We start from the raw sequence: 63,672 nt of genomic DNA on the forward strand, positions 1-63,672 counted from the left end.
GGGCTTTAATGAATGTTTGAAGGCATGTTTGGACACAGATATAGTGAGAAAGTATATTAGGAATTTTTATGTTAAATTTTTGAGACAGCGATGCAAAAATGCAGCGATTTGCAACCTCAACCGTGCAAATATTTTTCTGCTGCGTACATCGAAGGCTTTTATGAAGAGTGGACCTATAGCTCTCTCAGAGACCTACAAATATGTCGCTACATCCGTATAATCTGAAAAAGTGAATAAATTTCTCCTCGTCAATTAATTTCGAAAAATCACAACTTTTTATCATCACTTGATAAAAAAATGAATCTATCAAAGGTGTAACACAAAATATACATGTGCATGCATTGACCAAATGGAAAACCCATTTACAAAATGCAAAAAACAAAATTAAACTAAATTTGAGAGACGAATCATAAAGTCTCATAACATATTTTGTCTTGACACGAGACGTCTTACAAAATGAAATACTTTTGACTACTTATTCAATTTCCTACCCGTTTCCTTGAATTCTTTTATCTATGCAATCATTATATATTCTGGTGGATTTCCACAGGTTTTCTCTAGATTTTTTCTTTCTTAAACAGCATATTTTAGCAATATTTAACCGAGAGTTAATTTTGTGCTAGATTGATTAAAATATTTATGCTTAAACATTTACAAGGATCAACCTTTTCATTTTTTGAAAACAATTATATTGTGTCCCCGTTTGGATGGAATGATTCATTAAAATGTGTGAACATTAATGAGTGTGAAGTTATCTCCCCGTTTGCGTTGTAAAAAGTACGTTACTTAAAACTGAAACAATTAACCACGGGCACTTGTTTCTGTAAATAACTTACGACCTCTGTATGCAAGGTGAAGATAACGAACAGTGATCAATCTCATAATTCCTACAAGCAATACAAAATAGATAGTTGGGCAAACACGGACCCCTGGACACACCAGAGGTGGGATCATGTGCCTAGGAGGAGTAAGCATCCCCTGTTGACCGGTCACACCCGCCGTGAGCCCCATATCCTGATCAGGTAAACGGAGTTATTAGTAACAACACAAGGTACCTAGCTTCAAATGACACCGAATGGCACCCCCCCTGAGAATGTCGGCTTTTTGAGCTTCCAAGGAATATGCTACGTAAATGTACTTACTACTGTTCTCTTGTACAATCATTCAACTAAAAAACCATGTATGGCATGACTGCATTTATTGCTTATTATCTCCGAAAGCTGCAACAAAACATGGGTCTACGGTTCGATTTCTCGTTTTATACCACGAAATGCTTTGTACTGATACCGCGCAGAATAAGTGTGCGATTTTGACTGGTTGGCATACTCTTCTAAAATTACGTTTGGAATTCTTTAGAGTTATTTATAGAATGATGAATAGTCCGAGATGAATTAAGAATAACAGAAAAAAGGATGGTTTTAATTGATCTTATTTTATATTATTTAGTTACTAACGTTAGGGGGGAAATGCTACAAAAAATAAAGGGGGCTCCACCCCCACCCCCCATTTTTTCCCCCACAGACACCTGATATATAGATACTATTATAACTAAACCCCCCCCCCCCCCCACTTTCTGATTTTTTTTTGCGGTGACAATTGTTCCAAAATGTGTCGATTCCTTGTCTGTCTCATACCAATTTCGATTTATGGAGTCATTTCACGTTTTTTTTTTATTAGCGTTAGAGATTGGCCTTCTACTGGATTGGTATAATAAAATACTTCAGTATTATTTATAACAGTATAAGGCTTACAAAAAGCGTGTTCACGATTACATAAATCGAAATTAGGATGGGATAGACGGGGAACCCACACATTTCGGAGAAATAATCGCCGCCCCAAAATCAGAAGGGGGGAGGGTAGTGGTGTCCACACTTTGAACAGATGCCTGTGAATTTTTCCATTTCGGCACAGATCCGTAAAATTTGGGAGAGAGTTGGAAGTTGCACATGGCTTGTTTAAATTCCTGACAGGCAATAATAAAAATATAATAGTCATGATAAAGATCTTCAGAACTTTAATTAGTGTGGAGACGGGATTTATAGTATTCGTCATTGCTGTCTCAATTTTCCCCCTCAGGCTGGGTGAGCGGGGGGGGGGGGGGGGGGGTCATCCTTTGCTACAGGGCTTCAATGTATAGCTTTCAAGCTTACATGTATTAATATCTTCTCATTCACTACTACGTTTTACTATCAAAAATAGTAGAAGGGCCAGTCTCACAATATATATATCTTCATTTGCATATACGAAAATAACAGGTAACGTTCATTGTCAATTTAAAGGGTGGGACAGTCCCCTCCGAAAAACGTGCCTGTAGCGTTCTTGGTTTTTATGGTGGGTTTCATATGACTTCAATGTAACAACAGGTACTTGTCTTATCAATAATACCACAAAGTCAATAACACATCACTAAAAAATTTCCTTGCTATATTTTGCATACTTCAAAATAATCTTTGATCTGTATTTTCACTGACTTTCCACAGATCTGCATGGAACATGCAAATGACAGAAATATTTTTCATACTAGTTAACGAAGTTGTATTTACAGTTAGTCATAAATTCATTATTATCTTCATCGGAAATGATTCCGACACGAAAATATTTTTAAATCTCCACTCGGGAAGTCTTAGCTTCTATCTTCTGACGACATGTAAAATCACGAAACATACGAACAGCTTTGGGTTTATTTTTCAGTAGCTAAAAATAACGTACAATTATATGTCTTCAATTCATAATTTTCATTTTGTTAACAAAGCAATATTTTCAAGATTTTTTTTGTAATAAATACCGTATCAATTTATTGTGATAATAAAACGATGAAACTTTAATTTTCAACACAACGAATATACAATTTTCATTCTGTACGGTATCAGTACAAAGCATTTCGTGGTATGAAACGGAAATTCGAGCCGTAGACCCATGTTTTGTTGCAGTTTTCGGAGATAATAGGCAATAAATGCAGTCATGCCATACATGGTTTTTTAGTTGAATGATTGTACAAGAGAACGATAGTAAGTACATTTACATAGCATATTCCCTGGAAGCTCAAAAGGCCGACATTCTCAGGGGGTGCCATTCGGTGTCATTTGAAGCTAGGTACCTTGTGTTATTACTAGTATACAGAGGTCGTAAGTTATTTACAGAAACAAGTGCCTGTGATATCAAATATCCGTCCCCGTTTGACACCCTGCATGTCTTCATTCTACATGGCAGAAAGTAAATCAGATTTCTTAATGAAGTCGTACAAAGTGTATATTTCATGAATACATATAGCCCGTCCTACCAATTTCCCGAGGTGTGAAGCAATCTAGTGTCAATGAATGTTTGTAGTGTGGATGTAAGGTTTCAATGAACAACGGGGTCACGTGTCAGTTTCAGTGGGATGTTATACAACATACACTTAAATGATAAAAGTTATATTGTTTACTTCCTGGAATCAATGGAGCTAGTTCTTGGGATCTAAAATATGCATGATAAATCAGCCATTCTCCAGAGATATTGTTGCATTACGTAGCATGCCCAATGATCACCTTCTCATCAAATTTGTCGTATATTTATACAAAGATGGAAACTTCAAATAATCATATTTAATATTCAATTACCTTGTAATATTGCTTGTTGTTGTCTACCACTACCAAATAAAACAACCTTTGATTGAATTATGTAAAAATAAAAATAAATGCGACGTAGAATCTACTCGAAAGAATTAAAATCAAGATGTCAAATGTTGTTTTCTTAAATCAAATACCATACAGGTATCATCGCTTCTCAAAAGGAGGTGTGGAGTGGTGGTGGTGATGGTGGGGAGGGGGGGGGGGCAGCCACCGGAAATGTTGACTTCATAACTATCTACATGTATTTTTTTTATCATTATGAAATCTATTGTGCTTTATCTTACATTACATTACCAAAACACACACACACACACACACACACACACACACACACACACACCTACATACATATAGGGGCCTCCGTGGCCGAGTGGTTTCTAATCCTGCTCGCGCCGTATAATTGTTGAGTGTGGCAGAAAACGTAAAAAAAAAAAAAAAAGAACTACACATACATACATGCACACACACATACATACATATATTATATACATATAGGAATTGTACATATAGGAATTGTGGTGGGGGAACTTTATGATTAATGGATTGATTGATTTTTATCCTGCTTAACGTCCCACTAGAGAATTTTTCACTCATATGGAGACGTCACCAAGACCGATGATCGGCGCGCTTACGGTGACACGGGACATCCATTTTTAAGGTCATCTGATAAGGAGCGTTTGGCGATGTAACTGTCACTACCTGTTTTAACGACTTAGGTCTGTCGTGGCCGGGATTCGGATCCCGACCTTCCGCATGCGGGGCGAACGCTCTACAATGTACCTCTAAAGGCAGGTGGTCTGGGGGCCACTTTGAAGCCCCCAGTATGCCCTGGTTGGGGTCCGGAAGACAAAGCCCCTGGAAGCTCTTGGATTTTAAAGATTTTATAGGGCTTGATATTTGTCCTATGTATTCATCTTTACTATTGTCTGTCATCTTAACAAGGTGAAATTAATAAAATGACGCAAATTTTAAGGGTTTGGCGGGAAAATTTGGAGGTTGACAAAACACGGACAGTCACGGACGCACGGATGCACGGAAACAGATAAAAATAGTACAAATCACGGATTCATTTTGCACGGATGATAAAATTTTCCGTGCATTTTTTTAGATATAGAATATGCTATTGATTTGTGACTTCGAACATCCATTGGATTTTTTTTTGGTGCAAGTAGGTAGGGGATATGCAGGTAGACTTTACCAGTCACAGACATTTTCCGTGCATTGTGACGTCACTGTAATTGTTATAAACATGAGAAATTTACACTAAATTACAGACAGAAGACTATACTTCTTTCATAATACAAGAATAATATTTTATTTCAATTGTTATTTCTTATAATTCTTCAATAAGAACAATTTACAGAATTTCCGTGACTTTGGTATCCGTGACTAAAAAAAATCATCCGTGACTTTAAAATCGTCCGTGACTTTTTGTTTTTGTTTCTGCAATTTCCGTGATTTTATGTGTTTACGATAAATAATAAAGATAAATGTGTTTCTAGTTTTCAATTTTATTGATCCGTAAATTTTGTTAAAAACGGAATGTCAATTTCATATCTTTATCTGTAAAATTTTATGACAGTGCAATGTCGATTTCGTCCGCTGCTCAAATGAGCATTTTTAAATTCACGGAAATTGTTATCATCCGTGCAAAATGAATCCGTGATTTGTATTATTTATCAAATCACGGACAGATTTTTTTTTTCAGTCACGGATACCATAGTTTACGAAAATTCTGTAAATTGGAGAATGTATATGAAATATAACGATAAAATACTTGTAATATAAAGAAATATAGTCTTCCATCTGTAAATTTCACATGTTTGTAATGTGATGAAGGAACCACAGAAATATTGCATACAAATCACGGACAGATTTTTCTTTCCAGTCACGGATACCAAAGTTTACGGAAATTCTGTAAATTGAAGAATTTATATGAAATAATGATAAAATACTTGTATTATGAAAAAATATAGTTTTTCTATGTTTATTATAATGTAATGAAGGAATCACGGAAATATTGCATACAACACGGACAAATGTTTGTGACGAAACAATTTCGGTGACATCACAATCCACTGAAAATTTCTGTGACTGATAGATTTTAATAAATCAAAAGTTTTTTGTCATTCATTTCTTCGAGAATGTAGGGAATTATTGTTCTTTTTTTTTTTAATCGTTTACAGTTTTCTAAACAAGATACCACAATTTGCCTTAAATTCTAAATTTTTAGGGGGGAGGGGGTGGTTGCGCAGCCGTCATCATATTTGATTTTGAACATATTTTATTGTATATACTATATACAAAAGGATTAGAAACAAGTTCTTGCAACTTACGAGTTCATCATATTTAAAGTACATAGACTCGTAAATATCAGCCTCGTTGTGATTTAAAAGTTGTTACAACGATACGCATAATAGTGTACCACGTGTTCATTGAAAACACGTGAGGGTTTTATTTTCAAGACGATAATGCCATCTTTAAATGTCAAACACTCATCTGATATACACATTGCAGTATTATCGATTTTCTGAAGGCCCAAATTACCCGGGGTTATTGTCTAATCTAGTGTTCTTGAGATCTGTCTGCACTAAAGCCACCCGGCGTTGATTGAAATAAGAGAACTCCGACAGAATAAACAAACAGGTGAAAAATTAACACACAAGACAGATTTTCACATAATTATGATTTATTGAAGAAAAAAAAATCTTGTCATTTTTGAAGATATTCTATTTCACGTTTGAAAAAAAATCATTTAATTAGCATTTAAATGGCAAAATCACAGCACGAGCATTGGGATAGACTTAGAATTAAAATGTATGTATACATATCATTTGTCATTTACAAATTAAATAGCTGGGGGTGGGGGGTATGCTCAACGGTTTTAAATAAAATTCTTCTTGTCTTCCTGTGGCTTATTTTGTATCTGAATATTGCGGGAAAAGTTTGTTCCAAGTCAACCTTACAGCCAAAGTGTAAAAAATTATGGCGTGGATCTACTGTAACGGGACTCTCCCGTGCATCTCCGTGTTCAAAAAGAATAACGAGAGTTTCAGTGTTTAAGAATAAATAATATATTCTTAGTAAAATCACAGGTATTTACAAATTAATTATCAATATATAAAACAGTATCATAACAAGCCCCAGGGAGTGTGATATTTACCATTTAAAATATGTATAATTCCGAAATTAGCCCCAGTCCCCGAAATACGTTTAAACAGTACTGAAGTAAGTTGTGTAAAACTCACTCTAGAATCCCCGACCGGCCGGGTCTTACAGTCCCGGCACGCGCATAAGAAACCTGGTCAGGTCTCAACAAAGGGAAGTAACTCTAATAGAATACTATGGGTGAGTGTATGTCCTGATAAGTGTAATGACCTGATGGGGTATAAAGTAATATTATTAAGGAAATAAACGTTGCATTGAAATAATTTTTGTTTCTTATATCTTGTTTTATCATTCTTTATGATATTAGAAAAGACGAAATTACAAGAATTTATTTTAATACCCTTTTTATCGCATTTAGCAAAAGCGACTGATAATTAGTGTAATGTCCTGATGAAGTATTTTACCAATCTGAGCTGTAATGTTAAGTGTATATACATGTATTTATTTTTTGTAGTCATTATTTCGTATGAATAGTTATATTTAATATGTTGTAAAACATAATTATCAAATGTTGTTTAAACGAGTATTATAACGAGTTTTCTTCCGCGGTGGTGTAATGTCCTGATGAAGAATGACCTCATGAGATTTTCTGTGGTGTAATGTCCTGATGAAAATTGACCTGATGAGATTTTCTGCGGTGTAATGTCCTGATGAAAATTGACCTGATAAGACGTGTCGTATAGCTTTATTACTTTAACAAGTTGATTTGAAAGTTATATGAAAGAAGTAGTATATTTATATATCGATTATTTCTAAAGTTTTCATAAAAATTCTTTTAATTTCGGCAATTTGAAAGGAGTACATTTGGTATTCCAAAAATTGGTATATTGAAATTATTTGTTTGTGCAGTATTTCAGGTCATACTTTTCATTTATTATTTCTAACGATTATCGTAATTATTTATTCATTCATCCAATTCTGGGCTATGTTGGGCATACAAAATTCAAGAAGAAAAAAAATCAAGATAGCCTAAGTACACAATCACAACAATATATGTTATGACATACACATGTACGATGCATGACAATATAAGATATATATAATTTACGAATTATACCAGAGTTATATTCGATGCCAATTCTGTATTGTTCCAATTTGGAAATCCATGCATAATAAAATAGTTTTTGTTTAACCACTTATTCATGTGTCACAGGGCCGATTTGCAAACTACGTTGAGTGCCGATCTAGGCCGATTGAAGTACAAACTATTCAATAAACGCAAATTGGTTTATGCTTTATATATTCAAGTTTATGGCCAACATTTCTCAGCTTTGTTTCGAAGTTGTAAATTTTAGTATACATTCATTATTTGAAAAACGTCAGTTTATAACGTCATAATAATCGCAATGACGTTGTAGTTCAGTATGTAATCGTTCTTGAATATAAATTTCACAAGATGGTTGTAGGGTAGTGAGTTCATTTATTTCATAAAACATAGACGAGATGAGATGACATGAGGTGTGATGACCCTAAAACAATGACAATATATAAACATACAAACAACACAAAGACAATACTAAGACATCATATAAACATACAAACAACACATAGACAATACTAAGACATCATATAAACATACAAACAACACATAGACAATACTAAGACATCATATAAACATACAAACAACACATAGACAATACTAAGACATCATATAAACATACAAACAACACATAGACAATACTAAGACATCATATAAACAACACAAAGACAATACTAAGACATCATATGTCAACAATAACAAATACACAGAACATTCAATTCATAGAAATTAATGTTTAGGCCATTAATTTATAGTTTACATTATTTCTGTGATTAAAATATAGTAATTAGATTAGGTCAGTTATATGTACATTACATACCGGTTTATGGAACCGAGTTAGCCCCTTATACAGTGTTGGCTCAAAACTGGGCTTTATATATACTGACCTATTAAAACAGCAATTATAACAATATTCACAAACCCTTCTTATTTAAGGATGCATGAATTAAAATAAAAACTTGCAATAGCTGAATAGATATTCATAACATTTAGCAGCTTCCATTCTTCTCTTTCATACAAAGTTGGCAATTTATTTAAAATATAACTTTTCTCATTCATTAATTACTTATATAGAATTAAATAAGTGATTTTATAGATTTTAAATAGCTTATTTTACTTACAGGTAAAGGTGCTGTATAGAACAATCCAAGTACTTTTAGATTTATGAAATGTAGTAGTCACACCTATGTAAGACAAACTATTCTTCTACTGGTCTAGCAACTCACTAACTACTCACTTTGAAAAAGAATACCTGAAAGCACCCTGAAATTCCCGCCAGGGTCTACCATTGGCCAAAATACAAATAACCAGCCAATAGAAATTTAAACCCAGTACATTACCTATGTACCCCCCCCCCCCCCCCCCCCCATTTTTCGGAAAATATGTTTGTCACGTTTGTTTTGATACGACAATGTCACATCATGTATTTAGTCGATTTGAAAATCACAAAAAGAACAAATGCCCAGTAAATCAATGTCTGGTCCATATTCAAATAATCTGTGTTCCCTATTCAAATAGTCTGTGTACCCCTGCTCTACAAGCTCGCTGCTGAACCACGTTCATCGCACAGGAGCTTGTGTGACAGGGTGATATTTTTCTAAAGTAAATATAATATGATTACGGTGTGACCGTTGGGGCGAGCGCAGCATATCTGAATACATTTTCAAAAAATTTATATTGAAAACGAGGAAAACTGATCTGGTTCACTGTTAATACGTCGGATTACTGTCTTGCTCTTCTTGCCAATGTAGGAACCAGTTTAGTGGGAAATGCAACGAGCATGTTGACGTAGGTTATGACTAGATAGTATCCCTCAAAAGCAGGTGACCCACGAGTTACTTGCCCCTGATCATAGATAGAAAGATAAGTCGTACGTCGAATAATTTCGTAAAGAAATGTGTTTACGATAAAGAAGGCAAAGAAAATTGTTGGGATTTTTTTTACTAATTAAGATTACTAATTAAACCCTAATTAGCTGAACTATTAAAAATGTAAGAAATGAATAAAGCAATGAACGCAATATGGAGAGAAATACGATTTGATAGAAAGTATACAGAGTATTATTTAATTAACATAATTAATCAAACCCTAATTCTCTCAGATGTTAAAAACAGTAAGAAATTTGATATAAAAAACTGTAAGGGGCGAGATCAACAGATTGATTTCGGATAAAAATCTAAATTCAAATAGTTAGGGGGAGGAGGGGGGGGGGTGTTAAAACTTCTGTAAGTTTCTCTCATCCGACATCGATTACACATTAGTCGAAAAAGGAGAAAGACAAGTGACTGTTAAAACTACATGACGATATTACATTTTAATGAACATTTGATAGTTTTAATCTACACTTTCATTTGTGAATAAACAGAAGATAGGGTATACAGAGTTATTTATACTCGTTTGTTCTTACTTGTTAATCGATTATAGTTTAAACACTCATCATATCTAGTTTAGGGGGTCGTTGTGGGGGCGGATAGGGGGGGGGGGGGGAACGTAAAAACTATGTGAATTTAGTTTTTTTTTGTCAGACATTGAACTTTCGATCTCGCCCCTAGGAAGTAGATAAAACAGCGAATGCAACATGGAAAAAAATAATATTTAATAAGAAGTCTTATTAAAAGCAAAACTGATGATATCTAGCGGTGGTCAAAGTAACATATCTTTAGAAATTATTTTTGAAAGTACAGAAGGGTATTTTTGATCAAAAGTTAATCATAGAAATTATTTTAATTACCCCCCCCCCCTCATTCAGTACACAAAATCAACTCAAAACTTTCATTCAACATTATAACTCACTAAAAAGACCATTCCTCAAAACCTTCTTTTGGATATAGAGTTAATTATTAAGACCAAACTAACTCAAGATCCAGGGCGATATAAACACCTACTTTTGAGGGATACCAAATAAGCTTTGCCACCCAGCGAGGCCTATGCTAGCCCTGCCTTTCAGGGATATCAAGTTACTTAATAAGGCTCAACTAGCCCAGGTTCCCGGGAGATCTAAACACCTACTTTTGAGGGATACCAGATAAGCTTTACCACCCAGCGAGCCCTATGCTAGACCTGCCTTTCAGGGATACCGAGTTAATTATCAAGGCTCAACTAGCCCGGGTAACCGGGCGATCTAAACACCTACTTTTGAGGGATACCAGATAAGCTTTACCACCCTGCGAGCCCTATGCTAGACCTGCCTTTCAGGGATAACGAGTTAATTATCAAGGCTCAACTAGCCCGGGTAACCGGGCGATCTAAACACTTACTTTTGAGGGATACCAGATAAGCTTTACCACCCAGCGAGCCCTATGCTAGACCTGCCTTTCAGGGATACCGAGTTAATTATCAAGGCTCAACTAGCCCGGGTAACCGGGCCCTAAAGTCACCTACTTTTGAGGGATACCAGATAAGCTTTACCACCCAGCGAGACCTATGCTAGACCTGCCTTTCAGGGATTCCGAGTTAATTATCAAGACTCAACTAGCCCGGGTTCCTGAGCCCTAAAATCACCTACTTTTGAGGGATACCAGATAAGCTTTACCACCCAGCGAGCCCTATGCTAGACCTGCCTTTCAGGGATACCAAGTTAATTATCAAGGCTCAACTAGCCCGGGTTCCCGGGCCCTAAAGTCACCTACTTTTGAGGGATACCAGATAAGCTTTACCACCCAGCGAGCCCTATGCTAGATCTGCCTTTCAGGGATACCAAGTTTATTAATAGGGCTCAACTAGCCCGGGTTCCCGGGCGATCTAAACACCTACTTTTGAGGGATACCAGATAAGCTTTACCACCCAGCGAGCCCTATCCCAGACCTGCCTTTCAGGGATACTAAGTTCATTAATAGGGCTCAACTAGCCCGGGTTCCCGGGCGATCTAAACACCTACTTTTGAGGGATACCAGATAAGCTTTACCACCCTGCGAGACCTATGCTAGACCTGCCTTTCAAGGATACCAAGTTAATTATCAAGGCTCAACTAGCCCGGGTTCCTGAGCCCTAAAATCACCTACTTTTGAGGGATACCAGATAAGCTTTACCACCCAGTGAGACCTATGCTAGACCTGCCTTTCAGGGATTCCGAGTTAATTATCAAGACTCAACTAGCCCGGGTTCCCGGGCCCTAAAGTCACCTACTTTTGAGGGATACCAGATAAGCTTTACCACCCAGCGAGCCCTATGCTAGACCTGCCTTTCAGGGATATCGAGTTAATTATCAAGGCTCAACTAGCCCGGGTAACCAGGCCTTAAAGTCACCTACTTTTGAGGGATACCAGATAAGCTTTACCACCCTGCGAGCCCTATGCTAGACCTGCCTTTCAGGGATACCAAGTTAATTATCAAGGCTCAACTAGCCCGGGTAACCGGGCGATCTAAACACCTACTTTTGAGGGATACCAGATAAGCTTTACCACCCAGCGAGACCTATGCTAGACCTGCCTTTCAGGGATTCCGAGTTAATTATCAAGACTCAACTAGCCCGGGTTCCTGAGCCCTAAAATCACCTACTTTTGAGGGATACCAGATAAGCTTTACCACCCAGCGAGCCCTATGCTAGACCTGCCTTTCAGGGATACCGAGTTAATTATCAAGGATCAACTAGCCCGGGTTCCCGGGCCCTAAAGTCACCTACTTTTGAGGGATACCAGATAAGCTTTACCACCCAGCGAGCCCTATGCTAGACCTGCCTTTCAGGGATACCAAGTTAATTATCAAGGCTCAACTAGCCCGGGTTCCCGGGCCCTAAAGTCACCTACTTTTGAGGGATACCAGATAAGCTTTACCACCCAGCGAGCCCTATGCTAGACCTGCCTTTCAGGGATACCGAGTTAATTATCAAGGCTCAACTAGCCCGGGTTCCCGGGCCCTAAAGTCACCTACTTTTGAGGGATACCAGATAAGCTTTACCACCCAGCGAGCCCTATGCTAGACCTGCCTTTCAGGGATACCAAGTTTATTAATAGGGCTCAACTAGCCCGGGTTCCCGGGCGATCTAAACACCTACTTTTGAGGGATACCAGATAAGCTTTACCACCCAGCGAGCCCTATCCCAGACCTGCCTTTCAGGGATACTAAGTTCATTAATAGGGCTCAACTAGCCCGGGTTCCCGGGCGATCTAAACACCTACTTTTGAGGGATACCAGATAAGCTTTACCACCCTGCGAGACCTATGCTAGACCTGCCTTTCAGGGATACCAAGTTAATTATCAAGGCTCAACTAGCCCGGGTTCCTGGGCCCTAAAATCACCTACTTTTGAGGGATACCAGATAAGCTTTACCACCCAGCGAGCCCTATGCTAGACCTGCCTTTCAGGGATACCGAGTTAATTATCAAGGCTCAACTAGCCCGGGTTCCTGAGCCCTAAAATCACCTACTTTTGAGGGATACCAGATAAGCTTTGCCACCCAACGAGCCCTTTAGCAGACCTGTCTTTCAGGGATACCGATTTAATTATCGACGCTCAACTAGCCCAAGTTCCCGGGCGCTAAAGTCACCTACTTTTGAGGGATATCAGATAAGCTTTGTCGCCCAACGAGCCCTATATCAGACCTGCCATTTAGGGATACCGAGTTAATTATCGACGCTCAACTAGCCCAAGTTCCCAGGTGCTACAGTCACCTACTTTTGAGGGATACCAGATAAGCTTTACCACCCAGCGAGCCCTATGCTAGACCTGCCTTTCAGGTATACCAAGTTTATTAATAGGGCTTAACTAGCCCGGGTTCCCGGGCGATCTAAACACCTACTTTTGAGGGATACCAGATAAGCTTTGCCACCCAGCGAGCCCTATATCTGACCTACCTTTCAGGGATACCAAGTAAATTTATAGGACTCTACTAGCCCGGGTTCCTGGGGATCTAAACACCTACTTTTGAGGGATACCAGATAAGCTTTGCCACCCAGCGAGCCCTATGGCAAACCTGCCTATCAGGGATACTGAGTTAATCAGCAACGCATAACGACGAGTGTAGTACGATTTGTAGGCTACGGTACTAATCTGCCTTTTAAGGATAGTATTTTTGATTTCCTATACAAAGATCGATTCATAAGATCTGCCTTTTAGAGATACGGAGTTAGTAATCCTTGGACAGCTAAGCCAATTCCTATGGTGTTTTGCTAAGCTGCCTTTGGGGACTATTGTGCACAAATGAAGCTATTACAATAACGTATTTCGCGCCTAGCATAGTTATTACTATGGAACTAAGATGTATAATACTAGTAAATGAGAAACACTTCGTACTGTAATGGAAATGACGCTACACTGTAATGATAAAAAAATCTCCATGGACATCCTTAAACGTTATGAAATAATCACCATGTTGCATTGACTAGATCAAATTAAAACAACATTTAGTACGGAATTTTAATTTTTGATAGACTGATTAAGCTCATCAGCTATGATAGTTTGTAAATGAATGTGTGCACATATTATATTGGGTGTTAGTTGTTACTGTTTTTCTTTCTCTCGCTCTCTTGTCTGTCTACCTCCTCCCACCTTTCCTCTCACTCACTCTCGGTCTAATCTATCTCTCCCTACTCAATGCCTCCATGCCTGTCTTTCCCTTTCTCTCTTGCCCCTCTCTCTCCCCACCCTTCCTCCTCCTCTCTCTCCATGTCTCCTGTCTTCTTCCTCCTCTCTCTGTACCACCCTTCCCCTCTCTCCCTTCACTCTCTACCCTCTCCTCTTTATCTCTCTCTCTCATTCTCACCTCTTTATCTCTCTATTCATCCCTCTCTCTCTCCCTTTCTTTTTCTCCCCCTCTCTCTCCGACTGCAGTATAAAAGAAAGGCTCCTCATTTATTTTGATTTTGCAGTTTAATCAATAAATCCACTGAGTGAAGGTAAGATAATATTTTTATCTGTATTCAAATATATACTCAAGATATATCATCATATTTTGGGCAAAAGCATGTATCATTGCATTGAGAGAGCTTGAGACATTGCAACTACATGTATATGTAATCAGAATTGTTACTGATATACCAACATTACCATAAAAAGAAATGATTTATTATAAATCTTGGGTGAAAAATCTAATTGAGAGTTACGCGTATAATTGATCCTTCTTTTCTGCAATATCACATTCCTTGTAAGTATAAACAGCATTGATAGGTGGGTCAAAGGTCAAGTGATGATGTAACAATATAAGCCATTAGCGCTATAACGTAAAATGTCAATGACGTAGGATTAGGATGGACTCAATCGGATCACGCGCTCGCCTTTTTCCGTAACCGGTAAAAAGACTCGGAAGTGGATCGGCGCAAGAATTGCATCAAATTGATGCATTTCTTCGCCGGAAGCGCGCCTGTGGATTAGGTTAAAAGGCCAAAACCGAATCCTTGTATAATGTATTATTTATATTTTCACCAGAGATTCAGTTTTGGTATCATTAACGTCTTATTCACTCCAATACATAAACATAAAAGTAAAAAATAATAGTGGTAGAATACCTTAGACATGTATGATATCTTAAATGCATTTGAAAGCTCGCGTTTCATATTGTAACGTACGCCTGTGACGTCATAGTTGCATTTCTGTACACATGGTAATAGACTATGATGGCGTCGATCCACATATGAGGTTCATTTGCGGTTGCGGAAATAGCCGAGTAGTTACGATTGGGATGAACTAGGTCGGGTATGATATGAAATGGTACCCTGTTGACCTCGCTTCTCTTGCAAATCAGCGGGGAACCAGTTTAGGGTATGATATAAAAATACAAGAGACCTGTGACGTCAAGTCGGATATGACGTAACAATAGAAGTTGGGAGCGCTATGTTGTAATGATAACGCAGAAAAAATTGAGAAAGCCAAGAGCGCTATGACGTAGCAATGACAAGGGAAAAATCGATCAAGTCGGCGTAGTATTTAAAGGTGTTAATAATAAGTGTGCCAGTGGTACCATGTATGTATAGGAGGTGATATAGGTGATTGTATGGGTGGTGGTATGTGGTGTATGTGGTGTATACCACCCATACACTATCAACTACAACCTATACACCACATACTATTACACTGCCCATACTCCACATACCACCACCCATACTACAAAATACCATTACACCTATATCACATATTACTGCAATTGTTACGTCATTGTGTTCTCTGCTATTTCAATTTTTTTAACGTTATTTTCCCGACGTAAAGCTAATAACTCCCATTGTTACGTCATGCTCGACTTAACGTCATATCGCTCTTCAACCTTCCGCCAGAGTTCGTTTGCTCACAAACCAAATTCTTCCAGTTAGGCATTATGGGATAGCGATTGTATACTGTGTGACGTCACTGTAGAATGACGAAAAAAGAACCATAATGTCAAACGTAAATAGTTCAAATCAAGAACGTAAACAACAAGTTTATTACTTTACACTATAATTTGAACAGTCTCCCTTCTCTTTAATGATCTTTTGATCATTTTATATTTAAAATAAAATCCATACTTTTATATATATGCTCTTAATGTCAATATTTTCAAGCTTTAACTACGAACTACTTCTTTAGTGTTATTTGCCCGCGTGATAATCGCGGACTCACAATATACAAATCTGTATATTGTACTGCGTCGCATAGGAGATGTCTATACATAGGTGACGCAGTGAGGCCTCGACGGGGAGTTTGTACGCTTTTGCATTCCTACGTCATACCGCTCCCGGCTTCCATTGTTACGTCATACCCGACCTAGGTCTAGTCTCGTTCAACCAGACACTCGGCTGTCTCGGCAAATCTGCAACGAAAATCTCTGCTCGTCGGAGATTTCTGGAGACAGCCGAGCGTCTGGTTGCACGAGACTACCTTAGGTCCTAAACTGGTTCCCTACTGATTGGTGCTTCACACGAGAGAAGCGAGATCAACAGGGTACCAGTTTACCTAGGTCCCAACCCAATCGGAACGCCTCGAATGTCTCGTGCACTCGACATAGTGCGCCATTCTCTACCCAGTGTTCTGTGCGCTACTTTTAAAGGGAAAGGAAACGAGAATAATTGTTTATATCATGTGATTATATTATCACGTGATTCCAAACGTTGACAGAGGTATAAGCGACGCTTGCGTAACGCCACCTCTGGTAAGAGAAGCTTGCGTAACGCCCCCTTTGTTGAGAGAATGATAGTGCGCGAGACATTCAAGGAATTCCGATTGGGTCTCAACCTAAACTGGTTCCCCGATGATTGGTGCTACACCAATGGTTGCTATACATAAGAAAAACCCTACTCCGACATGACCCTTTTAAGAGGGTGACCCCAAACTATTGTGAGACCATTTAAGAACCTGCCCTTATAGGGGTCGTCCGAAGACCCTTCGTGGGGTCCAGGATTAAAAACTGGGGTCCCTAGGTATTTCCGGTACCGAGATATGAGCCCTCAAAGAGAGCCCCCTTGGCCGATTTCGACCCTTTTTGCAAGTTTTGGGGCTCGAGAATGGGTGGGGCTAGGGGACCCAAATTTGGGGAGGGGCCTTCGTGATGAGCGCCTTGGAGCCCCATGGAACTTATTTGCCCCAGTGGGGCCAAAGTGGGTGACACCCTTTACTGGAGGACTTGTAGGTCTGGGGTCGATGGGGCTAGAGGACCCCAATTTGGGATGGGGCCTAAAAGGGGTCCGTTCTCGGTCGTTTTGGGACAAATCGGCCCTTTTGGAGTCAGGGGTCCTTAAAAGTGGGCCCAACATTTTTTGAATTCCGACTGGGCCGAAGTTGATGGGGCCAGACCGGACTTTTCCCGAGTGGCAAAAGGACTGGCCCCACTATGTTGCCCCATGGGGTCCTAAGGGGCAAAACACCTATCACGACCCTACCTTTCTAAAGTTGTCATGCCAATCCACTCTGGCCCCCTCATGAGTCATCAGATGGCCCCATTTGGGGTCAGTTTTTGAGAAGATGGGGTCCCTAGGTACTTCCGGTACCGAATTATGGCCCATTGGAGAAATGGAGAATTTTACATTTTAAGGGCAATTTTGGTTACTTTTAAGGGCAGGTTTGGCTACCGGAATTATGGCTTTTTTCAAAGACCCGTCACTGCCAAATGGGTGGGGCCAGAGGACTCAAGATTAGGGAGGGGCCTTCCGTGTTGTCTCTCTCGAGCCCCCTGAGGCCAGTTTGCCCCAACGAGGCAGAAGTTTTAGAAAGGTCACCCTTTACTGGAAAACGTGTAGCTCTGGGGTCGATGGGGCTAGAGGACCCCAATTTGGAATGGGGCGTAAGAAGGGTCCGTTCTCGGCCCCTGTTGGGTAAATTGGCCCCTTGGGTCAGCAGTTCCCAGAATTCTTTAACCACTGGTCAAGCCCCTCATGATGGGGCCAGACCTAACCCTATTCGTTTTCAGAACTAGTGGGGCCCCACTCTGTGCCCACTTGGGGTCGATTTGGGGCAAAGGGCTAAAAACCCTACCCCGACATGACCCTTTAAAGAGGGTGACCTCAAACTATTGTAAAGCCCCTTTTTGGTCCTGCCCTTCCGGGTGTCGACAGAAAGTCCTTCGAGGGGTCCAGGGCTAAAAAATTGAGTCCCTAGGTACTTCCGGTCCCGAGATATGAGACTAGAAATTTGCCCCCTTTTGCCGATTTCGAAGTGTTGGGGCTCGAGATTGGATGGGGCTAGGGGACCCAAATTTAGACAGGGTCCTTCAAAGGGAACGTCTTCGAGCCCCCTGGGGTTCATTTGCCCCCTTAAGGCCAATGTTTTTTTAGTGACACCCTTTACTGGAGGACTTCTAGCTCTAAAGTTGATTGGGCTAGGGGACCCTAATTTGGGATGGGGCCTAAGAGGGGTTCGGTCTAGGCACCCGTGGGGGCAAATTTTTCCCCTTCGGGTCAGGGGTCCCCAAAGGGGGGTTAAGAACTTTTAGACTGCCGACTGAGCCCCATTTGATGGAGTCAGCCCCCAATTTTTTGAGTGGCTAATATCATGGGGCCCCACTGCATTGCCCCATGAGGTCGATTTGGGGCAAAGGGCTAAAAACCCTACCCCGACATGACCCTTTTAAGAGGGTGACTCCAAACTTTTGCCGGCCCCTCAAAGGACCTGTTCTTCAGGGTGTCGACAGAACCCCTTCATGGGGTTCAGGGCCAAAAAATGGGATCCTTAGTTACTTCCTGTCCCGAGATATAAACCCTCCAACAGAGCCCCACTTTGCCGATTTCGACCCTCTTTGCAAGTTATGGGGCTCGAGAGTGGGTGGAGCTAGGGGACCCAAATTTGGGCAGGGGCATTCAAGGAGAGCGGCTTGGAGCCCCATGGGGCTCATTTGTCCCCTTGGGACCCAAGTGTTTCAGGGTGACATCCTTTACTCGAGGACTTGTAGCTCTGGGGTCGATGGGGCTAGAGGACCCCATTTGGGACTGGGGGATAAGAGGGGTCCGTTCCCTAATCTTGTGGGGCAAATTTGCCCCCTAGGGGTCAGGGGTCACCAAAGGGTGGTTAAGAATTTTTAGACTGCTGACTGAGCCCCACTTGATGGGGTCAGCCCCATATTTTTTAAGGGGCTAATATTATTGGGCCCAACTGTATGGCCCCATGGGCTCGAGTTTGGGCAAAGAGCTAAAAACCTTATCCCGGCATGACCCTTTGAAGAGGGTGGCCCCAAACTATTGTCGGCCCCTTTAGGGATCTATTCTTCCGGGGATCAACCAAGAACCCTTCGAGGGATCTAGGGCCAAAAAATGGGGTTCCTAGGTACTTTCGGTCCTGAGATATGACCAATCGAAAGTTTGGGGATTTTAAACGTTTTTTAATAGCCGTTTTGGCTACCGGAAGATCCGCAATCTGAAAAAATGGCTCACTCTCAAACTTCTGGGATTGTTTACGTTTTTGTTTAAGTGCCATTTTGACTACCTTTTAGGGCCATTTTCGCTACCTGAATAACAGCCTTTTTAAAAGAGGGGTCACTGCCAAACTTGTAGGGCCAGAAGACTCAAAGTTCGGGAGAGACCTTGAGAGGGGTCACCTTCGAGGGTTCTGGGGCCAGTTTGCCCCTTGTGGCCGGAGTTGAAAAATGGGTCACCCTTCACTGGTAGACGTGTAGCGCTGGGATCGATGGGCTAGCGGTCCCCAATTTAGGATGGGGCTTAAGAGAGGTCCGTTCTCGGTCCCTGTGGGGCAAATGGGTCCCCTTGGGGTCATCAGTCCCCATGGGTGGGGCTAGAATTTTTTAACCACTGGTCAAGCCCCTCATGATGGGGTCAGACCTAACCCTATTTGTTTTGAAGATTAGTGGGGCCCAACTCTGTGCCCACGTGGGGTCCATTTGGGGCTAAGGGCCATAAATGTTACCTGAGATGACCCTTTTAAGAGGGTGGCCCCAAACTATTGTGTGTCCCTTTAGGGACCTGCCTTTCCAGGGATCGTAAGAGAACCCCTCGGGGAGTCGGGGGGGGGGGGTGTAAAAATAGGGTCCCCAAGTACTTCGGGTACCGAGATATGAACCCTCCGAAATAGCCCCTTTTTCTCTTTTGGACCCTTTTTGCAAATTTTGTAGCTCCGGAGTGGAAGGGGCTACGGAACTGAAATTGGGACAAGGACCTTGGATGGGGCCCCCTTGATGCCCCATGGGTTCAGTTTGCCCCCTGGGGCAGGATTTTCCTGAGTGATCACCCTCTAGTGCAAGACCTGTAGGTCCGGGGTCGATGAGGCTAGGATACCCCAATTTGGAAAAGGGTCCTTGGAAGGGGGCGATCTCGATCCCTGTGTGGTCCCAGAGACCCAGTGGGGTCAGGGGCCATCAGGGATGGGGCCAACATTTTTATAGTCAGGACTGAGACCTACTGGATGGGGCCAAACCAGACCCCTTTCTGTGCGATAAATGTTGGGGTCGCACTCTGTGGCCCCATGGGGCCGTATTGGGGCTAGAGGGCTAAATACCCACCCTGACCACACCCTTCTAAAGGGTGACCCCAATCCACTTTCGACCCTTGTTGGGAGTTGCCCTTCTAGGGGTCAACAGAGCCCCTTTCTGGGAGTTCCTGTGCGGAAAATGGGGTCCCTAGGTCCCGAGGTATGGTCACCGTGCTTGCTGGAAAGAGGGGTGATTTTTATAGGGCTACTTGGCTACTTGGAGGGCAGAAATGGCTACTGGGTCCTGGAAAATTGTCTAAGTGTTTTAGGGCCAAAATGGCTACCTGACAGAAGTGAGGCAAAGGGTCCCCAATTCGACAGAGGGACCCTCGGAAGGGGGCGATCCGAAATCCTCATGGGGTGACATGACCCCTCCGGTCATCGGGAATCCCATGGGGAATACTCCTTTTCTTTTAAGGTTTGGTGCTCTGGAACGGATGGGGCAATGGGCCCCCAATCCGTTCGAGGCCCCTTCCATGGGGTGCCTCTCGGACCCCATGGGGCCAATTTGCCCCATGCAAGCATTGTTCGCACGAGTGATCTTCCTTTTTGAATAACTTTTTGGGGGTGTTTGGGCTTCCGGGTCTAGTATGAGCTGAAGAGCCCTTCGGGGACGCGACCCCAACAGGTCCGGGGCCAGTGAGCCCCCTTTTTTTGAAAAGTCGGAATTTTGTCCCTTCCCGGTCATCACCTCAAAATCATTTTTTCGCGGGTCCGGAACTGATGGGGCTAGAGAGCTCAAATTACCGGAGGACCCTTAATAGGGATGGTAGTCGCTCCTCATGGGGTCTGTTGCCCCTTGGGGTCGAAGGGCCCATATGGTAACCTTCGAATTTTGGGTCATTTTTGAGTGCATTTGAGCCCCATCTATGTTTTACCCAATCCTAGAGAGGCATTGTCTATCCTCAAAAGGTTTGTTGACAACAACTCCCCAATGGACCCCATGTTTCCATTTTCGACCTTTTTTCTAAGAGTCGTTGCCCTAAGGTCGAGGGGGTTGGAGGGTTCCAATTTTCGCGAGGAACCTCTTAAGGGACAGCCCTCGACTCCCATGGGGGAAATTTGGCCCCTTGAAATCAGGGGTCAAGTGGGGCCCAAGTCGATTTTTTCACTTTTTTCTACTTTTTTGAAGGGCCGGAAGTCCTAGAAGCCTTAGTGCTAGGGAATCGACATTCACGTGAGATGGGACCCCAAACCTCCCCTATGAGATCCCAAAAGAACAGCGTCGTACAGGGTAGCTGAGATATGGGGTCAGGACTGAAGTCTCCCAATGGCCAAACTGTTGAAAATGGGCAATTTTTTAAAGACGTTATCTCCAAGATCCGTTGAGGGATCTTGTTGCCCTTTACAGGGCCAACATAGAAAGGATTGTGCAATTCGGGACCCAAAAATCAGGTGCCTGGGTCAAGAGCAAAGGATCTGTCTGACCCCCACCCTAGCCCCACCCTTTTGGGGCGAGTCGGCGACTTTGATTCTTCACTGAGCCCAAGTCTTTGGGGCTACCGAAGACCCCTTAGCACCCAAACATGACCTGGCCCCACTCTATTGCCCCATGGTTGAAAATAGGGGCTAGGGGCCAAGACCACCCCCAAGGCCTCCGGGAAGTAACTGGAGTGTCACCCATCGCCTTTGACTTCTTCTGTAATATCCTTTTAGGAGCCGATCTGAAATGTTGGGGGTCCTTTGGGGTCGAAAGAAGGGGTCTAACCCCCTTTTCTAAAGGGGCACAACCCTGAAAAAACCCTTTTAGAGCGAGCCCTGCACTTTAAGGGCAAGTGGCTATCTTAGTAAAACATCATCCTATCCCCTTTCCAGGCTGATTTCAGGCGCGAAACTTGCCAGATCCGTAGGGCAGGGTCCACTCTTTATTACCCCACCCAGAAAAAATCTCTGAGGGGGCGCTTAGCACCCGGGGTGGGGGTTGAAAAAAGGCTCGAACTGGCCACCGATATGAGATGTTAGGACCAGTCTTGGCTTCAAAAAAGAAAACTTCAAAAAACTTCAAAGTCCATCCCCAGCCCCCAAGTTGGGGATCGGGCTGCAATTTTGGGAGGGTAGGTTTTCAACCATTGTCCCTCGCACCAGGGTAAAAATCCAAGTAAAAATCCAAGGATAAAGAAAAACATACTATTAACCCAAAAAAATGAAGTACTTTTGTACTTAGACATTATTATAGGGTAAGTTGGTTATACCCCTCAGACCATCCTCGTTCCTGGGTCCCTTGGAGCCATATTTCTAGGGGTGCTGGGCTATCCCTTCCCACAGGGTTAGCCCTTAATTTTGACCCCCTATTCAACCCCTAGTTAGTTTTATCTAATCCTTTATGGGAAATCAGAGTTTAAGGGCATTTTTCGCCTTTTTAGGGATTTTGCCATAACTTTGTCCAAAAAAAACCTAGCGTCCCGGGTGTTGGGGCACGTTAAAACTTGGCGATTTCCGCAGGATCTAACACCCACGCCGTGCCCACACCTTAATTACTCTACCCACGGGACTTGATATTTTAATTAGGCGGGCAACTAGGGTTAGGTTTAAAAACACCATAATTAGGGTAAAGCTTATCTGGTATTCCTCAAAAGTAGGTGTTTAGATCGACCGGTTACCCGGGCTAGTTGATCCTTGATAATTAACTCGGTATCCCTGAAAGGCAGGTCTAGCATAGGTCTCGCTGGGTGGTAAAGCTTATCTGGTATCCCTCAAAAGTAGGTGTTTAGATCGCCCGGTTACCCGGGCTAGTTGAGCCTTGATAATTAACTCGGTATCCCTGAAAGGCAGGTCTAGCATAGGGCTCGCTGGGTGGTAAAGCTTATCTGGTATCCCTCAAAAGTAGGTGTTTAGATCGCCCGGTTACCCGGGCTAGTTGAGCTTTGATAATTAACTTGGTATCCCTGAAAGGCAGGTCTAGCATAGGGCTCGCTGGGTGGTAAAGCTTATCTGGTATCCCTCAAAAGTAGGTGTTTAGATCGCCCGGTTACCCGGGCTAGTTGAGCTTTGATAATTAACTTGGTATCCCTGAAAGGCAGGTCTAGCATAGGGCTCGCTGGGTGGTAAAGCTTATCTGGTATCCCTCAAAAGTAGGTGACTTTAAGGCCTGGTTACCCGGGCTAGTTGAGCCTTGATAATTAACTCGGTATCCCTGAAAGGCAGGTCTAGCATAGGGCTCGCTGGGTGGTAAAGCTTATCTGGTATCCCTCAAAAATAGGTGACTTTAGGGTCCGGGAACCCGGGCTAGTTGAGCCTTGATAATTAACTCGGTATCCCTGAAAGGCAGGTCTAGCATAGGTCTCGCTGGGTGGTAAAGCTTATCTGGTATCCCTCAAAAGTAGGTGTTTAGATCGCCCGGTTACCCGGGCTAGTTGAGCTTTGATAATTAACTTGGTATCCCTGAAAGGCAGGTCTAGCATAGGTCTCGCTGGGTGGTAAAGCTTATCTGGTATCCCTCAAAAGTAGGTGACTTTAGGGCCCGGTTACCCGGGCTAGTTGAGCCTTGATAATTAACTCGGTATCCCTGAAAGGCAGGTCTAGCATAGGGCTCGCAGGGTGGTAAAGCTTATCTGGTATCCCTCAAAAGTAGGTGTTTAGATCGCCCGATTACCCGGGCTAGTTGAGCCTTGATAATTAACTCGGTATCCCTGAAAGGCAGGTCTAGCATAGGGCTCGCAGGGTGGTAAAGCTTATCTGGTATCCCTCAAAAGTAGGTGTTTAGATCGCCCGGGAACCCGGGCTAGTTGAGCCCTATTAATGAACTTAGTATCCCTGAAAGGCAGGTCTGGGATAGGGCTCGCTGGGTGGTAAAGCTTATCTGGTATCCCTCAAAAGTAGGTGTTTAGATCTCCCGGGAACCCGGGCTAGTTGAGCCTTGATAATTAACTCGGTATCCCTGAAAGGCAGGTCTAGCATAGGGCTCGCTGGGTGGTAAAGCTTATCTGGTATCCCTCAAAAGTAGGTGACTTTAAGGCCTGGTTACCCGGGCTAGTTGAGCCTTGATAATTAACTCGGTATCCCTGAAAGGCAGGTCAAGCATAGGTCTCGCTGGGTGGTAAAGCTTATCTGGTATCCCTCAAAAGTAGGTGACTTTAGGGCCCGGGAACCCGGGCTAGTTGAGCCTTGATAATTAACTCGGTATCCCTGAAAGGCAGGTCTAGCATAGGTCTCGCTGGGTGGTAAAGCTTATCTGGTATCCCTCAAAAGTAGGTGATTTTAGGGCTCAGGAACCCGGGCTAGTTGAGTCTTGATAATTAACTCGGAATCCCTGAAAGGCAGGTCTAGCATAGGGCTCGCTGGGTGGTAAAGCTTATCTGGTATCCCTCAAAAGTAGGTGATTTTAGGGCTCAGGAACCCGGGCTAGTTGAGCCTTGATAATTAACTTGGTATCCTTGAAAGGCAGGTCTAGCATAGGTCTCGCTGGGTGGTAAAGCTTATCTGGTATCCCTCAAAAGTAGGTGTTTAGATGGCCCGGGAACCCGGGCTAGTTGAGCCCTATTAATGAACTTAGTATCCCTGAAAGGCAGGTCTGGGATAGGGCTCGCTGGGTGGTAAAGCTTATCTGGTATCCCTCAAAAGTAGGTGTTTAGATCTCCCGGGAACCCGGGCTAGTTGAGCCTTGATAATTAACTCGGTATCCCTGAAAGGCAGGTCTAGCATAGGGCTCGCTGGGTGGTAAAGCTTATCTGGTATCCCTCAAAAGTAGGTGTTTAGATCGCCCGGTTACCCGGGCTAGTTGAGCCTTGATAATTAACTCGGTATCCCTGAAAGGCAGGTCTAGCATAGGGCTCGCTGGGTGGCAAAGCTTATCTGGTATCCCTCAAAAGTAGGTGTTTAGATCTCCCGGGAACCTGGGCTAGTTGAGCCTTATTAAGTAACTTGATATCCCTGAAAGGCAGGGCTAGCATAGGCCTCGCTGGGTGGCAAAGCTTATCTGGTATCCCTCAAAAGTAGGTGTTTATATCGCCCTGAATCTTGAGTTAGTTTGGTCTTAATAATTAACTCGATATCCAAAAGCAGGTTTTGAGGAATGGTCTTTTTAGTGAGTTATAATGTTGAATGAAAGTTTTGAGTTGATTTTGTGTACTGAATGAGGGGGGGGGGGGGGTAATTAAAATAATTTCTATGATTAACTTTTGATCAAAAATACCCTTCTGTACTTTCAAAAATAATTTCTAAAGATATGTTACTTTGACCACCGCTAGATATCATCAGTTTTGCTTTTAATAAGACTTCTTATTAAATATTATTTTTTTCCATGTTGCATTCGCTGTTTTATCTACTTCCTAAGGGCGAGATCGAAAGTTCAATGTCTGACAAAAAAACTAAATTCACATAGTTTTTACGTCCCCCCCCCCCTATCCGCCCCCACAACGACCCCCTAAACTAGATATGATGAGTGTTTAAACTATAATCGATTAACAAGTAAGAACAAACGAGTATAAATAACTCTGTATACCCTATCTTCTGTTTATTCACAAATGAAAGTGTAGATTAAAACTATCAAATGTTCATTAAAATGTAATATCGTCATGTAGTTTTAACAGTCACTTGTCTTTCTCCTTTTTCGACTAATGTGTAATCGATGTCGGATGAGAGAAACTTACAGAAGTTTTAACACCCCCCCCCCTCCTCCCCCTAACTATTTGAATTTAGATTTTTATCCGAAATCAATCTGTTGATCTCGCCCCTTACAGTTTTTTATATCAAATTTCTTACTGTTTTTAACATCTGAGAGAATTAGGGTTTGATTAATTATGTTAATTAAATAATACTCTGTATACTTTCTATCAAATCGTATTTCTCTCCATATTGCGTTCATTGCTTTATTCATTTCTTACATTTTTAATAGTTCAGCTAATTAGGGTTTAATTAGTAATCTTAATTAGTAAAAAAAATCCCAACAATTTTCTTTGCCTTCTTTATCGTAAACACATTTCTTTACGAAAGTATTCGACGTACGACTTATCTTTCTATCTATGATCAGGGGGAAGTAACTCGTGGGTCACCTGCTTTTGAGGGATACCATCTAGTCATAACCGTTGACGTAGCCTGGTAGTTGTGACGTAACTGTTTACATTTCTTTAGACAATATTTCAAAAAGAAAAAGAAAGGGGGAAGAATATGATTTTCATCCTTTCCTTTCAAATAAGAAAGGTTTGTAATACTTCAAAGAATTTTTAAATTATTATTTTACGAATCGAACCATCCGCCATTTTGTACGAGGGACTTCTGGGATTGGCGTCAAAAAAAAAAAACTTCTTGTTAGAGGTTGAGATTTAGCTCGGATTATTTCCCGCGCTCTAGTCATTAGAGCTCGCAGTACGAGCCAGCGCTCCGCGCTGGCTCGCTATTATTTCATTATTTAGATTATGAAGATTAGTACATGACAAAAGTTGTCTTTACTTTTAATTTATTTTGTGTACAACTAAATAGTATATGCAAATATCTCTAAAGTTATTTATAGATTATGAGATCATAATGGTCAGTAATAGCACCATGTAAATATTTATAGAATATAGAACTCTCCAATTTCATTGATTGTCTAAGTTCCCTCTCTTTACTATTGTTCACATTTTGAATTGTCTTCTAAGAGTATAGAAGTGTCTTCTAGAAGATTTTCCAGAAGATTTTCCTAGTACAATTCGACTATTTATTACCAGCATATAGAATATTCTGGACCTGACCAGAAAGTTGGCTCTGTGTCACACATAGAGTTAATTAGAAAAGAATACAAACTCTGATAGAACCCTACCATTGGTGTTGTGTTGTTTATATACCTATACAATCCACACTATTACACTTGTGCATGGAGAGCTGCCCATATCCCCTTTGAATTTTTGAGTATTTAGGCGGGTATCCAGAAAGGAAATTAAGTATTTTAAACAAAGTACGGCAAGGAGTCATGGGGTTGCCTTGAGACAAAGCCCTGTCCCCCGGAAGCTCTTCAGTTTTATATTCGTGTACAGAAACACGGTTATTTATCAATTTCCAAAAATATTATTTTAAGGTTTTATCCACTTTCGAGAATATTTTACTCATGAAGACGTCGCCATTGCCGGTGAAGGGCTGCAAAATTTAGGTCTATGCTCGGCGCCTTTGAGCAGTGAGGGATCTTTACCGTGCCACACCTGCTGTAAATAATACAAGACCTCGATTTTTTCGGTCTCATCCGAAGGACAGCGCCCCATTTAGTCGCTTCTTACGACAAGCAAGCGGTACTGAGGACCTAATCTAACCCGGATCCTCACCGTCATGGGACAAAAACAAATTCACAAAATTACTTTCTAAAGTGTTTTAGAATGCCAACTCACCGTATGTACTTGGACTGACTTTACATTTGTTTTACGAATTGGGTTGTTCACGTTTTTGGTATGTTTGACTGGTATATATGGTAAATGTTAATTTGATACTGATAACAAAGATTATCCTAAATCCGTCTACTACATGTAAACATGATGTACATTTTAAAAAGTGATATTCGACATGATGTTGGTGATTTGAAATATATTTTTATGTTCATTAGATTGTAAATCAGAAGTTATATTTGAGGCACAGATACTTTAATGGCTCCTCTCTCTCTCTCTCTCTCTCTCTCTCTCTCTCTCGCAATTGATGTACATGCAGTTGCTTACTTCTTGGGAGAAGGCAGGTACGCGCCAGTTGTTCAATGCGCATTGTGTCTGTTGTGATCAGTGATAATATTTATAAAAACAGTTAGTATGAGTTGAATATTTTTATAAAAATATATACGCTGAATACCTGAGGCAAAGGATTTCCCCACGTGATACGATGTTTGTTTATGTATTGACAAACGATTTTTACTAAAAATATGCGACGCTTGAAAGAATTTTACTTTTATATGAATATGCTGTTATTACTTGTTATTTTGCTCGGGACACCTTAACCCCGCTGTGTGGATGTTCGCGCACACTTTCAAAATATTTTTACCTTTCACTGCCACGCCAAATACCGAGAGTGCCAACATCACGTTAACGGCCGTCGTCAACATAGTTATGACGTTATCAAAACAGGCGACGTTATGGTATATTAGTATGCCAATATTAGTGATAACGGGTACCTTGCGCACTTGTATTCAATCGCGGATCCAGCGGGGGCAGGGGGAATTTTAAAATTCCATATTGGTATAGTAATTTTTAAATAACTGCACTTAGCTCCCCAGGAATAAGCGTCAAGTTTTTATTCGCGTAATGCATGTCCACAAGCGTGTGTTTTATTACTGGTTTTTCTGAATTAAAAGAGGGGGAAATACTTGTGTGATGGTTCACATTTACATACAGTTTGAACACTAGATAACGGCAATAAATATAACGAGAAAATAATGACGTTTTCCCCGCGATACAACTATTGACCTGTACGTCGTGACGTAATTTTATATTGTGACATCATATAGTATGAAGTGCACCGAGGTACTTTACTTTTCTCTCCATAATTATCAACTTTGTTTAATAGACTCCTCATAAAAATGTTTTTTTTAAAGATCAATAACGATATGACAGATATTAACTCGAAGAAATTGAAGTGCAAAATAGTCGGAATAAAAAAATCGTTACTCAATTATCGTTCCTGATTTCATAAAAGACCACACTCAGATTTGCGAATCAAAACAAAAGCACACCCATAGACGATTCATTCGCAACTGGAGGAATTTTTGAATGAAGATACAAGGAGTTCACTCTGAACTCATCATTAATGCAAATGCCAGCCACATCGACGATTTTTCATCGGAATACCATAGGCGCTCCCCAGCCTAATTGTTAAAAAAATATAGGCCCTATATCTACTATACTATAAACATAACGTTTATAGTATAGTAGATATATATATATATATATATATATATATATATATATATATATATATTAACAATTAAGCTTGGGAGCGCCTATGCGGAATACGAGCAAGAAGATCGATCAAGGTCCTATTTATTCCGAATCAGTTGAAATAATTTACTGACTGGTTAATGATAAATGTACGATAATTTCAGAGTACATTCTCTGGATGGTGTCAATAAGAGAAATATAGATAGTTATTAGTTGCGCTATTTCTAACCCACATCAGCATCGTTTGGGGTTTTTTTTCAAAAGGGAGGGGGGGGGGTGTCAAGTTGGAGCAGGTTGATTGACAAAAAAGGTTGGCACCCCCTCATCCCCCTTTGGTTTCATGTGCCAAAGTCCCACCCTGACTCGGATATATTCTATAGCCAGATCAGAGTTTCTTTTGAATTTATTTTCATAGGATTTTTACAAGTATCGTGTGCAGCTAATTTAGTTTAACAGGTGAATATACTAATAAATATAAATGGCTTTAACATTCTTTTACAATAAAATTTGCAACATTAGGGCCTATATGAAGAATAATTTACCATCACATAAGCTGCTATAAGGGCTCTTTATTGCGTATAATGGTTGGAACTGGAAGTCAGAGGAAGAACGAATTCGTCGGAAATTGTATGTTTGGTTGTCACACACCAGGCAGTCAAATGGATACAAGAAAACGTAGAAAAAAGAATAATCTGCCTAATTTATCAATGGCTAACGTTCTCATTTATACAAAAAAAAATTTATCGAGCTTTAATTCTTACATGTTGATTCATTCAACCGACCGGTTGTTCAAAATCCTCGGCCTTTAACGTTATTTTTTATTAATTTTTTTTTTTTACCCTAATAAGGAAACCAACGTTCAAATTAGTGCTTCATTTAAAGAAGAAAAAAGTCATCCCCCAACTCTTGCATGGCCGTAAAAATTGGTTTATTTCACCTGATATAAAAACTTGTAATTTCAACATGCTCCACCATTTGCTTTGAACATTCTTTTTCAAACAGAAAAGAGGGAGGGGTGGGGGGGGGGGGGGTGTGTGTGTCTGATAATGCAACTTTCAACACATAAAGTTAGACCTATTCATCTTCAATTTATTTACTTTGTATTCAGAGAGAAAAATTCTGATCAGAAGAGCTTCATATAACTATTTCATAGTCAAATTTCATTTCTAAACAAATCAGATCATGTTTATACTAAATTATGAATATCTGTACTACATGTAGTCTACCGTCATTATATACAATCAACGTTTTGCAGGATTTTCTCGTCTTCGCCGTGCTTGCCGTTGGTTTGTAGCCTAGTCGAAAATTAGAACTGCATCTGGTCGAAGATTTAATTTCATAAACCCATTAGTTTTTGCCAAAGTAGAGTGAATACAATAACGAAACTGATCCCCACCAACCCCCGTAATCACGTAAAATGATTGTAAAACAACTTCGAGTTCTGTGTTCTCGGTGTAGATTTCACACCCAAGTCTTTCTGAAATCTTTTAATTTATGGAAATTGTTCTCATCCATGCAAAATGAATCCGTGATTTGTATTATTTATCAAATCACGGACAGATTTTTTTTCAGTCACGGATACTACAGTATACGGAAATTCTGTAAATTGAAGAATTTATATGAAATAATGATAAAATACTTGTATTATGAAAAAAATATAGTTTTTACATTTTTATTATAATGTAATAATTCCAATATCATTTATTACAATTGTTTTGATTGGACAAAAATAAAACTGAACAAGAGTTTACACATCAATAAATCCGAAAACGCGATGTATTCATACACGCCTGAAAACAAATAACATAGTGCAGGGAAACTATTCAAATTTTTGCAATTGTTAATAAAGTGAACGAATTGGAATTATAAGAATCAAACATTCTTTTTGAAGAATTTATCAATGTGTAAACTCCGGACATTTTGCTCACAAACTTAACATAAAAGTGCTTCGCACTTTTATTCAGTTTGTGAGTAAAATGTCCGGAGTTTACACATCGATAAATTCTTCAAAAAGAATGTTTAATCCTATAATGAAGGAATCACGGAAATATTGCATACAAATCACAGACAAATGTTTGTGACGAAACAATTACGGTGACGTCACAATGCACTGAAAATTCCATGACTGATATATTCTAGCTACATATATTCCCTGGGGTGTACACAAAACAATTCAAAGTATATTCGAAGTCACAAATCAATTGATTTTATAATTTAAAAAATGCACGGACAATTTTATTATCCGTGCAAAATGATTTGTACTATTTTTTCTATTTCCGTGCATCCGTGACTTGTCTGTGTTTTGTAAATGGCGGATCTAGTGGGTGGGTTTTATTTCAACATTATCAACCAAACATTTTCCGTAATTGCTATTTTGCGGTCTTCGATCCATCTCCCCTTTTGAGAGAATTTTCTGGATCCGCCAATGATTTTGTTTTCAAGAAATACAACTCTTTCCATGTTCGTTTCATGCCACGAAAAATCTACCAGAGTTGTCTTTCTTTATGAAGCAGAAGACACTTGCTGTGAAAACGGAAATGGATGCCAGTTCATTTTAGGGATATTTACAGGTACTTAGTGAAAATGACTGTCGGGTACAGTGCTATTAGGTATTACTGAACATATCGTCTTGTTAATTATCTATATGTGAGTTGCATAAAACAAATATATGGGATTGTCAACCTTTACTTGGCGCACAGGGATATTTATATATAGATTGAGAACAAAATGGATATGAAGCCCCTGTGCTTGGCCTAACCACAGGCGGCAGTGAGGTGCTTGGGTCATAATTATATGAATACACACCTAACCTGTTACCTTATACACATATATATAAATAATCAACATAAGTATAAGGTTAGATATGCATTCATAGATTATGACCCAAGCACATGTGGGCCTAAATTAACTTTGAGTGTGTTTGTAAAACACCAGTGGCGGATCCAAGCAATATTGAAAGGGGGTGGGACCTATGTGTGTACATTTTTCCACCCCAAAATGGGATAAAGACCACGAAATTAGAAAAATTACTCTCTTTAAAAAAAAACTCAACCAAGAAGGAGGGGGGGGGGTGTAACCCACTGCATGTAAGGGAGAAGGGTGAAATATTAGGCTAATAGGGGTTCGAAGTTTTAAATAGAATTCCTAATATTGAAAATCTTTTTCTCAAGAACCACTTGGGTACAATATGGCATTTGATCTAAAGGTTCAAAATGTTTGATACTCTAGGAGTAAGGACTTTTAAAGGATTATAGGATAGTTAAATTTATACACACCAATGTGACCATCACCCATTAGTGTAGGGGAGTATAGGAGTCTAAAGGTTTATGTAGAAATGTATTTCAAAAGAATTCTTTCAACATACATTCAAAATCCACACCTGACATATAATTCTCTAAGTTGTAATGCCATATCCTCATGTAGACTAGTGTAGATTCCAGTTTGTAGACACAATGATCTCAGATGGGAGCTGAAAAAATATGGACATACAAAAGCTCGTGTGACCAGTAACGCCCATCAAGTCTCTGTCATAAATCTTCTGAAGAATCGCAATGGTTATTGGTATATATAGAGAAATCAATATACATGTATCCTCATGAAGTGTAAATTCAAGTTAGTTCATATCATAACTCTTGAGGTGAGGGTGAGGTCCCGGAGGAAAACTGTTTTCTTCTAATATAAATATTCTATTTTGGAACCATCAATTTAAATTAATAGATATATGCAAGCATCATCTTGACGTACATTACATTTGTGCACAACACGATTCTTGGGTTTAAGGTGGGGTCACAGATTTGTTTACAACACAACTCTCAGGTTCAGCTATAAGGTGTAACTCAGATGATTATCTTCATGTGTAGATTACAATTATTTCATGTTAAGATGACCCCTGGGGTTAGGATGTGGTCAAAAAGAGTTCTAATTATTACATATCATCAATCTAGACATTTTTAATGAAAATCATTTGAAGGATGAAATGAATGCAATTCTTCAAAATTATTTGTTCTAGCATCTTAATGGTTTGTCAGGGTTTGACATTTACGTTTTTAGCACTAGACCAGTTGGGCTACTTCATATGATTTTTGCTAGACCTGACCTTATATCCACTAGCCCCGACCAACTTTCCAGAAACTGATAGTTTCTCCATATTTAAATGTACATTAAGTTTGTATGAACTAAAACGTACTTAATTATCTCAAAATAGAGCTTTAGTCTCGTCATTCAATTTAATGCTTTCATATTCAAACACATTTTCTGTTTTTTTTTAAATTCTACCCGGCATGGAAATTCTCTAGTCAATTTAAAATAAAATGGCCTCAACCGTTTTTTAAATCTCTATATCATAAGCCCTGCTTGGTTTCTTCCCAACCTTTTACTTTTTTTCTCTTGGGGCATCTTTCCTTGAGGACGAGAAGTCGTATTTGAATGTAGAGACATTCCCGCACATATGTCAACACCGAAAAATGGCTGTTTACGATTAATTTGATAAATTCTTTCTTATATTTGATTCAAATAAACATTTAAAAAAATGAAAATAAATTCATCTAAAACATAACTTTACACATATTAACATCGAGTAGATGTCATAAAACATCACTTCCGACCGCGACTTATTTATTACAACTAAAAATAGAGATTGTGTCATCATGCGGTTCAAAATTGCTCGTAAACTCTACAGTTATTCATTTTTAGTTAAGAATAAAATATCTTATGGTTTAAAGTAAAGTTTCTTGTTTATTTTTTCAACACGACCAGTCGGACTAGTAAATCGACATTTTACCAGACCGGACCTATCATTTAGTAGACTCAGTCGGTCGGACGTGCCTTAGTGTCAAACCCTGTTTGTAGAATCATAGTTTGTTTACATCACCACCCTTGTAGAGTCATAGTTTGTTTACATCACCTCCCTTGTAGAGTCGTAGTTTGTTTACATCACCACCCTTGTAGAGTCATAGTTTGTTTACATCACCACCCTTGAGCCCAGGGTGGAGAGGATGCACTATGTCCACCTGTAGAATTTTGTTGTGGGGCACAACATCAAAAGTATATCATGTGTACTAGTCTTGTAGATTCATATGAAGTTTGTTTACAATACATCATTACCCCCAGGGTAGTGGGGATGCACTATTTATAGCTGCAGGGTTTCGTTTTGGGGCACAGTCCATTAAAATGCATCATTTTGTGTAAAAATTAAAATCAGATTAGTATCAAAGAATAATTGAAAAACTAATGATTTGTATCTGAACAATTAGAATGATGCTCGGAATGTCTACCTTTTTGTCTGAACAATTAGCACTGGCAGATTGAAGGGGATGCAGCCGCTTCTCCACCCCCCACTCCCTATATTTTTCAAATTTAAGGTAAATCATGGTATCTTGTTTAGAAAAATGTAAATGATAAAAGAAACAATGATTTCTTCCCCTCCTGCAGAAATGAATGACAAAATCTTTTGATTTCTTGAATTACTTCATTGGGAGAACTTAATTTTTTTCCAAAAACCCTTAAAATTTGTGTCATTTTATTAACTTCATCTTATAATATAATGATAGAAAATTGTACAAATGACTATAAATAGGAGACATATTTCACTTGAGACCAATGAAATCTGTAAAATCCAGGAGCTTCTGGGGGCTTTGCTTCCTGGGCCTCAACCAGAGCTCTGCCCTGGATCCACTGGGGCCTCCAGACCCCCTGCCTCATAAAGTGGCGCCCCCGTAACTGCAATTCCTGGATCCGCCCCTGATTAGAGTGATGCTTGGGATGTCTACTTTTTTGTCAGGACTCGAAATTAACATATGCCCGTTAGTCTGTGACTGGTTAAAAGTCTGGCGGACTGACTGACATTTGTTTTAGTCAGTCTGATGGGACTGGTTAATTTTCTAAAGCATCATTTTGGAAAATATACTTATGAAATCTTATACACACATTTGGCATGCTTTTGTAGATATCAGATGAACCCGATTAATACACATAAATCTCACATAAGTGTTACAATATTGTCAGAGACATATTGAGTTAAATTTCATTTTAATAATTTGGAAAAATCTGTTGGACTGGTAAATTTTCTGTGGACTGGTTGAAATTATACCCCATCAGTCCGGCTGGACTGGTGAAATAAAAAGTTAGCTTCAAGCCCTGTTTGAACAATTAGAGTGATGCTCGGGATGTCTACGTTTTTTGTCCCGGTCTCGTGATCCTGTCTACATTATGACTTGCTTGTTTTTGAACTGAAATGTTGATGTGTTTTATTTGAATCGTGTTGTCTATATATTTTATCTAGGATGCTGTTCACTAAGCTAATGGTGGGGATCGTAGCAGTTACCCTGCACACAGATATTGAATGGTCGAGCTATCTGGTCCATTATCAGAAGAGTGGACAGCACTGTGCGTCCAATCAGAGAAGTTTCTCGAGAAGCATTACGAGGTACAGGGCTACATTATTTTAAATTATGCATACATTTGTACTTCCTGGTGACTTGGCCAACTATTAACTGATTTTTTTTTTAGAATCAGCTGAGAACTTTTTCTGCCCCTTTGGCCCAATGGATATGAAAACGGTTGGCTAAAATTTCATGACTGAATAAAATAAAACACTTTCATTAAAAAAAAGTTCTTAGATTTCAAACATTCATTGTTGAAACTTACTTCATATAGTATATATATTATACCTAATAACCATGTTAACTACTAGCAAATAATTAAGAACAAACCAAATATTTCTAATATCTTGAAGAAATAAATCAAATCTTCTTGTTACACACTTTAAATGTTTAAAGGCAACTATTTAAAAATGAGTCTGGGGTTTTATTTGTCATGTCAACTAACACATAAGTTAACATCATCTTTGTTTTGTCATTGTCTTCTTGTAAGTGACCATGTATTCAGCAAAGTTCATTCTTTGTCACCATTTTAATTATTTTCATGCTTTGAGTTGACACTTACATGGAAGGAGTACACAGTTTGTGTTGCTGGCTGCAAGAACGACTCACCCACCCTCCGAGTACATAATGTATACAGGGGGTTATTAATTTACATTGCATCCCTCTAAACAGAAATTACAATTGTAGGGACTTTGCTCCTGAGGGACGTGACATTTACCAGCTGGCAACATCTTTGACACAATCATCTCAGCCTCATTTACATTCTCAATTTTGGCAATAACTTATCATTGAATTTTTTTAGGGACTTGTATGAATGGCAGAAGACATTTTCTTAACTCACCATCATTGCCTGATGTTGGCGACTGAACACTTTATTGAAAATTGGTGGAATGTAGCAATCAATGGGTGTCATCATTTGCCGTGAAAAGACTAAGAGAAGTATTCATATTTAAGGTAGGTCCCTAGTCCTGGACCTACTTGTGATTTCTCAAAAATTTGAGTTTAGATACTTAGATTGTTCATTTCAGGGTATGATAAAAACAAAAAAATGGGGGGTTGTCAGTATAATGAGTAAATTATGGTATTTTTATTACGTGTACCCCCATTTGTCAAACGGCAATATCAGAATTCATTGAAGAAGTCCTAGAATATGTCCATAAAATTTTGTTTGAGGTATGATGCTGCAATTTTTTTCCTCAAATATGAAATAAATATGTTTAACTAAATAATTAAAAGTGAAATATTAACATAGTTTCATGTTTTTTAATAATGGTGGTACAAAATTGAACTCAATACAGGCCCTCGGCAGTCAAAAATACGGCACTGCAACACCACTAATATGAATATTTTAAAAATTTGACTTGTGATTTTTCATTCAAACTCACATATTATGTTCATATATGAATGCTTGTTAAAATACATTTAAAAAATCTGCCCTTTCTCAGCATAATATTTTCACAGCATCTCAATTTATATTTACATTTTTGGGCCAAAATAACCATTTTGAAGATGATTTTCACATAACAGAAGATAACAAATATATAACAAGATAACAAATATATAACAAATGCAGAATTGTTTTATTTAATTCCACAAGTGCATGATTGCATATCATGAATTTTTTTTAATTTACAGATAATTTTAACATGTAATACCCCGGCCTGTATATCAATTAAACAAATATGTACCTCTGGTTTTATGTGTGAATTAGATGACAAAAAATGGAAAGAAGATTGGATCCATAGTCTACTTAAATATAAGTGATGGAGTGTTATTGTATTCATTTTACTAAATTAAAAAACATCCAGGTAAATGTAAAAACAGTATAAATCCACCCAATAATAATAGTATGTGAACCAATACTGGAGTTCGATCCGGACATGACGTCACGCTACTAGACCCCTACTTTAATATAAAAAGTTTAGATCGTGTAAAGAGCATGAAGGCAGATTTTACAGTTATCTCCCTTAGACTATGTAAATTATAATACAGCACTTGCTTATGGTGTTATTACATATTGGTTCATATTCAAAGACATGAGTTATAGCTACATGCATTGTACTAGGGGTGAAACTATGCACCGCGATGCGACCGAATCGCGACGTAGTGGTCTAGATTCGATGTTCGATTTATTGTTCTAAAATCATTGCACATATTGCCCTTGATAACACGGTTTCTGATTAGCCAATGGAATTGAAAATTGCCCAATCAACATACGAGTAAACTTTGCTGTATCAAAATGGACGCAGTCGAGTTGAAAAATGCACCCCCAATGTTTAAATCCTGGGTATGGCGACATTTCGGCTTTAGGACAAGTGATAATTAAGAGTGTTGCTCTATGTTAAACGGTTTTACATTATGTAGAATTTATTTGCAGAGAGCAATAAATACAACGAAACATGAAAAACAAAGCTTAGCATTATAAAGAATTTGGTACATGCTATTGTATCACATCGAAAATCATCGAATCGAGACTAAAGTATCGAAAATCGAATCGAGAAGATACTGTATCGTTTCACCCCTACATTGTACCATATTATAGTACAGGAATGTTTGTATACATGTCTGTCTGTAGATGAGACGTATCGTAGTACAGTGATGTCTGTATGTCTGTCTGTAGATGGGACGTATTACGCTACAGCAATGTCTGTATGTCCGTCTGTAGATGGGACGTATTACGGTACAGTAATGTCTGTATGTCCGTCTGTAGATGGGATGTAAAATAGTACAGCAATGTCTGTATACATGTCTGTCTGTAGATGGGACGTATCGTAGTACAGTGATGTCTGTATGTCTGTCTGTAGATGGGACATATTATGGTACAGTAATGTCTGTATGTCCGTCTGTAGATGGGATGTATTATGATACAGTAATGTCTGTATGCCTGTCTGCTTTGATAATGTGTATAGGAGGGCCCACCATCTGAATGTTTTTTTATGATGTTTGAAAAGACCTCTAATTTTTATGCCCCCCGAGATTGAAGATCGGGGGGGGGGCATATTGTTTTTGTACTGTCTGTCATTCTGTCACTCTGTCATTCCGTCTGAAACTTTAACCTTGCTAATAACTTTTGAACAGTAAGAGATAGAGCTTTGATATTTCACATGAGTATTCCTTGTGACAAGATCTTTCCATGGGTACCAACAATTTTTGACCCTGTGACCTTGGAGTTTGACCAACTTTTTGAAAACTTTAACCTTGCTAATAACTTTTGAACGGTAAGAGATAGAGCTTTGATATTGCACATGAGTATTCCTTGTGACAAGACCTTTCCGTTGGTACTAATCCTTTTGACCTTGACATTTGACCTACTTTTATTTAATTTTTTACATAGGTCATAACTTCTGAATGGTAAATATTAGAGCTTTCATATTGTATATGAGCATTTTTTGTGACAAGATCTTTCTACTGGTACCAACATATTTGTCCTTTTGACCTTGACCATCTTCGGAATTGGCCATTATCGGGGGCATTTGTGTTTCACAAACACATCTTGTTAGGGTATGTATGGGGCTTAGATAAGTTCCCATTCCCAATGCTAAAAAGTAGGTATTTTTGACATTCTGTGCTTTAAAATTCCCAAACAATGAAAACTAATCAAAGCAGGGTAGCCTCATTGTTCATAAATCTTCACTGACCCATAGATTACAATTTTTGCCTTATTGTTAAGTAAATCTAAGTTTTTGGCGTCTTCTTATTTGAAACTCTATGGATTGTTTTATCCCTAATTCTTTCAAATTCCATTAGTTTTCCCAATTGGAAAGGTCCAGGCCCCCGCAGTGCCCCAAGTTGCAAGTAAAACGGTCGCATTAGCGACCAGAAAATCAATTTTGCGACTAGAGATTATATTTAAGTTGCATTTTTATGAGTGGAAAAAAATTGGGCATCCAGTAAAATTTTGTAATTGGGATCGGAAGTCTGAATAAATATTTTTCAGTCTCGGTCAAAACAGCGTTTGAAAGCAATCAAGATGGCGCTAAAACGAGGGTTAAAGCACTTTGGACTTAGTAAAAAGTAGAAGCCTCGGCCTAGTACATGTAACGAAGAAATTCAAGAATCACACGGAGAAAGTTCTGCATTAAAAGATGACATAGCTGTGTCTAAAGAAAAATGCAAAAGTATAGGAAAACCCCCAGTTCTAATGGCTGAAGGAATTTTTGTGGTTGATATACAGAGATTGCAAATTTGAAAATGTTTTGCAGAATTTGTGAGGCCAATTAGCCAGCAACGTCCACAATTTCTGGACACCCATTGTCCGATTCCACCATGACCTGGTGTACATCTTTCAAATGTGGAAATGTAACTATTCACGGTAACAGTAAGAGACAGTCGTCTTTGTCCGTGACTGCATTATTAGCAGTAAGTCGAGCAGGGCAACTGTTGCTGCTAATTTTCACAGACAATTACAAACTCGGGATGTAGTGTTCTTATTGATGCTGGTACTGATTGTTCAGCAAAAGATCCAACATCAAGTAGAAGCTCTTATTCGCATTTAAGCAGTGAAGGCCCACTTATTGAGGACTTTAAAGCACTTAAATCCTTGTGTGGAACGCTGGGTTTTCCGCTGGGTTTTCTTCCCTAGAAGCGTACTGTAAAATATACAGGATGGCCCAATGCAATACAACTTTTGTCAGAGTAAATACTTGACTTTTTAGCATCCAGCATGTTTCACAGCACAGTTCTATTCAGTTTCAAAATAAAACAAACAAAATGCATGCATAGGTGTAGATTTTTTCTTGAAAGATATTCAAATTTAAAAAAAAAACTTATAGGTCTTCTTTACAAAATCGTTTACCATGGCGAGTAGAAATTTTAAACATGGCGACTAGAAATTTGAAAATGGCGACCAGAAATCTTTCTAGGTCGCCATTTTGCGACCTGATAGCAGATGTGACTTGGAGCACTGCCCCAAAATGAAGACCTTAAAAAAAAAAAACTGGATTGAAATTGTAAAATCCATTACCCCTCTGTCAGGGTCAGGCTTGAAGGCAGGGTCAAAATAGGGAAATTGTTATTGACTTTCTAGTCTTAGTGTTACATATAACCAATGTTCAGGTGACCAATAAGGACAGTGAGTCTTCTGTTTAAAAGATAACAAGCTGGTTTCCTTTCACAAAATTCAAGAAGATTTTTAATTTGCTCAAACTTTCACTTACCTGTCTGATTTCTGGCCATTCCAGCACTCATTGTCACTTTGGTTTTTCAGCTCCCTGGTCCTCATGAGATGGTGACACCCTGCAGTAGGAGCAGTTCCTACCGGTATCTCTTAAAAGCAGAAAGAAGTTTTCTTAGCATCTGATCCATTTCTGGAGACAAACTTTTGTATGGAGCTGGTAAAATTTCTATCTTTTTAACTCATCTGAGCTATAAGATCAAGTGGGCTTTTCTGGTCACCACTTGTCTGTTGTACATCTGTCTGTCCATCTGTCTGTAAACTTATTTTTAACTTCTCTACAATCACAGAGCCCAATTTCGTCTAAATGAAGGGCCTCCTACCGTCAAAGGTTAGATAATCAAAAAATGAAGAAAGATAGGATGAGGTCTTTTAAGTATCGTCTCCAGAACTAACGAGGTAGAAATGATGAAACCTTTATAAATATTGTGAAACTCTCCTAAAATGTATTATTTTGTTTTAATTTTGGCTCCAGGGGATAGGATAAGGCCATCGGTGCCTGGGAAGGACAAAAACAACAGGCCAATGACCCCAATTATGGTATAATGGTGGGGACATTCTGAAATTTATTGTGCTGAAATAATGTACATTAGGTCCATTTTTAGCTCACCAGAGCCAAAGGCTTAAGTGAGCTTCTCTGACTAAAATCTGTACGTTGTCTGTTGTCGGGATCATCATAAACTTTTTACATTTCCATCTTCTTCTCCAGCACCAGTGGGCCAATTTCAACAAAACTTGGCACAAAGCATTCTTGGGTGAAAGGGATTCAATTTTGTACAAATGAAGGACCATGCCCCTTTCCAAGGGGAATTAATAGAGAAATAGTGAAAATACATTGACGATTTATAAAAATCTTCTCCAGAACCACTCGACCAATTTCAGCCAATCATGGCATAAAGCATCCTTGGGTAAAGGGGATTCAGGTTTGTTTCAAATGAAGGGTACTGTCCTTCAAAGGGGAGAAAATCACAAAAAATAGGGTGGGGTCATTTTTAAAAATCATTTTTTAAGAACCACTGGAATTTACATGAAAGCTTCCTGACATAGTACAAATTTAAGTTTGTTAAAACCATGACCCCCTTTGAGGCCATAATAGGGGATCAAACTTTTACATGCGAATATATAGGTAAAATCTTTGAAAATCCTCTTCTCAAGAACCACTGCGCCAGAAAAGTACAAATTTACATGAAAGCTTCCAGACATAGTGCAGATTCAAGTTTGTAAAATTCATCGACCCTGGGGGTAGGATAGGGGCCCAACAGGGATCAAAGTTTTACAAGTTATTATATAGGAAAAATCTTTAAACATTGGCCAAGGTAACTCAGGTGAGCGGTGTGGCCCATGAGCCTCTTGTTAATAATGTTTGTTGTTGACACCAGATACACTAATTCAACAACACATAATGTTTTCTATTGATTTTTCACCAATCCTTCATCCTTAAATTTTGGGTAGAATCTGCCCTTAAGTAAAAATTGTTACAGATGCCGTAAAATTTATTTTAAAAACAGGAATAAGGAAGATTGATATCATTACAATGAACTTTTAAGACTCTTTATTCATATATGTACATGGTTTAAGTATTAAACATGTTTACAAATACTGAACTTTACATTGGGAGGTGAGGGATGGTGAACTATTTTCTGAATTTAACGTTGAGACGTGAGGGGTTGGAGGACTGCTTTCTGAACTTTATGTAGTGAGGTGACATGGATGAGAACTATTCTATGAGCATTATGTTGAGACGTGAGGGGATGGAGAACTATTTTCTGAACTTTACGTTGGGAGGTGAGGGTGTGAGAAACTTTTCATTGATGTCGCCTAGGACTTGATGTATACAGAGGTTAGATATTGTGTTATGAATGTTTTTAAATTGAGGTTTCTTCTCAGTTTGGTACATTCAGAATGATTACATGGATTTTTTGTAGACATTCATGTTCTAATAGCATAATATAATGGTGTGAAAAAGTCATTTTGGTTACCTAGTCCTTAATGTTGAAATAAATTTTACAGGGTAGCAGTTACTTGAGATGTCTGGCTGATTGACGAGGATAATTGTCCTGCGACTCTGACAGTCTGTAGGACTTGGATAGTTCTATTGCTGTAGAAAATGTCAGGTTTGTTTATGAAATTATGTAAAATGTTCCGTTTTTATGCCTCATTCATGCAATGGCTGGGGCATGTAGTGCTTACCCTTTTTAGCTCACATCAGCTGAAAGCTAAAGTGAGCTATTCTGATCAATTATTGTCCAGCATCAGTCTCTTCCTAAACTTTTAACATTTTCGACTTCTTCTCAAGCACATACCACAGGACTAATATCAACCATACTTACCTCAAAGCATGCTTGGGTAAAGAGAATTCACGTTTGTGCAAAATGGAAGGTCATGCTCTCTCCAGAGGGGAGATCATATAAAATAGGGTGGAGTCACTTAAAAATCTTCTCAAGAACTGCTAGGTCAGAAAAGTTGAAATTTATATGAATGCTTCCTGAAATAGTGTAGATTCAAGTTTGTTCAAACGATGGTACCAATGGGTAAGATCGGATTACTATGGGGGATCAAAGTTTTACATGGTGAAGCATGGGATAAAGCATTAAAAATTCGCAGGAACAACAGGGTCATAATAGTAATCATATTGATATGCAAGCATTCCCAGGTTGTGCAGATTCAAGTTTGTTCAAATTAAGGTTCCTAGGGGTAAGGTGAGGCCACTATAGGGAATCCTAGTTTTACACAGGAATGTATAGGGAATATCTTTAATAATCTTACAGCAGGGCCATGAATACTTTGATATACAACCATCCCTAGGTAATGTAGTTTAATGTTGCTCCCAATCTTGGCTCCTGACAGTAGGATGTGGCCACGATACAGAATCAAAATTTTAAAGGGGGATATTTAAAAATCGTCTTAAGAAAAACAGGGTCATGATTACTATATGTTAATGTGTAGGCTTTTCCAGGTAGTGCAAATTCAAATTTGTTCAAATTTTTGCCCCTGGGGATAGGGTGAGATCATGATAGGGAATCAAAGTGTTATATAGGGATTATAGGAAAGGCATAGATAACGAACAGTGATCAATCTCATAATCCTATAACCAATACAAAATAGATAGTTGGGTAAACACTGACCCCTGGACACACCAGGGATGGGATCAGGTGTCTAGAACGAGTAAGAATCCCCGGTCGACCGGTCACACCGCTGTGAGCCTTATATCCTGATCAGGTAAATGTAGTTATCCATAGTCAAAATTAGTGTGCCAAAACGGCCTAACACGTCACACAGCATAGGAAATATCTTTAAAACTCTTACAGCTGGGCCATGGATACTCGAACTAATATACAAGCATTCCATCCCAAGGTATTAAGATTGAAGTATTTTCAAATCATGGTCATCGGTGGGGGCGGGGGTATGACTTTGTACAAAAACAAATCATCTGGAATTGATAGGTTTTTTCATGCTGACTCAGAGATCTTGAATCACGTGATTTTCAATGACAGCAAAGAAGTAGGTACAGTTTCTACAGTCATCTGGCCCAAAATATTGATGATTTCACTTGGAGCTCAAATCCTGGCATTCAATTAAGGAATAGTTTAGCAAACCCAAAATTCACTCAGTTTGATCAGCAAAATGATTTGTGTCATATGACGAGAGCTTGAAGTTGGCATAAAATTGCAAAAATGCTATTTTCAATGAAAATATCCACAAATTCAGGTGGTTTTCCTTTTAGAAAACATACAGCGCATGCGTCGAGCAAATTCATATTGAAACATGTTTTTCATCTCAAAATAATACACAATATATATCATTTTCATTTTGCTCGACAAATGTGCACATCTTTTCCTGAGCAATAATTTGTATGACATTTGATAGTTTTCAGGCTTATTTTGAGAAAAAGGCGGGAAATGTCTTATTCATGATGTCATAATGCTATCCATTTAGGACTATCATTCTGATTTTGTTGACATAGTATATCTGGCATTTATTTTACTTTCTTAAAACGCTGATTAAGGTTAATTCCAGACACATTTTATAGAGAGAAATTTTTTGGGCCTTTTTATGTATACAACCGTACCTTGTTCTTTGTTGTGTAGAAGATTTAATAGAAGTTGTTTTGATGAAAAAGAAATCCCTCCTCATCTCCCCAAACTGGAGGTGCATCAAGTGAAACCTGCTCTTAATGTACTGCATGGTATGGAGGAGAAAGCATGGGCAGGAACAAAGACATAATGAACTCAGATAAGCCATATAGGAGGAGAAATGTACACAAACTATTTTACACACTCCACCCCTCAGATCCACTATAACTATGTACAAAAACAATACTTCTCCCCCTGGAAGAAGGGAGACATAAATACCCCTTCGGGGATCCACACTTACTTTTCAAGTATGGGATTATCCTCTGCTTTCTAAAGTTAAGAAATTATAAAGAATTCCTCTAACGAAAGCATTTCCATATCCCTATTGACCGAACAATGTTTTTAATTAAAAGTGTGATGAGTTCAGATAAAAATAGTGCTTACTTTTAAAGACCTGCTTGTGTTTCTCCCAGCTCTTGGTTTATGAAATGTTCATACTGATCCACACTTAAATTTTACTTTGCATTTGAGATGTATCTCATTATTTCTGCATAGTATATCAAAGTACCGGGTTTACCCATTAATGCTTTCTCTCTCTGGACGACATGCTACACTGTTTACTGTCAGCGGTCATGTGTCTGAACATGTGGGTGATTTATGACTGATTAGTAACGTTCTATGTGTCCCACAAGCGGGGGCATTTGTTTTCTATGTGTTGTAGGATAGCTTACTTTCCCATGAATATTTGTAGACCTAACTGTTTGCTACAGAAAATACAATGGACTAGATTGGAATTCGAACCCAGGGTCCCAGAATCTCTAGTCATGTGTTCACAGAATCTCTAGTCATGTGCTATTATAAACTCTAATCAAGTGCTCCCAGAATCTCTAGTCAGGTGCTCTCAGAATCTCTTGTCAGGTGCTCTCAGAATCTCTTGTCAGGTGCTCTCAGAATCTCTAGTCAGGTGCTCTCAGAATCTCTAGTCAGGTGTTCTCAGAATCTCTTGTCAGGTGTTTTCAGAATCTCTAGGCAGGCGATTTCAGAATCTCTAATCAGGTGCTCTCAGAATCTCTAGTGAGGTGCTCTCAGAATCTCTAATCAGGTATTCTCAGAATCTCTAGTCAGGTGCTCTGAGAATCTCTAGTCAGGTGCCCTACCAACTGAGTAACATGGAACCATCCTCACACCAAGTTAAAATGTTATGCTTAAAGGTAATTCATCAGTCACCAATACAAGAGCCTTATAAGCAACAATGCTCACCTGAATCAAGGTGAACCCTCTTATTCTGCTGTTGGGATCTTTAAAAAAATTTGTTTTCAATCTTTATTCCAATGTAAAAAAAAAATTAACCCCATATTATGATCCCAATATAGCCCAAATGAGCACTACATAACCTTGATACAAGGTCAAAGGTCATGGTATGAGATTAAAGGTTTTGCCATCAGGAATCTATATACAAAGTATGAAAGACCTACCTAAATATTCAAGGAAACATTCCCTAGGACAAGTTTTTCTACAAGTAGGTCAAGATCAAGGTTAAGGTTACAAGGTCAACAACTTTGGTAGGAAAGGATTGATCGAATATTGTTTAACGTCCCTCTTGAGAATATTTCACTCATATGCCGGTGAAAGGCTGCAAAATTTAGGTCTATGTTCGGCGCTTTTGGCCTTTGAGGAGGAGGGTGTCTTTATCGTGCCACACCTGCTGTGACATGGGACCTCAGGTTTTTCGGTCTCATCCGAAGGACCGCCCTATTTAGTCGCCTTCTACGACAAGCAAGGGGTACTGAGGACCTATTCTAACTCGGATCCCCACGGGATCGGTGGGAAAGGAAAGGCCTTGTCATTTATTGTGACAAGGTAGGAAAAGAACTGCCTTGTCACAATATCATCTTATCAAAGGGTCTCGTCATAAGGTATTTTATACACAAAATTTGAAACACTAACTTAAATAGTTCCGAAGATATGATCTTGGTGAGGTTTTCTTCAAAGTTGATCAAACTCCAAGGTCACAAGTTTAAAAACCTTGATACGTAAAAAGGTTTTGTCACAAGAAGAACATATGAAAAATGAAAGACCTATCACTCACAATTCAAAAGTAATGAGCAGCAAGGTTCAAGTTTCGGTTGAAGTTTTGAAAGATAAGTCAAACTTTAAGGTCAAGACCGCAAAGTCAAAGACATTGGTGTAAAATGTAAGGTTCTGTCATAAGGAATCTAAATACAAAATCCAAAGGCTGTACTTTAAATAGTTCAGGAGATACTGCCTAAGTTTGGTATTCTTAATAAAAAGTCAAACTCTTAATTACAGTTAAAGTCACAGGGTTAAAAACTATCAGGAAGGTCTTGTTGCATAGAATACCGATATATGAAATATGAGAGCCATATGACTCAATTCAAAAGTTAGTACACATGTTAAAGTAGGGGGCAGACATACAGGACAGGACAATATGCCTCCCCCTCCCCGGCTATAGTCGCAGGGATATAAATACTTAAATCCACACACCTGCTACACTTGAAAATGATTTGTCTAAGTGAGTTAGCTGCACTATCTGAAGGTATTTGCATATTAAAGAGAAAGGCAACCCAAATTTTTTTACGTAATAAATGATAAGATTAATTATATGATAAAGATTTGTCATATTATTGTGTTGATACATGGCCTAGATAAGCCTCAGTACTAATTTTAAACGTTAACAATTGAAATTCCCGCCATCTATAGAGGCTGCCATGAAGCGGAACTCTTTTGTATTCAAGACCACAAAAATCAATAATTTTGACATCACACCGTCTATTCCGGTTTTGATGAAATTCTAAGATGATCAAAGATGTGCATGTGGTAGATTACTGCCTAAGTTTGGTATTCTTAACAAGAGGCCCAAAGGGCCACATCGCTCACCTGAGTCACCTTGACTCGTATTTAAAGCTTTTCCCTATAAATTTGTTTGCAAACTTTGATCCCCCCTTGTGACCCATCCTGAAATCTGTAAGAAAGCTTTCATGTAAATATCGGCTTTTCTGGCTCAGTGGTTCTTGAGAAGATTTTTAAAGATTTTTCCTATATATTTCTATGTAAAACTTTGATCCCCTATTGTGGCCCCATCCCACCCCTGGGGGCCATGATTTGAACAAACTTGAATCTGCATTATGTTAGGAAGCTTTCATGTAAATATCAGGTTTTCTGGCTCAGTGATTTTTGAGAAGATTTTTAAAAGATTTATCCTATATATTTGTATCTAAAACTTTGATACCCTATTGTGGCCCCATCTAACCCCCGGGGGCCATGATTTGAACAAACTTGAATCTGCACTATGTCGGGAGGCTTTCATATAAATCTCAGACATACAGGACAGGACAATATTCCTCCCCCTCCTCAGCTATAGTTGCAGGGATATAAATACTTAAATCCATACACCTGCTACACTTGAAAATGATTTGTTTAAGTAAGTTACCTGCACTATCTGAACGTGTTTGCATATTAACATGACCCTGCTGTTGTTGAGATGAAGAATTTCAAAAACATTTCTCTATATATCCCTGTATAAAACTTGGGTCCATTATTGTATTGTGTCCCCCCCCCCCCCCCCCCCCCCCCCTCCGAGGACAACATCTTGAACAAACTTGAATCTGCACTACCTGGGCATGCTTGCATATTGATATGATTAACTATGACCTTCTAGTCTTGTGAAGAAAATTTTTCCTCTATATCTCCATGTAAAACTTTGATTTCCCGATGACATCCTACCCCACCCCAGGCAGGCCATGGTTTTAACAAACTTGTATCTCTAATATATACAGGAAACTTTTACATCAATCTCAATTTTTTTAGCCCAGTGGTTCTTGAGAAGATTTTAAATGACCCCACCCTATTTTTGCCTTTTCTTGATTATTTCCCCTTTGATCCTTCATTTGAACAAACTTGAATTCCTAGAGAAGATCATAATGCGAAAAGTTAATAACAGCAGACAAATTTTGATTGGAAAAGCTCACTTTGTACTGTGGATATCGGCCTGGATAGTTTTGCGTGTTTAGAGCACCTGACTTTTACATATGTAATACAGGGGTGTCGGGTTTGATTCCCGGTCCAGTCAAATCATTGATATCAATCTGGATAGTTCAGTGGTTAGAGCACCTGACTAGTAATACAGGGGTCTCGGGTCCAATTCCTGGTCCTATCATATCCTAGGAACGAAGGGCCTTGGATTCGATTCCCGGTTCAGCCATATCTTCTTTTCCTTCCAATTACATTGACATCTATGTAAACATGTAAATATATCACAGACTATCCTTGACAATTCAGTTTGATATGATCACACTTTGTTTATTTTGTAGGACGGTGGAGATTTAGATAAGTGGTGTGATGTTATTGAGGGTAAACAGAAGACTGTGACCTTGAATCTGAAGATCTGTGATGAAGACTTGACGTTTGGGGTCACTCTCTGTTACAGTACTACAAATCTAAGTAAGTACTCAGTAATAATGCAAGACTGAACTCTGTATCATGTTTATCTAATATAAACATTGTAAAATCAAACACAAATTAATTCACAACAAAATAATGTTCTGTTAAACTCACAAACACAAGTACATGTTACACATCACAAACAGAGGACTGTAATGTACACAGGCCTGTAATTAACACAGGGTTGTAATTAACAAGCAGATGTAATTAACAAGCAGATGTAATTAACACTGTGCTGTAAGTTACTCTGTGGTTAGACATGTAATTAACACTGTGTTGGTAGATGTAATTAACACTGTGTAGAGCTGAGTAATTAACACTGTGTTGGTAGATGTAATTAACACTGTGTTTATAGATATTTGATTTTCTTCACTTTAGCAGTGAGCCACTCAGCCACAAAGAGGTTGTCTCTGATGTCCACACATAAACCTAATGGAAGCTTTAAATGACAGTGAATGTAACGGAGGAACTGTCCGTCCTGATCTAGGATGTGGATACGCTGATAGTCTGCTGTCAGGATGTGACTCTGGCTGTCTGTAGTGATGCCGACTGGAGTAAATGATTGCTTGGTATTAGAGGGATGACCAGTGTATCTAAATCGGAGTTTTCCTGACTGATTGACCACCACTACTGCACTAGCTGACCGGTCAGCCACACAGATATCCAGGTTCTTGTTCTCACTGAGGTATTTATAGTTATATAAACCACCAGATGAGTAGAGAGGACGACCCTGATCATCAAACTGAATGCTTTGTTTCTCTGTGGAGCCGGAGTAACGTACGACTTTGGATTGTTTGAGATCATCACTGATCATGGTAACCAGGAGGTCGTTACCCGCGGTACAGCAGACACGGAGAGGTATCCACCCCTGTAGTGTGATCACGGTCTGTATCTGTTTATTCTTAATTAAGTTTATAGTGTGTTTATACTCGTCAGTATAAACAAGATCTCCGTCCCGTGTCACTGCTATGTCGTGTGGTAGTCTCCCTGACTTGGTTTGTATTGATGTCAGTAGTTTACTCTGGAGGTTGAGCAGCTTCATGGTGTTGTTCTCCCCGTGTGTCCAGACTTGATCTTCACTCAGACAGCTAACACTGAATAGTCTGTTATACCCAGTGTCTATGGTGGCGGTGACGCGCGGCTCATCAAGCAGTGGTTTGACTGGAGGAGACGATACAGCTTCTGCTGACTTCATTGTGTCGCCATGTTCTGTGTTAATGGATAATGGCGACAGAGAACCGAACATTTCATTGAGCTGATCTTTGTTTATTTTCTGAGGAGAGAAACTGGGTAATGTGACTCGGACTTTAGGCGGTAATGTTCTAAATTCGGAATTCCTAGATTTGTAAGTAGAGGTTAAGGAGATGTCGTTTGATTTTAGCATTGATTTCAGGTCGGACATGATCTGTTTGAGTTCCGCCATTTTCTGTGTGATTTCATCTGTGTTTTTCTTTAGCGCGTCCAGATGTTTAGTTTTCATCTCCGTAATGGCGGATTTCCGCTGGTTGACAATGGCGGTAATCTCCCGGTGTAGGATTTCTCCTTGTTCATCGGCATCTGTCGTCAGTTTCCCGTAATTCCTTTCTAATTCGGCTTTCTCAGTTTCGACATTAGACACCATTATTTCATACTGGGGATAAATTCTGGTCTCTAATTCTTTAAGATCTTTTTGTAAACTTTCTGTGTTAGCGCTGAGTTTTTTCAGAATATCTGACATATCGTGACCTTTGTGTTTACCTGAGGAGATGCAGGTAGAACAGACAGGAATGTTGCATTCCTCGCAGTGAAGTTCGCAGTGTTTATCTGCGTGTTTCGGACATTTTGGGTAGTTAGGGGTAGCCTTTCTGCGTAAAAAGGGCACGACTTTGTGATCTTTGGAGGTATCTGAGAGGTGCTCCCCAACACAGGCCTTGCATAAGTTTATATTACAAAGTTCACAATGACTCTGTAGGGGGACAGCTTCACAGAGGTCACACAGTAGGACTTCCTGAGCACTGCGCCGGGGATGCATTTCTGATGGCGGGATCACACGAGAACTTTACTGTCAATAAAAAAAAGAATCTTAATTAGAGACTTTGACATGTCAAAACAATTGAGAAGCTAGAATTACAGTATGCTGTGAAACACTGGTCATTGAATTTGATATTTCAAATGAAAAGATATCAAAGTTTTATGAAATTAGTAAAGTGAGCTAATCGATTCCGGTGATCAGATATATCTCATTAATCACAGAAATATCGATACTATTAATACTACAATGTCCGAATGCGTATATCTAATTCTGTCTCACCTTAAAATCCAACATGGCCTCCCTGTTCTTTCGTCCTGAGCTGCGTGTCAGCCTTTCAAGGTATCACACCGGTAATTGTCCAATCAAAACGAAGTTAGTCAATTGTAGTTCCATATAGTTAAAGAAATTTTTTTTTTTCCTTGCGCGATTTTTCTCATTTCCTCTTCTTCTTTTCTCTTAATTTTTGTACCCCTGATTAGGAAATGTTGTGTAATTTGTAGAAATAACCAAGTGTATACAAAGGAACTATTTGCTGTTGGTAGCTGAGGCTACTTCCTGAGGTGCACTCCGGCTGTTTACACACATGTGAAAAACACGTGGACTTGTTTGTGGGTAATTTATTTTCGAAAATGCCGCTTAGGGTGTTGTTTTTCTGGTGTCGGTAGACGAGATAGGTAACATAGAACGTTTCTGACTGCGTTATTCGGCATCAATTCTGTAAACTGATTTTTAATGATTTTTTTTCCTCTGTAGTAATATATAGTGAAAATAATTACCGGTGTGATACCTGTATACACTATCTACGTGTTATCGCTTGTGTAAATAGTTTTAATGCTCGTTTTGACCTAAATCACGCTGGGTAGCTGTGTCAACATTTCCGTCAGAAGATAGAATTTCTTTTCATCAAAAAATAAGTGCAATCAAATATGTATACAATTAATAACTGCTTTCTTTGATTATACTTACTGAAATTCCGCCCCGTGTACACAAATAATATTGAGTTTAAACAAAAGGGAAATGTGCAAGGTGTACTTGACAATACTGGGGAGGGGGTTATCATTTAGTGGGGCCTCGTTTTGACTCGTAACAGTGAGGGTTCTTTATTTTGACAACGCCCACCATGACACGGGACCTGTTTTGATCATCATATCTGAAGACCTGTGGATTTTAGTTTTATATTATAGGGCGCTTTGTAAAGGGTCATTAACTACATTTGTGAAATATTTTACCTATGCACGGTAAATCGTGATATGAACTTTTATATTATATTTTACTTCAAAGCATCAAAATCAAAACATGCATATATTTATAAATATTAAGGGACAAGATTAAAAGTCCATTGTTTGACAGCTTCTTATGTTTAATGTTAAATTTACCCCCTTCAAACTATTCTTGAATTCATGTATAAAAAATTCAGGATTTAGCGGCCGGGGTAATTTTTTTTTTTTTTTTTTTTTGCTTGTGAGGAATTAAAAAAAATACAATTAATTTTTTTTTTACCATTTCACCTACGACTGCCGCTCGCCCCCCCCCCCCCCCCCCCCCAATCACCTGTGGGGAAAAAAAAGGACACATGTGCCTATTTAAAGGCATTGGGTCTAAGAAATTGGTAAAATTTTGCTTGTTCCAAAAAGGTGACGAAGTTTAAAAAAAAAAAAAAAACCCCTGCTGTTTGATACCTATGTCCTTTTTATGTATTTAATTATTCCTAAGGGTTGTTTTAAATTGTTTCATATGTTATTAGGGTAATCATATTTACAAACAGATTGGATACGATATAGTAATTACAAAATAATTCCCGGTTCTCGTTTGCCTAAAATGGTACCCTGTTGACCTCGCATCTCTTCTGTTTGTGTGTAGCCACCAATCAGCGGGATACCACTTTGATATATTGTCCTCCAGACAAACATTTTATAAAGAGCTAAAACGTCAAAATGACTTCAATTTCAAAGTGCTGCAGATATAGATAACTCTAATTAATACTACAAATTTGTGTTTTGGAGTTTTTCTTGCAATATATTGTGATACCATTATGAGATAAAAGATGGACCATATGCCTTTAATGAAATTCAGCGTTTCTCCGCACAAATTAAACCTCACACCACACATTTTGTATCAGTACATGTATTGTCTGTAGGGGTATGGAATCGTTATCTCACCAGAGGGAGCGTTATACAAGCTATATTTTCCTGACAGACATTTACAATAAATCGCTCACCTGTGTACAGATAAAGGACATGTAAATTACCCGTATTTTACGTCCAGGAGAAGATTGCGTAATGTGCTCTCTGGTGAGAGAATACCATGAAATACGTTATGCATGATTTTGTATATCAATGTACATGTAGTTAACATTTTTTTGTTTTCTATTGTAGAATGAGTTGAGTGGAATAATGAACCTCCAGATATCTATGTACATGTGTATATTATAATTAAACTTCTGTTGCACTCGCGCATGCGAGATTACTCTACATTACGTGTTCGAGTTTTATTTCCTGAATAGTTTAGGTTTTCTTGAAATAGTGAAATATAGCAGAAATTTAAAAAAAAACTTTCTTGCAGTGATTTATTGAATAAAAGTCACAACATAATGCTTGTTATTGTATTTTGGAGGTTTAGATATAGTCAGCGAAACTGACGATCCTCCGAAACCAACACGTACAATATCACGCCCATCGCTCGGAAAACATGATGATCGGGGTATTGTTTTATAAATTAAAAACAAAAAAAAATAGTTTACAATTCCAAATCGGGCATATTTTGTATCCCTTAAGTGGAAATGTCCATTGTGTGTAAAATCATTATAGGAATATATGAATTATTTTGTTTCTGGAGAAATGGATATAAAAACCGAATCGCAAGCTTTATTTTAAAAAATTTGCAATTCGGTTTTTACATTCATTTTTCCATGAACAAAAGAATTTATATGTTTAATGCTTGCAATTCAATTGCAAATTAAAAACTGTCAGTTTTCCGTGAAATGTATTAACAGAGTCGAAATAGAAAAAGCAGCAGATCCGCGGAGTAATTTACACGCATGTCGGCCGCCAGCAGAAATCAACAGCAATCGCACTTTTCTCTCCTTTACTGCAAGATGCCCAGTTTAGGACATACGTATAATAAAAAACAGAATTGTCGATCAGCCTCGAATTTGGGGTTGAAGAAACGCTTTCCGTCTAATGGTTGAACGTAGACAGATTCAAAGAATGGGTGCCTGATTCACTTATTCAATTTCTCACTATCACTGAATAGATTATCATTATTATTAGTGGAGACTATATTGGACAGAGTTTTGTTCATCGCGAGTTTTTGATAATTTCTGCATTCCTTGAATAACTACACACTGAACCCTCGTTCCGATAACCATAAAACCGCTCCAGTGAGCAGATAGCCCCGTTACAAATTTTCTCAAATTTAGCTTTTTGATCAATTTTATTTTTGCAAAATTATTTGGGTGGCGACCGTCGCCCCTATGTCGACACTCTTGGACTTATTTACATAATATGGCCCAATTCTACCCAGCGTCGCTCAAAGCTTACCTTGAATTATTTTCACACCCCATTTTGTATTTCGTTTAAGAGAGCTGTCTTGCAGATATTTGATTTCTTCCGTATTTTTTTTTTTTTTTTAAATTTTCGTAAATCACGATGATGTGCCTGTGTGGGGATTTCGTAAATCACGATGATGTGCCTGTGTGGGGATTTCGTAAATCACGATGGTGTGCCTGTGTGGGGATTTCGTAAATCACGATGGTGTACCTGTGTGGGGATTTCGTAAATCATTTAGTATTGTGTTTATTCCTGGATACTTTAGAATTCAAAACCACAGAGAGAAACACAGTCAGTAATATTATTAAAGTTTTGTACAGTGATGCATAGCTCTATCCTTGGACGAATTTGGCTCCAGTTTTTGGCCCTCTAGTTTTCGTTTTAGCTCTTACGAGTTTATTATTATTTCGACTTTCCAATATTTCGGCTTGAGCATCACTGAAGAGACATTATTTGTCGAAATGCGCATCTGGTGCATCAAAATTGGTAGCGTATAAGTTTTACATTGAATAAATAGTAAATATTTCACTGTTAATTGTCAATGCTTACAAGATTGATTAAGTGGGGATTTTCATACCTTTGATTTAACAATATCAAATAAAAATTATGATGGGATTTTTTTAAAAAAAAAAAGTTCATCAACCTGAATATATTGACAGTGTCATATTCTGACAAAATGAGCAATGTTAAGATTATATTACAGTTTGAATAGAATGTGGTGCAATCCAGACCGGTGTTGTAGCATAGACTCCCCCCCCCCCCCCCCCCCCCCGGAAAAACAGGCCCGGGATAGATCTTGCTTGTATTGGTTCTTTTAATTTTCTCCTGTCATCAATATTTCAGTGACGCGTCGTTCGATCGCTGCAAAATTGTAATGGTTACATAGTTCTGTTAAAATAACCAGTGAGGGTATTTTTCTAAAAGGGTTTATTTTGAATTATTTTGGACTTTAGGGGTATGCACGACGTTGTTGACATGTATTAGAAATATTTTCAACAAAAAAATATAATTAAATCAACTCATGTAGCTTATTCGGAAGGGGGGGGGGGTTTGAACCCAAGCACCTGTGAATTTTACTAGACTATTCGATCCATATTAACAAATCTTTCAAATTATAATTATAAAGTGTCATTTTAGATAAAATCTCAAGTGGGAAAGAAACATTGAAGTCGTCGACTGCCCTATTTCGGTGACTGACCAGAATCGGTGACCTTTTGTTTACGTGTTCACGTTGTTGTTTCCGGGTGTAGATTGCGTCATCAATTTCGCCGTAGTGTTTACAAACATATATAGAGTATGTCTTCAATTTTTCCCCGAAAATGAACAACTAAAAGGAGAGTATGCCAAAAATCAACACAAGCACCCAAAAAATAAGCCCATTTACTTATTACTTTTTCAAGCAAACCTTCAAATTAATATAAAGTATACCAAAAGTCTAGAACTCTACACTATGTATGTTATTCATTGACGTTTAGTTGCACATTCCTTCTATATATATATATATATATATATATATATATATATATATGTTTTTACAGTTACAAACTTTTGGCAAACTTATATTACCAGTGAAGTCACCGTATTAGGACCACAAAGTGACATTTTTTTTGTGACGAAAATATATTCAATTAACGTACCAATGAAATTGGAATTTTTGGATGAAAGTAAAGGAATTTAATTACTTTAAAGGTAGGCGTATTGTTTATTTATTTTATCCAAGTGATTAATGAGAAAATCGCGGTTTATCACTAAGGTCACCGAAACTGGTCAGTCGATATTCTTATATAGATAAAATCTTGGGTAGAAACACTGAAGTACAACGTCATATCTAAACTGTTCAAAAAATGTAGACAGAATATCCATTTCACTGCACTGCAATAACACCATTTAAGAGAGAGAGAGAGAGAGAGAATAATGTGGCAAAGTAACCCTTCAAACTAATCCGAGATGGGGGTAAGAGTCAGGAATCTCGGATTACCCCTCAGACAAACGAGAACCGAGTTTAATTATCAATATTTTTGCGTAAATAATCTGATTGTAAAGAATATACACACAATTAAAAAATTGTTTAGCATAAATGACCATAATCAGTGGCGGGGGTGTTTGTTGTCATTCAGTGGAGCCTCGTTTTCACCCGTAACAGTGAGGGTTCTTTGTTTTGACAACGCCCACCATGACTCTGTTTTCATCGTCATATCTGAAGACCTGTGGTTTTTAGTTCTATATTACAGGGCGCTTTGTAACGGGTCATTAACTACAATTTGTGTAATATTTTACCTATGCACGGTAAATCGCGATATTAAGGTTGTTTTTTTTTTTATGTATATTTTACTTCAAAGCATAAAAAATAAAACATACATTAAGGGAAAAAAATAAAAGTTCAGTGTTTGACAGCTTCTTGTGTTAATGTAAAATTTACCTCCTTCAAACTATTCGTAATAGCACATTATATATATTTAGAAGTTAGAGGTTTGAATTGAATTCATGTATGAAAAAATAAGGATTTGGAAGGCGGGGTAATTTTTGTTGTTCTTGCTTGTGAGGATTTTTTTTTTTAAATACAACCCCCCTCCGGCTGCCCCTCCCCCCCCCCTCACTGTGAAAAAATGATATGTGCCTAATTAATGAAATTCAACGTTTCTCCTCCTTTAAGTCTCACACCACACATTTTTTATCAGTACATGTATTGTTTGTAGGGGTATGGAATCGTTATCTCACCAGAGGGAGCGTTATACAAGCTATATTTACCTGACAGACATTTACAATAAATCGCTCACCTGTGTACAGATAAAGGACATGTAAATTACCCGTATTGTACGTCCAGGAGAAAATTGCGTAATGTGCTCTCTGGTGAGAGAATGCCATGAAATACGTGACGCATGATTTTGTATATCAATGTACATGTAGTTAACATATTTTGTTTTCTATTGTAGAATGAGTTGAGTGGAATAATGGACCTCCAGATGTCTATGTACATGTGTATATTATAATTAAACTTCTGTTGCACTCGCTCATGCGAGATTACTCTACATTACGTGTTCGAGTTTTTTTTTCCTGAATAGTTTAGGTTTTCTTGAAATAGTGAAATACAACAGAAATTTAGAAAACTTTCTTCCAGTGATTTATTGAATAAAATCACAATATAATGCTTGTTATTGTATTTTGGAGGTTTATATATAGTCAGCGAAACCAATAGTCCTCCGAAACCAACATGTACAATATCACGCCCATCGCTCGGAAAACATGATGATCGGGATAATGCTTCATAAATTAAAAACAAAAAATTGTTTAAAATCCTAAACGGGCATATTTTGTATCCTTTAAGTGGAAATGTCTGTTGTGTGTAAAATCATTATAGGATTGAATATATATAAATTATTTTGTTCATGGAGAAATGAATATAAAAACCGAATCGCAAACTTTATTTTTAAAAGGCTTGCAATTCGGTTTTTACATTCGTTTCTCCATGAAGAAAACAATTTATATGTTTAATGCTTGTAATTCAATTGCAAATTAAAAACTGTCAGTTTTCCGTGAAATGTGTTAAAAACAGAGTCGAAATAGGAAAAGCAGCAGATCCGCGGAGTAATTTACACGCATGTCGGCCGCCAGCAGAAATCAACAGCAATCGCACTTTTCTCAGCTTTAGATACCCAGTTTAGGACATGCGTATATTAAAAAACAGAATTGTCGATCAGCCTCGAATTTGGGGCTTAAACGAAAATGAAATAAATGTTAAGACTTAATTTGCACTATGATGAGCATCAAAATAATTACAATAGACATTAAAACATGTATTTGTACAAATAGTCCAAGATTTTTTTTACTGTTAGGTCGAGTTAGTCATTGTGATCACCATAAGTTTACAAAAATATTTAACCATTATGCATTATTTATATCGTGGAGAATACATTATAAAAAGAAAAGGCCCGACGGAATAATAATTTTTTATCCGATTTTAAAAACTAGAAATATATATGAATATATTTTTTGCAAACATTTACACAAATGCGTTTGAGAAAGACAAAACGTCAACACGTGCGTACTCGAACCTAATAAAGCTACGTGCCACATCGAAAAATGCCCCCCCCCCCCCCCAGCCCACAGGCAATTGCATCGCTTGGGGTCGAATTTACTATATAAAGAGTAAAGGTATAGAACTCTAAATATAGGGTACCCAAGTTCGCCGATGTGAAAGTACAGACGATTTAAAAAATTTCAGTCACTTGGGGCTATTACGGACTTCATTTTATGAATTGGGGTAAGAAATTCATTTTAGAAATGATATTTTATGCTGCACATTCTATTTGATAGCTTGTTGCAATGCTCAAACACTGTGTAGTCGTATAGTGTCAAGGGCCCAGCTAAAAGTCAACCAAAAAATAATAGGCATTTTTCCGAGTTCATTTCTGCATATCTTGGGAAGTATACGGAATTTCGGGATGAACTTTGGTAGTAATGTAGATTGATTATGTATGAATAAATTAAAATACAAAGTAGAATTTTATTTCAATTAATTTATTGTTTTTACATCGGCTAACTTGGGTACCCTATATTTAGAGTTCTATACCTTTACTCTTTATATAGTAAATTCGACCCCCAAGCGATGCAATCGCCTATGCCCTAGCCGTAGAAAAATTGCTGACTCTAAATACAATACTTCTTGTGTCACAGAGAGGCGTGAAATCTTCTTAAAACTGATGAAATGACATACATTTTTTGCAGTTGAAGTCAATAGCTTATTTCATTTACGCATCATTATCGCTTTTTCAAGAATTTTGAAAAATGAGTAAGTGTTGATGAGAACGATAACTTTGGGTAGACTATAGCATTTCACTGGAACATTTATGCCTATCAGGGGTATAGGACAAGGGGACGGGGGCACGTGCCCCCTCACCTTTGGAAGATGGGGGGGGGGGGGGGGCACAAATGGGTTTGTGCTCCCTCATTTTTTAAACACAGAATTAACATAGATTGATCAGATGAGAATATACCACGGCTAATAAAATACTCAATTCTAATATGCAGGTTCTCAGCACTCAAAGCATTATTTCTTGCATGTTCTCATGTGAAAATAGTTATATCTCATTTATATTAGAAGGGGATCCCCCATTGCAATGTTCAAAAGTGCAGTATGTCGTACATAGTACAGGGGAGTAGGGGAAGGTACAGCCGGGGCACATGCCCCCACACATTTCAAAGGGGAAAGAAATATGATTGTGCCCCCCCTTAAGTAAGGCTTTTTTACAATCTGATTAGAATAAGATCCCCGATCCGCTGCTATGTTTTCATATTGTCTCTACAACATAAAAACAAAGGAGCAGATGGAGGATCTCATTTTTATCAGATTGGGATTGTTAGTTAGTACCCACAAATAAAACAGTTTTGAGTTATTGCAGTCGGAAGACCCTCCAGAAGCCATGAATATTGAATTTTTCAAAATTTTCTTCAGGAGAAATGAAAATACATGAAATTTTATTAATGAAGTCAGTAGGAAATGGCATACAAGCAAAGTATATAAAGTGTAAAAAAAAAAAAAAAAAAAAAAAAAAAAAAAGGAGTGACAAGGGAAGTGTAAAGTCCCCCCCCCCCCCCCCCCACGAATTTTAGCCCAGCTACTTCACTGCCTATTGTGTTAAATTATTAAAACACAATAACCCACACTTTTCTTCAAACCCCGCCCACATTCTCGAAAGCAAAAAACAAGAACATCACTGTCCATTGTATGAAGTTCCTCCAGATCAAAATTGGACATAACTGATTCAGACTAAGTTCTCCAAATACATTATAGATATTCGCACTGAATCTCACTTAAACCTTGATACAAGATAATATCGTCAATGGTCTTGTCCCAAAGACTTTCAATTTCCATATTCTCCTCAAGTCGAGAAACACCTGTACGTAGAAATACGGGTAGCATTTATAAAGAGTTTTATAAAAGACCCAGTCACGTGATAAGAATGCGTTTGAGAGATAAACTTGTTTAGTGGACAGAGTGAATCAGACTTGTGTTTCTTTTATGGTTTCGCATCTTACAATTCTTAATTTTTTCTCTCTTATGTTCCACCATTTTTTTAAAAAAATCTATTGTATATACATGTAAAAGATTTTTCCAGCCAATTTAGTCAAAATATGTATTAAAATGAAGGATATCAAATAGGATTTTCAAAAGAGTAACCATCATCACCAGTTGAATATATTGATAAATTTTTAAACAGAAAAATGCATGAATATGGGTTCTAAGAATTTTATTTGAATTTTTAAATTTCAATTCTTAAAGCCAATGCCGGTACTAAAAGTCGAAGAATGCGTAAATGCAAAATAAAAATCTCAAAACCAACAGTCCAAACATTTATATGCTCTTTAAAAACGGCTTTTTAAAAACAATTAATGAACATACATTTTTCGGTGATAGAAAGTCATTATGATAGAAATATATGGTGTACAAAGTGTAATTAAATACATAACAATTGACATCATATTGTAAACAGACGACCGCGCTTCCGAAACCTATAATAAAATATAACGAATAATAGTAAACTATGGTACAAGTCACTTACCGCATATAATATTGTTGATTATGTGCAGATACCCGATGGGCGTGGTCATAATGACACACGGGAGTTACGCTCCCTGTGTCATTATGGCCACACCCATCGGGTATCTGCACACAACCAACAATATCATATGGGGTACATTGTAACTACTACATATTCTTCAAATGTCGTCATCCACGTGAATTACTTATAATAAATGGATAAAAAATCAAAATTTATTATCAAATTAATTTCACAAATTCAATTGATAAAATTCTATTACAGTATCAGTTGTAAATACATTATCTAATACTTCTGATGTTCATTCAAGTCAGTTGTGTTCGCAGATACTTGACCTTCAACATAGCATGAAAACAAACATTTATTACAATACTATAAAAAGTAAATTTCCAAAATACCTCCAGACAATTTTTTCTTGAAAATACATGTGTTAAAGAATCTGACATTAAACTCATCATCATTCATAAAATTATCATCATTTCATTTCAGATATGAAAGTATATCACATAACCAACTGATCAATATTACATGTACATGTAATATGCAAATTAACATATTCTCTGCATTTTGATTAAACAATGTTAACAATGTGCCCATGGGCCACAATGCTCACCTGGGAAACTATGACCATTCTTGTTTTTAATCAGAAGATTTTTTCCCTACATATTCCTATGAAAAACCTTTATTTGATTACTTTTGTAGCCCAGGAGGTAGTGGGAAGTGGGGGGGGGGGGGGGTGGTCATGAGTAGAGCAAACTTGAATCTATGCTTACCATAGGATGCTTCTATATAAATATGACTAATCATTACTTTTCTATTCATGGGGAAAATAGTTTTAAAGAATTTTGCTATGTATTCCTGTGTAAAAATTTGACCGCCCATAGTGTTCCCACCCTACCTCAGGACCACAATTGGACCAAACTTGATTCTACACTACCTGAGGATACCTCCATATAAAATGAATTATCATGGCTATGCTGTTCTTGAGAAATAGATTTTAAGGATTTTTCCTATGTATTCCTAGATATTGATTGTTCATAATGGCCCACCCTACTCTCAGGGGTCATGATTTGAACAAACTTGAATCTACACTACCTGACGATGTTTCCATATAAATGTGACTGATTATGACTCTGCTGTTCTTAAGAAGAAGATTTTAAAGATTTTTCCTATGTATTACTATGTAAAACTTTGATTGCCCATAATGGCTCCACCAATATCATGATTTGAATAAATTGAATTTTTTTTTTACTATATATATATATTATTTGGAAGCATACAATTTTGGTTGGGATAAAATATCCTAGGATATTCCCACTTATTCCTCACCTATGGTGCCAAGAGCCCATTGGATTGGATGTATTTCTTTTTAAATTACATACGTATATATACACAAACACACACATATATATGCACACACAAATATACATACATATATATATATATATACACAGCCTTAATGAATAAATTGAATTTAAACTTTGTCAGAAAGCTTTCATTTAAGTTTCATATTTACTGACCCAAAGGTTCTTCAGATGAAGATTTTTGAATGACAACACCCAATTTTACTTTTTAAAAATTATTTTCCCTTGAAAGACGGTGTGGCCCTTCATTGGCACAAACTTGAATTCCTACTTTGTGCCAAGTTTGGTTGAAACTGGCCCAGTGGTTCTGGAGAAGAAGATGAAATTGTAAAAAGTTGACAATGATTGATTGATAGATTGATTGTATGTTGTTTTACATCCCGTTTGAGATTTTTCAGTCATATAGAGACCTCACCATATACAAGTGAAGGGCTTCAAATTTAGACCTTTACTCGGAACTTAGGGCCATCGAGCAGTGAGGGATCTTTATCATGCCAACACCTGCCATGACATGGAACCTCAGTTTTTAAGGTCTCATCTGAAAGACCTGAAACTTTTATTTCAATGTGCTGAGCGCTTGGCCATGGAACAGTTGCTACCTATTTCTTATCAACTCAGGTCAAGTCGCAGCAGGGATTCGAACATC

At 38.5% G+C, this 63,672-nt stretch overlaps 1 protein-coding gene and 1 long non-coding RNA gene across 3 annotated transcripts; one reads left to right on the plus strand and one right to left on the minus strand.

The window, feature by feature from the left end:
- Nucleotides 1-31,935: 31,935 nt before the first annotated feature.
- On the plus strand, nucleotides 31,936-54,028 carry LOC125666681 (uncharacterized). 2 transcript variants are annotated; one of them, XR_008799293.1, is made up of 8 exons: nucleotides 31,936-32,029; nucleotides 35,740-35,883; nucleotides 36,642-36,778; nucleotides 41,046-42,852; nucleotides 43,023-43,126; nucleotides 49,417-49,546; nucleotides 49,925-50,430; nucleotides 53,933-54,028. It is a non-coding gene; the product is annotated as an uncharacterized LOC125666681 (long non-coding RNA). The 2 variants fall into 2 exon arrangements; XR_008799294.1 differs by lacking the exon at nucleotides 31,936-32,029 and having other exon boundaries at nucleotides 35,701-35,883; nucleotides 41,046-41,172; nucleotides 42,710-42,852.
- LOC125666671 (E3 ubiquitin-protein ligase TRIM71-like) lies at nucleotides 49,577-52,258 on the minus strand. The gene is made up of 2 exons (XM_056151777.1): nucleotides 51,837-52,258; nucleotides 49,577-51,587 (listed from the first exon to the last, which is right to left on the minus strand). The coding sequence occupies exon 2, from the start codon at nucleotides 51,555-51,557 to the stop codon at nucleotides 49,896-49,898; it is 1,662 nt and encodes a 553-aa protein (XP_056007752.1). The 5' UTR covers nucleotides 51,558-51,587; nucleotides 51,837-52,258; the 3' UTR covers nucleotides 49,577-49,895.
- Nucleotides 54,029-63,672: the final 9,644 nt, after the last annotated feature.

The sequence above is a fragment of the Ostrea edulis genome, chromosome 10 (assembly GCF_947568905.1).
Source record: "Ostrea edulis chromosome 10, xbOstEdul1.1, whole genome shotgun sequence".
Lineage (NCBI taxonomy): Eukaryota > Metazoa > Mollusca > Bivalvia > Ostreida > Ostreidae > Ostrea > Ostrea edulis.

Bases quoted from the DNA above. Each gene is read 5' to 3' on its own strand.
- LOC125666671 (XM_056151777.1), bottom strand. From the start codon at position 51,557: ATGCATCCCCGGCGCAGTGCTCAGGAAGTCCTACTGTGTGACCTCTGT.